Genomic DNA, 61,196 nt, shown 5'->3' on the forward strand with positions numbered 1-61,196 from the left:
ATGAGATGACAACCTGAGTCCTGTTCATAGCCACCTTAAATTTCAGGCTTGTGGTGGAATCAATTCTGTCTAACTGGCTGGTCTCCAAAGCCATTTAATGTAGTTACAAGCAGGTAAAATATAAATATGTATATCTTAATTACTTTTAAAATCATTTTATCAGGCAATATGAATTTGTAGAAATAAGGGAAGTCACTAGAAGTCACATCTGAGCCATGAACCTGCAAGGTGGCTTTGGGGAAAATCATCTCTCTCTTGGTGCCTGTTTCCTCATCTGTAAAAGCAGGTGATCAACTCCTGATAAAGTTCTTTTCACTGGAAACTGTTCTCAGTACAGCACAATTAGCTTGTAGAATTGATACCTGATTTTACTGCTTTGGCCCTTCAGCCCTAGACAGGCACTGACGGTGTTGCCTTCTCCCCTTCAGGCATCATGTTTCGTAAGAAGAAGAAGAAACGCCCGGAGATCTCGGCCCCGCAGAACTTTGAGCACCGTGTCCACACCTCATTTGACCCAAAGGAGGGCAAATTTGTGGGCCTGCCACCTCAATGGCAGAATATTCTGGACACACTGAGGCGCCCCAAGCCAGTGGTAGATCCTTCAAGGATCACAAGGATGCAGCTCCAGCCTATGAAGGTAAGGGAGGGAGACAGTTCTTTCCTGCTCCACAGGGAGTTTGTCTCCAAGTTGAGGCACTGTTTCTGGTGCCCCATAAATGGGACTAAGGGTAGTATCTGTATGGAATTCAGTGGGTAGCAGGCTTTGATAGCCCAAGGTGATAGCAACTTCATCAGGAATAAGGACAGTAGGATCCTGACCTGTTGCTGTCACTGTTGAAATAACCAGCTGGCTGCCTGTCACAGTGATGGGGACCTGTGAAAGCTCCTGTGGTTGCTGACAGGACCCAGGATGCGTTCAGCTGTCGTACAGGGAAGTCAAGAGAAGAGTTCATGGAGAGACCTGTTTTAGCAGGTTTGTCATTCTCCTGGGTGAGCAAATTTGGCTGGTAATTAAGTTGCCAGGGAAGCCTAAGTGGGAGAGAGAGCAGTGTACCTCTGCCTTGCTGTTCATGAATAAGTGAGGACAACAAGGGCTAAACTAGGGTCTGGGCTAAAATGGTTAATAAACCAGGATTTTAATAGAAAGTGGGACATAGTAATGGGACCATGTCCTTCAGTAAGGAAAAACAAGTGATTCCTGTAGATGGATGGGTTTAGATGGCTGCTAGTACTGGCATCTGGAGACTGTGTGACAGCAGGAACATGCTGTGGGAAAAGGCAACTTTGTGTTGACCTTTCAGGAGAAGAAATGAAAGATGGTGACGGAAATATTGTGCTTAAAGTCTTGTTTGCTTGGGAGAGGTTTTTGTTCCCAGTTAAAAAAAAACCCTGCAGAGGTCTAAAAACTGAAAAGTGTGTTGTAAAACAGAGATGTTGCTTACCTGCTTTTAGGAGGGATATAAAAAAGAGTTGGCTATCTGATGAATTATATTTAGTTTCTTGTGTACAGGTGCTTTAAAACATGGGAACTGAAGGGGACTATATTTGGTTTAATGTGAGCTTCAGTACCTAATCAAACCTGCAAATGAAATGGTCCATCAGGATCTTTGAGCAGCAGGCTGGTTTATAAAGGAAAAACTTGCTTAGGAAGAATAGGTGGGAAAAAAAAAAAAAAAGCAGGCGGTGTTTCCTGGTGTCCTGAATGTGCTTTGAGGTTCAAAATGTAGTAGAGGAAAGGAGCACAATCCAGAGAAGAGATAAAATGTGTAATAAGAGACCAACTTGGTTAGATCAGGAGCTCTGTAATGAGCTTAAACTGCAGGAGGATTGCTCAGAAGGGTGGAAACTAGGTCAAGTTATAAAGGGCAAAGAGAAAAGAAATTCATGTAGGAGCAAAACTGGAAGGCCAAGGCACAAAACGACATGTTATTCTCAAATAACATAAAGGGCACTAAGGACACATCATGAGTGCACTGAGGAGGAGAAGGAGGATGAAGGAAAGAATTTGTTCACTGCTGGTTTTGGAAGAAAGTTAACAGATGACACTGAGCATTCCTAAGTGTTTAATGATTTTTCTCTGGTCTTCATTAGATGTGATCAGTGGGCTGACAATTAGCATGAGCATGAAGGGTTGAGAATGCAGGCCAGAATAAGAAAAGAACAGGAACAGAAATGAGTTTTATCTAAGAAGTTGCATATTTTCAAGTCAGCTGGGCCTAATGAAATTCAAGGAATTGCAGATCAGTCAGAATAATTTCTATCCCCAGAAAGAGACTGGAACAAATAAGCAAGTAATCTATTTGCAGCCACTTCTAAGGAGATAGCAGCCATAATAGCTGGCAGACAGTATGGATTTATCAAGAAAAGAATCACGTCAAGCAACCCAATTTTCATTAATCACAGGGTAGGGGGCTTTGGGTCAGGGAGAAGTGATAGCACTCCCTTGTATCTTGACTTCAGTGAGGCTCTGGACACTGGACCAATGGCATTTCCAGAGCAAACCAAGTTTCCTCAAGCATTAGGCAATGGATACTCGAAAAATAGTGTGAGGCATCACTTTTGAAACAGAAATGTGTGTGAAGAGATTTCCTGGAGTTTGCCCTGAGCCTTATGCTGGTCAGGACTTTCATGTCTGACTTACTAAACCTGAGGGTGGTAAAAGCTTGAAAGGAGGTGCAAATCCTTAAGAGAACAGGGACAGAATACCCAACAGGCTTTAAAAGCTAAAGAGTCATCTTAAATGAGCACTGTTTCTCCCAGTAATTCCAAATGCAAATGCTCTCATAGACTGCATAACAAAGCTTACTGTTTCTGGTAAACTCCATTTGAATTAATTCCTGTTCAATGATATCAATAAATTGGATATTCTTTTTTTTCCAAGTGCTAGTTGGCCAAGCCCTCATATATAGTCCTGGATTCAATTATCAGAGTAGTTCCTGGGTTTGTGTGTAGCTTATAAAATGGTGCTTTTCTTATAATTTCTTAGTTTTGGTCAGTAAGGCATGAGCTGTGTAGAAGCACTCCATATAGATTTGGCTCAAATTTGGATGTTTCCTCATTAATCTGATGCAGCCTTTTAACACAGCAGTGTAGCAAGATTAACTCCCCTCTCCCCGTCTGCTTGGGCTAGGTCTGACTTCATGGGAGTGACCTGAGTCTAATTCTAGGGAGTTTTAGACAGAAGGGGAAAAGAGAACTGCAGTGGATTTTCTGGAGAGGCTGTAGCATATTGTTGGAGACTTCTTATTTTGAGAATATGCACATCTTTCTGGAATGACTTCTGTCCATTTTGGACAAGAAGTTCATGTCCCCAGCACATTGTTCTGTGACAGCAGCTGGGCTGTGGAGGAAGGGGGTGTGTGTGTGTGTGGTGAGGGAGGAGGAATGAAGACCAGAATTTCCAGCTGCAGCTGGTGTGTGTGCCATGGAGTGAGCTGAGTTGTCCTTTCTTCACCTTGTTGAACAAAAATCTTCTGTTCTGCCTTTCATTCCCAGACACTGAGCAAGCCAGGTGTTCGTTTGTGCACTGTGGTGGTGTTCTGTTGAAATTACTGGAGCTGCTATGTTGCACCAGCTAAGTATTAGTCTCAGTGTAATTAATTCAGCATGTTTAGAAGATCCCTGGAGCTCAGTTAGCAAACAGGAGATTGCTGTCACTCCAGGGAAGGACTTTCCTCAGGCAGAGGTTCATGAAAGTGTAGGAGTGAACCTGTGCTGCAAATTTTTGTGGAGAAATGAAACATTTTGGTTCCCAGCACTAGAAAAGCTTCTGTAAGCTTTTCAGCTCCAGAAAAAAACAACAAGGTAGAACACTACATAATATACCAACAGCTTCAAGTGTCCTACTTGTACAGAGCTGGTGCCTGTTTGGATGGAAGCCTTGTTCTTCAGTGTTTGCTTACAAGGCAGTTGTGAGCTGCTGTGACCCTTTGTTCATCATTTTTAATTATAATAGCTTGGCAGGGCAGAGCAGGGAGGCAGAGTTGGAACAGCACGGTCTGCACTGGTCAGGATTGGGATGTATTAGCGGAAATTGTAGAGAAGCAGACTGAGGGACTCTGATTACAATGCTATTGAGAGTGCTTCAGGGGAGAGATGAACCTTGTATTGGCACAGCAAAGGTGAGTTTTGCAAATGGAGCTTGCAGCATGCTGGAACTTCTGAGAACTAATATTTCAGGAGCTTGGTGAGTGCATTAGTGATGTAGTGTCACACAGTTTCAGCACAAGAAATCCAGGAGTGTTGAAATATCGCAGTTTTGCTCTAATGTTGTCTTTTAGAATATGAGCACAACAGCAGCACTGACTTCTCTGGCTGACAGCACTGCTGCTCTGACAGTGGGATGTAACCCAAGGACTCTTTTTTTTTTCCTTTAGTAAAGGACAGTGAAACAAAAGAGTGAAATTGGTAATTTTTCCTGAATTCCTTGAGTTGTCTTTGGCTGTATGTACAAAATCTAACCTTTGACAAGAGAAATGGAGCCTTGCTTCTTACAGCTCTGACTCGCTTCTCACCTTTTCTGTGTTTCCCAGACCGTGGTGAGGGGCAGCACCGTGGAAGTGGAAGGCTACATCTCTGGTTTGCTCAATGACATCCAGAAGCTTTCTGCCATCAGCTCAAACACTCTGAGGGGCAGGAGCCCCACCAGTAGGAGGAGAGCCCAGTCCCTTGGGCTCCTGGGAGACGAGAGACCCCCAGACATGTACCTTCAGAGTCCTGAAGGAGACTGGGCAGACAAGTATGGGAACTACCTCAACTGCAACGGCGGGTCCAAGGTGGCCCGGAGGCAGACCATGTGGCCGGATTACAAATCCCGCCTGGAAGGGCAGTCTCATCCCAACGGGATGGTGACAAAAGCCCAGTCCCTGGGGCCGTCAGAGTTCCAGGGTGCTGATGGCAGCTGTCTGCAGCGCACCTCTGGGCTGCAGCACGTGCCTGCTGTGCCAGGGGACAACGAGACGCCAGTGAAGAGCCCAGAGGAGGGCTGGCTTCAGCGACAGCCCAATGCCAGGCCCTCAGGCGAGGGCAGCCCCAACTCCAAATCACGGGAGAACAGCCTGAAGAGGAGGCTCCTGCGCAGCGTGTTCCCATCGTCCAACACCTCAAACAAGCCAGGCCCTCCCCTGCAGATCAAGGTAGGAGTTCTTCACTGGACTGCAATGTTGCCTTTACAATTCCAGAGGTTACATATGCAGCCAGTTTAATTGCAGACATCAGGCAACCATCTGTTCTTGTTATGATTAATGCTGGAATCAAAATAGTCCTGGGCAGGGGAAATGTGTGTGGCCTGAGCTTCATGAGATGCTGCAAGGCACAGCTCAGGATGGCAGCCAGATCTCCAGCAGAAGGTTTGGCAGAGCTGCAGGAGCGTGGGCTGGGAAGGACGAGGGGTCTTAGTCATTACCTTCTCTGAGGTAAAGGCATAACTGCAGTGCCATTCTGCTGGCACCAAAGAACCTTTGCCATTTGGTAAATTGCCATGATTTGCATTAGCAGTGTATTCTTCTGCCTGTGCAAACCAGAACTACCCAGGGAGAGTGTGGTGGTTATAGCTGTATCTGCCAGGCCACTACAGCAGCAGGGTTTACATCAGCGCCCACAGTGCTGTCACACAGGATGTCAGCCTGTTGGATTTTGGAAAGGGTGGGACAGCTCATAGCTTCAGTTCCCCCAGGAAAGCTGTCCTGAATGGATGACTCATTTCTTATTAAACTGGAGAAAATCTCTGGTTCCTGGTACTGGATTGGAAATGCAGCCATTATTTCTTTTCCATTCTGAGCTGACCCATCATCCATCTTCCTTGCATGGCTTGTCTGGTGGCTTCAAAGCTGGTGCTGGGTCAGGCTGATTCCCAGCAGCTGTGAAGTGCCTGAACTGGGAGGACAATGGCAGGAACCACTCTCCAAACCAACCTGACTGCTCTGAAGGGTATTGCAGGGAGGGGATGTCTCCAATCCAGCTTCTCGCAGTTTGTGTAAGGATCCAGGCTCAAGGCTTTGAGCACAGTGGGTTTACTTTCCAAGGGAGAGGATTTTGAAGGATTGCAGTCCTTGTGTAACACAAATTACACTTACTGCTGTCTCAGTGACTCTGGGCTGATCTACACTGCTTCAAGGCCTGTCCCCTGAGTGCCTATAACTCAGAACATTCCCCAGAGTGTCTTTGCTGTGCTCAGTACTTCCAGGAGCAGGACAGCCAAGTGGATGTGCTTGGGAGTGTTTGAAATCCACCTTTTTGTCAGAGGAGAGGAGTAGGGAAGACCTTGAAGACTAATCTATCTCCCTACTCCAGTGAGGGATCTGTGCCATTCCTGGTAGTTTTTATCTAAGATGTTCTTACCAGCCTCTGATGATGAAAACCTGTGTCTCCTGCTCTGATGGAGCCTATGATGTGTAAGAAATGTGTAATTGCAGATGAAAGGAACAGGGATATAACTGAATCATGGAATCCTAGACTGGTTTGGGTTGGTAGAGACCTCAGTGTCTGTTGGGTTCCACCCCCTGCCATGGGCAGGGACACCTTCCACTAGACCATGCTGCTCCAGCCTGGTCTTGAACACTTCCAAAGATGGAGCATCTACACCTGGCTGGGTAGCTGGCTGAAACGGGAATGTGGTGCCTTGAAAAGCACCATGGGAAGTTTGAGTGCAACTTCCTTATGAAGGGAAGGAAGGAGTGGGAGAACCAGTGGCACCTCAAAATGTCCCGACAGAAAACACGTACATGGGGACTGTCAGATTACACGAGCAGGAAATAAGACTTGACCTGGTTAAGCAAACCTGTGTGAGCTCGCACGCATGTTGTGTGCACTTCTGCATGCTCTGGATTATGTAAAACGTGGGTTTTTTTCTCTCTCCTGAGTCAAAACAAGATTTGGGAAATAAATTCTGTGTTGCTGTGAGCATGTCAGCACAGGACTGCAGGGGTGGAGCTGGTGTATGGGGAGGAAGGAACTCCTGACAGGCAGTTGTGTTTGTGCTGTGCCCTGATGCTGCTAAATCATGTTTTCCAGGGCCTGTCTGTGTGTGAGGCTTATGCAGATTCTGCTCTTGACAAAAATCCTTGATTAAAACCCAAAGTGCATAGAATTAAATCCTACACAATTATTCCCTGAGACAAGAAAAATAAGAGCTCTTGTAAAAAATTCTCGATTGGCAGTTTTCAGTTCCCATGCCCATATTATTAACTTTATTAATCTCTCTGAATTGTGAGAGAGAAAAAGCTTTTTGCTTTGAAGTTTCTGTTTTGCCCTATAATATAAATTATGGGTTTGCTCTTTCTGAAGTTGCTTCTTTGACAGATCTGCTATTATTTTACATATATTTATATACATATATATATTTTATATATATATTTGTACAAATGTAGTGTATTTTGTACCCCACCTGCTAAATGTTGTTGAATTTTAATTAATCAACATTTTCAGGGTGCATATTAGGATGACAATATTTATCCTTCCTGGCATGGGAATGCTTATCCCAAAGTCACAGTCCCACAGGCTGTGATCTTACTACATCTCCTACACTAAATAGAGTTGGGCCTGCTTGTCATTTGAGTGGGAGGTCTCCAAAAACCTTGAGCAGTGCTAATCCAAATTCACTGTAGGTTAGTTTTAAGCCAGTGAGGTGGCAGGTGGCTCTGTGTAGCTGGAGTCTCACGTTGGCTGCCTCCAGCTGTCCTGGTGCCTGGTGCTTTTCCCAAAGTGGAGAGCTAATTCCATGCCTGATCGACAGGAATGCTCTGCAGGTACCAGTGGAAAGTGAAGAGAGTGTTTTCAGTAGGCAGAGTGTAATTACCCAAAGGGAATTAGGCCAAGACATCAAAGTGATTTACAGCCTTGGCATGAATCCCCTTTCCTTTTATACAAAGGAAGATCAGAGGCACAGAGGGATAAAGGATTTTCAAATTCTGTGCAGCACAGGTTACTCCTGAGTTTTGGTGGCAAGGTTGGAATGCTTTTTAGTAGCTGGGGTTTTTTTCCATGGGTTTTGTGTCTTGGTGGTTTTTTTAAGCATGTTCCCTTTAAACTGCCTCAATTTGGAGACTGCTGAAGCGTAGCACCCATTCCCTAAGGGATTCTTGAAGATCTGCATCTAAGGAGATCTTCATTCAAGCCATGTGTTGGGCAGACCTGGAGACAAGAACCGGAAGCTCTTGACTCCAGTCTGCTCCAAGGTGTGCTTAGGACGGAGAGGGATGACACAGAACTCAGAACTCAGTCCTCACTGCTCTGCTTGTTAATCCAACCATTTCTTTTCTCTCACTTTCCTCTTTGTTCTTCTTGAAGCCTAATGCTTTCTTCAAGCCCCAGCAGTGGGGTTCCCCCCACAGCCCTGCAGCCAAAGCCCAGTCTCTCCCCCCAGACCAACCTGCCTCCGAGTTCCCCAGGATGATCTCTGAAGCTGGGACTCCCCAGAAGTCCCCAACTGCAGAGAAAGCTGTGGCAGTGCCACCAGGCCGGCCCTCCCCGGCGGGGTCCCCCAGGAACCGGCAGACCCAGACCAGTTCCAGCAACCTCCACCTGCCCCAGGACTCTGCTGGGAAGGGGCAGCCAGCCAGCGAGGACCCTGTGGTTGTGACTCACGAGCAGTTCAAAGCTGCCCTCAGGATGGTTGTGGACCAAGGAGATCCCAGGACATTGCTGGAGAATTACATCAAGATTGGGGAAGGCTCCACAGGAATCGTGTGCATTGCCCGGGAAAAGCACTCAGGGCGCCAGGTGGCCGTGAAAATGATGGATCTGAGGAAGCAGCAGCGCCGGGAGCTCCTCTTCAATGAGGTGAGTGTGCTGAAGACAGGGGGATGCTGCTGTCCTCGTTGGAACAATCAGTGTGGCAAAAGGAAGGAAAGAGCAGGATTATCCTCCTTTTAGTAGCTTTATGCTCGTACCAAGAACAGCTATTGCTGGGGGGATGGAGGCCCTGCGCTGTAGTCACAGGGCTGTGTGTGCTTCACTTTTGTTGGATAAGATGAAGTGTGGTGAGTGATTTTTTTGGTGGTCACTTGTCCACTGGTTTTACAGGTGGTGATAATGAGGGACTATCAACACATCAATGTCGTGGAGATGTACAAGAGCTACCTTGTGGGAGAGGAACTCTGGGTGCTGATGGAGTTCCTGCAGGGAGGAGCCCTCACAGACATCGTGTCTCAGATCAGGTAGAAAGCAAAATCCCAGACACAACATGGGAGAGCAGAGTGGAGATTTCTGGGACAAATAGGTTCCCTCAGAGACCTTGTGCTTGCAGTGCCCTGAACTACTAAAGTTTATAACTGTTACCCATTTTGAATATGTGATAATACTTCTGATGTAGAAGGGACTAATTTAAAGTACTGATCCCTTTAGATACCCACTAATCATCTCCTTGATGACCTTTCCTGTAAAGCACAACACTCATATAAAAAGTGTTGTTTACTATATCTGTTGAATCCTGGCCAGGAGCTTCATTGAAAAAGTATTAAAGAACATGCAGAAATAGTTTTCTGTGGTGTAACCTTAGCCACAAATTCAACCTCAGTAACGCTTCTGGAGAAGTGCAGCAGTGCCTTGAGATCTGGACTCCTTCCCAAATTTCATTGCCTAAAGATAGCAACTACTGGACACTCTCCTAAATTTGTTTCTTTATCTACACTGCTTCATATTCAATAGCGCTCAAATCATTTCTGTAGGGCAAAGAAGTTGTTCTCAGATGGCCTCTGGTACCTCTCAGGTGTTTTGATGATGCAGTTATGATGATCATGTCCTACTCTGACTCTGGAGCACCCTCCTCCTGCTTCAGAGCAGTCCTTTGAGGCTGGAAACTGGGGCAGGGAATGCCAGGGGAAAGACTGACCAAGAAGGTCTGTAGGATGAGAGTTTCTCTTTGGAAGATTCAGGATCTTAATTGGATAAGAGTTAGGCAGTATTGCTAGCAGAGATTGTATTGATTTTTTAAAAAATCATAGTATGCCTTTAGTTCACATACTGCTTGGCCTAGGTCCTGTGGTGGGTTTAAGGCACGTGTCTTGCTCTGTTGGGTTCTGTGTTTTGGAAACACAATTTTGAGAGGCATAAAGAGCCACATTGTCCTCTGTAGCCTCCACAGCCTCAACTGGATGGAGTGTCCTGGAGACACTTACCTTGGCAGGCCCTTCCAGATTTGAGTTCAGAGGCATCTCAGGGTCTGCAAGCCAACATTTAATCCTAAAGAGTGCTGAATTACAGCTTACAGGGCCAGTGAAACTCTTGAGGTTCTTGGCTGGTACTGAATTACAGATAAAAAGTGATGAAGAGGTTTATGAAGGGTCTGTGTATTTATATCCACCAGTGAGACGTCAGCCTAGATTTGTTTTAAGAAGCTTCCTTTGAACCTGTTAATGAATGCTTTTTTTTTCCCCTCATGATGGAAGCAGGATCTTTCATATTTATCAGAAAACTTATCAGAAGTAAGCTGCAAACCTTTATCAGTTTTTCCCAGGAAGGAAAATACCATCATTACAGTCATTAAACTTTTGCTGAGGGGGATAAGTGATTTACATCTCCAGGAGTGAGGTAATCCTCCCGTAATCTGTTTTACACTGTGCAGTCACTTGACTGAAACCAAATTCCATACGTGACAGGGTGAAAGTGCACCTCTTGTGATCTTCTGGAACCACAGGGCTTTCAGGTGCATTAGCTCAGGCACTATGAAATGAAAAGCTCCCAAAATATTTGGTTCTGTGCTGGGAAGTCCCACAGGTAGCCTTTGTCCCTCTCCCTTTTCAGGTTAAATCATAAAGGCAGAAGTCGCCCTCTGACACCCTTCAGATTTAGTTGCCATCAGTGTGGCACAGTGCAGCTACAACCTTGTAGCTGTCCTGGTTTGGAGCAGTAAGGTAAGGGATGCCAAACAACAGCACAAGTGTAGATTTCTCAGCTGATGGTGTTGAAATTGTTATGGCTTTAGAAGGTGCTGGTTCACTGCACAGTTCTGCCTTCTGAGTGCTCTCTTCTCCTTAGGTTCATTTGCAGACCCAAATTTGAGAATGAGAATGTTTCATTTCTTTGTCCTCAACAGGAGGGTGTTCAGAACAGCTGCTAGAGACAGGCTGAGAATTCACAGTACTCGAACTGGGTACTTCAGCTATTCTTTGAAGTAATTTACTTCTAGCATTACTTGGTGTAGACTTGCAGAGCTGTCACTGTCCCCAGGTACAGGAGAGAATTTTAATTTCTACCATTTTCACTTGATTGTGAAAGTTTTTGTATTGCTATTCTAAACAGCAACAGCTTCTAAAGAGGGGGCTTTGGGGCTCATATTCCATGTACTAACAGTGGTGGAAATCAGTAGTGTCTTCCCTGCTTGTAGCTTGTGCTACCTTTAGTTAGGTGTGAGTGTAGCCCAAGTGTCTGCAGGAAACACCTAAAGGATCCCTATATTTGCTGACAAATGATGTGTTTGCACGTTTTGTGAATACAGCTGCACAATAAGCCTTGTGAATAATATCTTTACTGTATTTGCTTTAAAAAAAGCTGTCTCACCAGTTACCACAGCACCTTGGCATCAAGCAGCACTGCTGCTTGTCAAGAGCTGCTTGAAACAGCATCTTGCAGAATCAACTTGGGTACAGAATTCAAAGTGCAATTCCTCTGTATTAAACCTATGAAAACTTTAAGTTTTCAACCATCAAGTAAAAAACGTTTTGCTCAGTAACAAACATGGAAGAATCGTAGGGAACCAAAGTGTCTGTGTTTTAACCCCCTGTGCAGTAGCACTGTGCCCTGCACAGTTTTAGTCCCCTGTCTCTAATTGCAGGCTGAACGAGGAGCAGATTGCCACAGTGTGTGAGTCGGTGCTGCAGGCTCTGTCCTATCTCCACTCTCAGGGGGTCATTCACCGAGACATCAAGAGCGACTCCATTCTTCTGACCTTGGATGGCAGGGTGTGTTTCCTCAGACAAATTGTTTCCTGTCTTCTGCTGCTGCAGCCTCTATCTGTTATTTCCTTTCTGTTTCCAGTCCCTTGTTTTCCCTTTGTCCTCTTACTCTGTCATCCTTGTCTGTGTTGTTTCCCGCTGTGTTGTTTAAGGCTTATTTTTAAGGTTGGTTGATTTTCTCTTTGTACAGGTCAAACTCTCTGATTTTGGCTTCTGTGCTCAGATCAGTAAAGATGTACCTAAAAGAAAATCCCTGGTAGGTACTCCTTATTGGATGGCTCCAGAAGTCATTGCAAGGATACCATACACCACCGAGGTAAGGGACCGCCTCCCTAATAGCAGGAGAGAACAAGTAATATTCTGAAATGCCACAGGAAAATAACTATTGGCTTGTCTAGGAAGTCTCTAGATTCTATTTAGTAAATAAACCCAACTATGACTACAGCTTTGATGGTGATGACATCAATATTTCCTGAATCAGTAGTAAACCAGATTGTTCTGCTTCTAGGAGCAAAGCATCAACTTGTTCTATTCTTACACTTGAAGCTTGGCCTAGACTTGTATCTGCTGTGGACAGATGTGAGCAAGGGGCAGCCTGTGACATGACAAATATAAGTGAATAAATTCTATAAAGGAAATGGGGGAGATGAGAGGCTCACCTCAGGGGAAGCAGACATGGGAGCTCTGGAGTTCTGGGCAGGTGGCAGCAGACTGACTAGTTTTGTTTATCAATCAACCAGGTGTGGTACAGGCAGTTACTTGCACACCTTTACATGTTGCAACACCAGCATGGCTCAGTCCTGCCTGAAAAATTGACTTTGTTAAACTCATGTAAGGAGCCCAAAAGCATTAGGGGCATCAGTGTTGGACTCTCTTGGTACCATTTGTCATGGGTGGGGTGTTGTGGTCATTGTGAAAGCAACAAAACAAGGACTTGCTCCTCTGGAGTGTGTGTATTGATGTGCCATTGTGTACCACAGGTGGATATCTGGTCCCTGGGGATCATGGTGATAGAGATGATAGATGGAGAACCCCCCTACTTCAGTGATTCTCCAGTCCAGGCAATGAAGAGACTCCGTGACAGCCCTCCTCCCAAACTGAAAAACTTCCACAGGGTGAGCATGCTGCCAAACACTTGTAAGCCTGATGGTTATCACAGGCAAACATCTGTATCAGCTGTTCCCAGTGGCTGTGGAAATGGTCTTGCTAGGACGTGTTTCTTGGGGAGCAGCTTTGGCCTCGGGGTCTTAGTGGCTGCAAGCTGCTGCTGACAGCTGGTGGCTGCTTTGGGAAACAGCCCTGGCAGTGTCAGGGCACCTGGGCATAAACTGAGAGTGCAGGTCAGAGCTGCTTCACTGGACCCAGCAGTTCCCAGCTTGCTGATGTGGATTGAGTAGCTTATATTCCAGGAAAGGGAACAGGAGGATCCCCGTTCTTGGGAGTTTCCAGCTTCATGACCTTCAGGACTACAAAGGCTGCATTATGGTCAGAGCAGGAGAGCTCAGGACAGATGTAAACTCATGGGGACACTGCAGCAGCTCAGAAGATGAACTTGGCTTCATGTCTTCCTAGGAAAAAGTAGCAGTGTCATAAGAAATAGTGATCACCTTTCAGTGCCCGCTTAAAGCAGTCTTCCTTTCATTCCATGCCCAGCCTCTGAGATCAAACAGCTTCTGCAGCATCCTGAGCTTCCCAGCCTTTCCAATTAATCAGAGCATCTGCAGCTGCTAAAACTGAATTATTTAAGAGAGTAGACTGCTGAACTAACAGCACACATTCCAACATCAACAGCTGTTCTTTCCTTTTTGCCTTTGCAACGCTAATTAAAATTTCACGGTCACATTCTGGACCTGGTGCTTGCCCTCCTTGGGCAGTGTAAAACCATCCTGGGCTGGGTCATACCTTGCTTGGTGACAAGGGCCTGCCACAGACTGTGACAGCCAGAGTTGGGAATGGTGTTGCTCTGTTCCACTTCGTACTGGGAAGCAAACTGGCTTCCAGCAGACCTCTGATTTACAGGCCAGTGGGCCTCCTCCCCAGTGTCCTGCTGGAGTGCAGCTCCAGCTGTGGATCCAGCCCTCCGTTCTGGTGCCAATTCATGGCTCACTCTGGTCAGTGACTGCAGTACTGGGGACACCTAGGATAATCCCTGCTGCATTGCTAAAGCATGGGCAGATTTGTTGACAGGGATGCAGGCTGAATCCTGGCACTCGTCCTGAGCTGTGCGGTGCCTTCTCCAGCAATCCCAAGTGAAGTCATCCAAAGCGCTCCTGAGATGAGCAGAATCTCAGTGGGAACAGTATTTCAGGATCTACTAAGGGAACCAGAGCTGGAAAAATGTTCCCAGTCTAACTGGATGTAATTATCAGCATTAAAATAAAGAAATACATGCCAAGATAATTTTTTGCAGAGGACTAAACCAGCCAGAGATGTGCAGGGTCTTGAGGTGGTGCTTGGGGCTGGCTACTCCCAGGCTTTTACACCTCCTCCAAAGGACAAACCTGTGAGGTCATTGAGCTTTTTGGTACTTGTTCTGCAGCTTCTCCATCTTCTTGTAGCACAAAGGTTTTTCAGGCTTTTAGAACCTATTGGAGAACTCTGTTTAACTACCTTTCCATTATCTGTGACCAGTGAAAGAATGGATTAATGCCCCCTTCCCACCCAGGTGATGTGCTCATGTAGCAGGAATCCTGCTGAGTTTTTGAGCTGAAATCCAAGAAAGTTTAGGTAACAAAATAGGAAGCAAAAGTAACCCAAATGGAAGGATGTTGCAGGCTGTATCTCATTCAAAAGAAAACAACCTAAGTGTTGTGTGTAGCAGTGACAGAAAGTTATGTCCATAGCATCAAATCATGTGACCTGTGTCACATTGCTGGAAAAAACAGGGATACAGATTGGGAATGTGCAGGATCCTTTTAACCACACTCACCTCAGCAGCCTGGTGTTGCATGAGCTGTGCCTGGTGTTGCATGAGCTGTGCCTGGTCCCTTTGTGTGGTTGACTTTTGGTTGGTTGCTTTTTCACAGACCTCCCCAGTTCTGAGAGATTTCTTGGAAAGGATGTTGACACGGGATCCACTGAAAAGAGCAACGGCACAAGAACTTCTGGATCACCCCTTTTTGCTCCAGACAGGACTTCCAGAGTGCTTGGTGCCCCTTATCCAGCAGTACAGGAAGCGCACCTCCACCTGCTGACTTTATATGAGGGAAACTGTAGGGAAAAAGAATGTTTATAAAAAAAAAATCATAGAGAAAAAATTAAGAGCCCAGGCAGTCTCGACCTGTGAATGGTGCTTGGAACTTGCCAGTGATTGTTTTTGGAGGACGAATGTGAATCCTTTCTGTGCATCCTCAGCCTTCTGTGGCTTCTTCATTGCTGAAGACAATCAAAACAGACTACATCTAAGTGAGACTAAGTCTGTCTCAAGGATAAAGCGGGTATTCCATGGCTTGTGGATCGCTGCTGCCGAAGGATGGCATTCAAAAGTGGAGTCTGAAGTTGTGTATCTGAATGTCTGTGGGTTTCTGCACACCCTGGCTGCTGACTACTGAGCTGCAACAATATTTCCCACTTAGAAATGTGATGTTTGTTTCCTTCATTGTACACTGGAGCCATGAGCTGACTCTCTTTGGGGCACAGACACCTTTAAACTGTAAATGCACAATGACTTTTTTTTTCCTCTGAGACATTTTCACAGATGATTTTAATTTCCTTTGGTTAAACATGGACCTGGAAACCTGCATACACTTCCTTAGGGAGCAGATGTGATATGTATATATTTGTTTCTAAGTGGCTCTCTTGCATCAACATGCTTCTCTTGCTGCAGAATATGTATGGTTTAGTGGTCAATCTTGAATCCATTTCATAATTTTAAACTTCTGGAAGGGGAAACCCTTGGATATGGTCCTCAAAGTGGACTCTTATGAAGACCAGGTGCTCTTACCACCAGGATCTAATAGTTGAAAATTCACCATTTGCAACACTCTGTGTGCTGGTTGGAATGTGAACGGTGTGTTCCTGTGGCTGGTCTCCAGGCACCTTGCTTTCCCAATCCTTTCTCCCAGGAGAGGCTGAGAAGTGCTTCCCTGGGGCAGTTATTGGGTAGCATTTTGGGGATGCCATAGGGGACTAAATGGAAATATTTGAGCTATCCTGCATATCCCAGGATTGATTTTTGTGTTTGTGTGCTGCTGTCTGGCTATTGGTCTGCCCTTCCCCATCAGCCCTTTACTTCTGGACGGTTTCTGGTTGTCTAAACGGCTCTTTCAGTTATTTTAACATAGTTTTAGATATTTTGTATGCTGCACTCTCTGATCAGTGAGATCCTCAAGGTAATTGGACTCTAGGTCGGGATTAACATTGTACAGTGATGGTGTGTGTTGTTGTGAGGTCTCAAGAATATATTCGTACATGTGGAACTGGGATCTTGTTTTGGAACTCCAGATACCAAGGTTTTGGACTTTTAGTTATTCTCAGGACAGTCCTGCTGTCTCAGAAACTGACCTCAGAACTGCGTTTTCTTCAGAAGATGTTCATAACCTCTGCCCTCTGCTATTTGCTCCAGCTACAGATTCTGCTTCAAAATTGAAGCCACGGTTGATTACTTGAAGTAATTTGGGATGGAATTCATCTGCACTGCTGCGAGCCGTCAGAGGGTGGGCACCCAGTCTGCGGAGCTGTACATTGGTTCTGTAGCCCACGGGGAGAGGAACACCCCTGGGGAACAGCTCAGGAGGTGGTCCATCCCCTTGGTTCAGACACCTGCTGAAGGACAAAATCACTCTCTGTCTTACCCATGGCAGGTAGAGGTTGTAGGGGGTTTCTGTAGACTGGATGTCTAAGTTTGGAGCTGATGGAGTTGGTTGAAATTAATTCATTAAGCTCCTCCTTAGCTGCACTGGAAAATTTTTGATGTAAAATGTTTCTGTATTCCAGATATATTGCTTTTTTTTTAATGCAAAAAAAGCAGGGCTTGGAAAAGATTTATAATTTGAAACAAACAGTCCTGCTCGTCTTTAGTTGTGAAGCCTTTGCACTTGTGTTTTAAATTAAAGTAGTTCTTGATTTATTCATAAGCCTGTTACAGTGTTGAGATGCTTAAAAATGTGTCTGTAGTTCAGAGACGTGAATGTGAACCTTGGAATCTGTTCTAACTTCCTTCTTCTGTCGCTATATGGCTTCTAAAACTAGAGGAGACTGGGGCAGGAGCCTGGATCCTGAGTCCTGAAACAAAGGTTTCTTGGAGACAGGGATGACAGGTTTAGCATTTGACACCATTTTATACTTTAGCCCAAATCTGACTGAACATAGTGAGGGAAGGCCCTGGAAAAATTGCATTCAAGTATCTTATAAAATTTTAAAATCTCATTAGCATATTTGTGAGGAATGCAGAAAGGATCCATCTTCCTGTGCAGTGTAGAATTTAATTCCTGCTTCTTACGTTTCTCTCTTTGCAGTTCATGCACGCCACAGCACCAATTAACTTCTCCATTACTTAGATGAGTGTGGAATCAAACATAAATCCTAAGATAAACCTAGATTAGCTGAAAGATTGAAGCTCTGTCTCCAGGGCCAACAGCTCCTTCCCTTGAAACCAGGCAGCCAGGCAGGACAATGAGGATACAGAGCAGGGTTGGAATTTGTATTGCAGTAGTGTTCAGGTCAGGATTTAATGTATGCTTGGTGACATCTGACTGTATAACAAGGTGTAGTCTCTTCTCTGACTAGCTCAGAGCCTATTCTGTGGGTAATTATGCTCAGAGATGATGTTTTCTCTGAGTATTTTTCCTTTCTTACAAGAGTGCACTCTTGTCTCGGGGTTTGCTGCTGTTCTATGTCATGTTTCCCCTGATTCCTTCCCTTTTATTTTCCTTCCTGTCAGTTTTGTTAGTATGGAGCCTTTTCCTTGCTGGCATAGCCCTGGCAATCAGCATCCAGGACGCCTTTGAAGATGGCACATGGTATATTTATATGAACAATTTGCTGAATCAAACGGGGAGTCTGTCAGTGCTGTCACATCCCAGTTGCACTGGTTTATCTGTGATGGTGCCTGTCTTCCTTCAACAGACCTCTGATGTTGGATGCAGCAGCTTATTATCCATATATCTGTTCCATTTATTTTGGAACAGAACAAATCTTTGTCTAGAGGCCCCTGTTTTAACCAGTGGCAACAGAAGGACTCTGGTTCAAATGAGGCTCCTGAATTTGACATTGAGTTTGGTTTGAAACATTGTTTGAGACAAAGGGCACCCTTCCCCTGCAGACTGGGGAGAGCTGCTGGCTGTGCCCTAGGTCTGGGGTATAAATGGGGATAACAAGTAATAATCTAGATAATCTTGGAGAATCTTGATATGTGGGATACACGTGGGGGCAGGGTGGGTGTCTCTAAAATGGAATAGTTACTGTGCAGCAACTCCTTCTTTGAGTGCCTTAGGCACATCAGCATTATCTCTGTTATGGAGGTAAAAAGGATTGGGGTCATTTATAGGTACAGTGTCTCCTGTTTCTGTCCCTTGCTGGAGCTGGAGTCCTCCTCTGCTTTAGACATCCTCATCATCTAATTTATAATTATATAGTGCAAAGGTTGGCCTCACTTAAATATTTTGGGCCAGAGAATGAGATCATGAGTGTGCCACCTAAAAGATGAAAATTTGGAAAGGATGAGAGATTATATCTAAATCTGCTGCTGTTCAGTGTCTGACCAGATGTTATTGTCTCCCACTGAACTGGAGTTGTGTGTGTAACAGCCTGATGAGAGGCCTGTCTGAGCCAAGTGCCACATCACCCTGTGCTCGGCAGGTAAACAAAAAACACGGGCAGGGCTGCACAGGAGGGAATCCTCGAGGATGTCTGAATCCCATGGGAAGAAACAGTGCTGGAAAATCAGGATGACCTCTCTCTTCTGGAGTCGGTGAGTAACCAAACCCTGGTGTGACTGAACTGTGCTGCTGGGGAGGGATGGCTGAGCTCAAGTTGTGCTCAGGAACCCTTGCAGTAATGTTTGGTTTAGTGCCTTTATTTTTTATTATTTATTTATTTGTCCATTTCCCATCTTGCAGAACTTTTCCCCATTTTGTGCAGACAGGGATGTGAGGGAGGCACCGTGGCACACATGGGCTCAGAGGCACAGAGGGGCTTCACCCTGGGGAGAAAGAGTGTGGTCTGTGCTTTGTGGGAGCCCTGGCTTTGCTTGTAATGATGCTTCCATGTGCCCTCTGAAAAGTACATTTAGAAGGTGTTTTTTAGCATTGAGCTGAAATCTGTGTAGAAGATTCCCTCCAGGGAGAGATTCCTTTAAAATAACCTCTAAAAAGCTCCTCTGGAGGGGTTTGAGTGGCTGGAGCTGGTGACAGTGGTGTGGGATGCAGGGTTCAGTGCCTCTGTGCTCCAGTTTGGAACTGCCAGTGCTGTCTCTCTGGATTTAAGGTAAAATCTCCAACTGCTCCCTGGCTGCTGTTGGATCTCACTGGGACGCTTGTCCTGTGGTGAGGAAGGGCCTCAAACAGCACAGGGATAGACAGGTAGACAGACAAACACCCAGGGACCTGGACACACAGACACACATAGAACAGAGATAGACACCCACATGGGCACGCAGGGACACAGACGTGGACACAGCCACAGAGGTGGACAGGGACAGACACACATGGACACAGCCACATGGACCCACAGACACTGGGACAGAGACATGAACAGAGACACAAGGACATGGACAGACACATGGACACACACTCCTGGATACAGAGACAGACATACAGACACACGTGCTCACAGACATGGACACATAGAGATGCATTGATACAGACAAACACACGCTCAAAGGCACAGAGAAATACAGACACAGCTGGAGAGATGGACACAGACACACAGTCCCACACTGAGACAGGGATGACACATATATGGACATACAGACACAAATGGACAGACAGCCTGGCACACAAACAAGGACATGTGTAGATGTACATGTACACACCTGGACACACATCAAGACACATGACCAGATACGGACACACACTAACTGCAGCTAAGTGACAAGTGACCCAGTTGTTTAAGAACAGCAATGTTTTAATTTTTTTTTAGAAAATAAATAGCTCAGAAATGTACAATCCATAATTCCAGTACTCTGGTGACACCACAGGGGAGATGTGGACTCTTGGGTGCTCAGACTAGGCTTGGAACATGCTGTCTCATACCTACTTGACCTGGGGTTTGGTTTGGTTATAGCAGCATTTTTAATCCTTAATTAATGCAGCTTCATGTGTAACTTTTCCTGTAGGATGCACAGCCTGGTGTGGTTTGCTGTGATTGAACCCACTTTCCACCCCCATCCCCACCTGTGGTGTCTCTTTGTATCAGTGTTTAGGGTTTTTGTTTGGCTTGTTTATTGCTGTTTCACTGAACCGTGTAGAAGATGTTAGGAGGAGTTGGACTGGTGTGAAGGGATACACGTGAGGAACGATGAGGAATGCAAAGTAAATATTCCTGTAGCTGCTGCTGTGATGCCAACAGGGAGCTGGTCTGCAGGCACTTTCCCACTGCTGAAATACCTCAGAGCTCAGGCTGGGAAAGACAGAGGAAAGTACTCTGAAGGGTGAGCTCTCCAGACTGCTTCCAGATATCTGGGAAAATGTAGTACATTCCTGAAGGATTTCAGAAGCTCCCCAGAATGGAAAGGGATGGCAGTAGTTTGTGAAGCTGGTTGTTACTTCACCATACACCTTCTTGCAATGAGCAGTAAGGAAGGGACCCAGCTCAGAATATGCTCTCTTCTATCTCCACATCCATCCCAGCTTCCACAGGCTCAGTCATTGCCAGTGTAAGCCTAGACATCTCTGCCACTGGGATATTTGTTTCCAGTTGATCTGTAGAGCCTTGTTCTCCCTCAGGAATGCTCTGATCTGCTTCCTTTCCAGTCTGTGGCTCTCCAGGAAAGCTGGCTTTGGTGTAGTTCTTCACCATCTCCTGAACCTCCATGTTCAGAGCTCTCAGCTTCTCCTCATATTCCACCTGTACCTGCTGTTGGAGCTGCAAATGGAGAATCAAGTTCTGGGATGAGCAGTTGATCCTTCTGGGGTCTATGTGGGCCCCCTCATCCACTTTCTCACCCCCTGGGACTGGGTGGGAATAAAGATTTTCTGGGGGTTTGGACTTCTTGTGTCAAGGAACAAGCCCTGACCCTAAATGTCATCCATACCTGGCTTTCTCTCTCCTTGATGGACTGGAGCCTTGCTGCCTGCTTCTCCTCCAGTTTCTGCTGGTACCTGTCAGTCTTCTCTGTCACCTTAAAAAAGAATAAATTGACCCCCCTCAGGCTCCAGTTTTATAGGGAAGGGGCTTGGACAGCCCAAGCTCAGCCCAGCAGGATGGGCCTGGAGCAGCAGCCTGGAGTTGGGGACACCACGACAGCCTGGCAGGTGAGTGGGACATAGGGACAGAGACACAGACATACATGGATACACAGACTTGTGTAAGGACAGACACCTGGACACGCACAGACACACATGTACTCTCACAATCAGGCACACGTATACATGGACAGACAGACATGGACACAGGAGCACAGACACATGGACAGACACACCCATAGACACAAGGACACTGATGGAGATGAATACAGACAGCTGGACACAGACACAAACACCCATGGACACCCACACAGAGGAACACGGACGGACACAAAGACAGGAAGCCACAGGGGCACGGACACAGGCAGACAGACTGACACACATGGACACAGACACATGGACATAGGCAGATGTGGACCACAGATGCACACATGGACACAGCCACAGGATATGGGCACACAAATGGGAGCACACGCACGGACTCACCAACACACACACACAAGGACACACTCATGGACACACACAGATCAACACAGGCATACACGGACACACACAGGGACACAGCTGGAGAGACTCATCCTAAGGCAGACACACCCACACACACACAATGGACACACACACAAACAGGTGGAGGAGATCCACAAAACACAGACTCAACTGGGGGGGGACACAGACACACACACCCATGGCCAGGCACAGATGGACACACGTACACAGACATACGTGGACACAGGGACACATGGAGAGACACACACACAGACATGCACAGACACAAAGACATACATGGACACAAATGGGCATGCAGACACAGGAGGACATACAGACACCTGGACCCACGGACGCACACACTCAGATACCCAAACAGACAGACAGACACAATCAAATGAACACAGATACACAAAGGGACAGACACACAGGGACAGACAGACTTGGACACAGACCCATGGACTCAACACACAGACAAACACACACTTGCAGGGGCAGGGACACACAGACACAGCTGGACACGTGGTCACACCTGGCCAGTCAGACACACACACGGACATGGACAGACACATGGACTCAAAAGCTGACACTCACAGACAGACAGACATGGACTCAGGCTTTTTCTGGCACTGAGTCTTCAGAGGGCAGAGCTGGGTCCTTGAGCTGTCTTTCCTCCTGCCAGGCCTTCCCACTGTTCTTGAGCCACGGGTTACAAATCCCCCAGCCACACCCCTGCAGAACCCAGAGCTGCTGGGGCAGTCTGATGCCCCAGAACTCACCCTTTTGACCGTCTGCACCACTTCCTGAATATGGGAGTTGTTAATTTCTTTCTTCAACCTTTAAAGAAAATTATAAAACCCTGTGAAATCCAGCTGTTCTTCCATAAAACCCATTTGTCAGTACTGATCAGTGTCATACTGATCAACAGGTGTATTGCATTCCCACACTCTCCTGCCACAGGGAGAAGCTGCTGTAATTTTAGGAAGGACAAATAAAACACCGCTCAAATTTGGCTGAGCCATAAGACAAATAACTGAATGCAAAATTCTACTTTTTCAGCTTCCAAGTCAGCAGGAGCTCCTGCATGGAAAAAGCCCAGGAACATCCACTCCCGTACCTCTCCTGTGCAGCCTTGTCACTGGTATTCCTCAGCATGGCCTGGACCCTCTCCACTCTCTTTGCCTCCATCCTCTTCTTAATGTCTTTAATGTTGCTGTGGAGAAAAGAGATGAGATACAGGCCTGGTTACCAGCCCCAGACAGCTGAGCAGTACTCTGGAGCTCTCTGGAGCGTTGCACTGTTCAGAAACACCAAATGTGGAAGACTGTACAGCACGAGGCCTGGAGTCTTCGGGATATTTTAAGTCCTGAGTCAGAACGTGTCCTGGCCCAGCTGTGGAGGCAGCACATGCTAAAGGCAAGTGTAAGAAAGAAAAATGGACAGGAAATTTTCCCTCCTCCACCTTCCCAGTTTCCAGTCTATCCTCCAGTATCTATGCATGTATCATGTTCCATGATGTCACTCATATTTTGGAGTTTACCTCTACTATTGGATTTCACAGCTCTTTGCCACGAGAGTTACAATATTTAATTTATACACAGAGGCACCTGGGACATTCACTGGCTGTCCCACCCTTCTTTCCAATGGAAAACAGTAAGCAATCACTTCCCTCTTCCAGGCCATTCATCATTTACACATTCCTGTCACATTCCCTCAAACATCTGTTCTCCTAGCTGTCCCATTTAATTCCTTTTTGTGCACAAATTCCTCCTCAGTGCTGGCTGTCCTTCTTGCTCTTTCAAAGACTTTTTGTTTGAGATGGCACACTGAGAAGGGGACAGCTCTGCACAGACACATCCAGTGGCACAAGGCTGACTCAATCATTTTTTTGTTTTCCTGTACACTTCCCAAAATCCTGTTTGCCACTCTGGCCCCTCCAGAGCCTGGGAATGAAGAGCAGCCACAGCACCTCAAGATCTCTTACATGAGTGCCAACACCAGTGCACAGCTGGGCTGTAGCCAGCATTTTCCATTCAGATTATTTTATATTTATTCCAATTAAACTGTCATTTCATTGCCTGTTGCTCCAGATCTTGAAATCTTTCTGAAGCTTCTCCCAGCCAAGAAGATGTGACTGTATTAATGACATCCTACTGTCAGCAAACCACTACCTGGCTACTCACCTGTTTGCTTAGACCTGAATGTTCTGAATAGCTGAGTAAAAAGAGTCTGGCTTGGGACAGGACACAAAAAGAGAGAGTTTTATCTGAATTTGCAACTAAAGACTGAGACAGAATTTAATGGACAGTAGGAATGAGTGAGGATTTTGGCTTCAGGACAAAAGTTCTTGCAACAAATGGATACATGTCTGACTAGAGACTGGTCAATAGATTCTGCCGGTTTATTTAAATATTGGAGCAAAGGTTCAATTCACTTAGAAGATGGAGCCAATCAGTCCCTGGAAGGGATTAATGTGAGGCCCTGACTGCAAGAGACAGAGGAGGCAGCCAGGGACCAGCAGTGCTATTTCCCATCCTTCCCCATCAGTGGCTCCAGGCTGCTCTTTGCAGATGGAACACTGTATCCTGCTCTGTGCCCTGTGGCAGGAACACTGTTCTGGGGATCACAAGAGGCATCTTCCCCCCATACCACTGTGTGAGATCCTATGTCACATCCCCCTGCCTCAGTTTCTCACCAAAGGAAAAAAAAAAAATCTTCTCTTCCCCCTCCTCACTCCCCAGCTACAGAGCAGAGCTTTGAGATGCAGCAGAAAGTGCTGCCCCAGAGCAGAACTGGGCATTATTTGTGATTCCACTGCTGTATTTACCTTTCTGACGTGTCCTTCAGCACCCGCAGCTCAGCTGCCTGCTTCTCCCTGGCCAGCTCCAGGATCCTGGCAACTTGCTGTTTAAGGGATGAACACAAGGCCAAAAGGGAACAAACCAGGATGAGACACTGCACCCCAACTGTATCCAATTGCACCCAAGCCAGCTGTACACCTCCCTGCATTGAATTCCAGGAGCAACAAATTCTGAATCCCTGAGGCTCAGTGCAAACACTGGCACAGGAGTGAGCTGTGCACACAGGCCCCACTGTGCCAGTGGACTCACACTTGTGAGACAGGAAAGTTTCATCCCTGGCTCCTCTCCCAGGTAAGAAACTTGATTCCCAAGTGAGCCAGTGCCCAAGTGTTATGTTCTTCTCAGGGTTGCACACAGCTTGCAAGAGACCCATTAAGCCTAAGGTGCACCAGGGAACTGAAGACTGAAGGTGTATCAGTGCAAATTCCTTCAGAAAACACTAATGGGAAAAGGCCTCCCAAGCATGGAATCACTCCCCTTTCACTGGAACAGATTGCATATGCTGGATTTACCACCACCATCCCACAGCCTGCACTCTGTCCCTAGGCACCACTGTGGCTCCTGGCCTTGGCTGAGCTCAGCCTGCAGGACTCTGACTTCCACCAAATCAAACAGCAGAACACGCTCTGATGGTGCCACTGGTCAGCCCTCAGCCCACCTCCACATCACCCCAGCTCCCAGAGAGGTGGCACCTGGCAAGGTGTGAAGCCACTAAACACCACAATTACTCCATTTGTACTTCATACAAAGGCATCAGAAGAGCTGGAGCAGATGGTGCCTGATGTGCCTCAGGACAATGCTACTATTTTTTTTTAAAAAAAAGCAGACATATAAAATGTTTCTGCAGGATTTTTAGGGCTTCTAAACAAACAAGCTTCATGTCTTCATTCTCAGTTACCTGGCATGGGCCTGACAATGCATGTGTCAGGTGTGTTCTGGGCCCACATTCCCAAGCTCAGTTTAGTGAATAACTTGGGATTTTTTGGGCTGTCCCAGGGTATGTTTTCAGGTGGCACTCGCAGCCCTCACCTCAGTAGCATGCTGCTCTTTCTTCCTTCGGATCCGATTATGGTGCTCCTCCCCAAGGTGGATGAGTTCCATCTCCAGCCTCTCCCTCAGCTCCACGAGCCAGCAGCAGTCGATGCTCTCTGCGGCTTTTACAGGATTTGCACTGGTACCAGCATCACTTGGGGTCACACTCCTGCAGAACAGAATCCGGGGCCGTGCTGCTTCTCACCACGCCAGTACAATCCCAACCTTCCCACCCACCCTCAGTGGGAACAACCCAGGACACGCAGATGCCTGCACTGCTCCATGTTCCTGCAGAGAAGGGGAGCCCATGTGTCCCTGGGGATCCTTGTTTTGGTTTGGGAAGATGACTCCCAGGCTGTGGTTACCTCTTCTTCTGGGTTTTCCTTGTGCGCACTGTCCTTTTCTTGCCCCCAGCGCAGGCCAGCTCTGAAAAGAGCGCCGAGTATTTCTGCAGCAGCTCCTCCCTCTGTTTGCTTCCCTTCCGCTCCAGCTCCCTCAGCTCCTTCTCTTGCCTCTTCAGCAGCTTCAGGAAGCGCTTCTTCTGCTGCAGCTCAGCAAGGGTGATTGTCTCGGGCTCTGAAACACAAAGTAAAAAGGCTGAATAGGACCAGCTCCTTCCCAAGGCTTGGAGTGAGGAAACTGGAGCATACAGCTCCAACACATGTCCCTCGATCACCACATCCAAACCAGAGCCCCCTCTGCTCCACACCTTGGGATGCCTCTCCCCAGGTACATATTCTGTCCTGGCAAACACTTCTCTTTAGGAATAACTTCTAAAAAAGCAATGTACATAACAGTTACTTGCCAACATATCCCGAGTGAAGCAGGTTTCCTTTTGTGCCTTTAGTTCAGTTTTGAGGCACCATTAGGCCCTGTGTTTGCAGGAATTGGCATCACACTGCATTCAGGCACCCAAAAGCAGGTGAACAACACCTTGGTGTGCTGAAGGAAATCTGTCCTTGAGCCCCAGGATTCCAGGGATTTGTCTTTAGTGCTGGCTAGACCAGGCAGGGTTGGGACATGTCTTTTTAATTTGGAAATGTAAGTAAGATGACAGGCAGGGCCTCAGCCCTGGTGACCAGCATGAGGAGTTACCTGCCATCTGCATTACTTCTAACACAGCTTCATCCTTGATGAGCACTGCTGCTCCTGAAATCCCAAAAGAAGTTCCTGTTAATGTCTCATCTTGGATGCCACGGTTGGAAATGGACAGAGGAGAGCTCACCAGAACACAGCCCACGTGAAGGATGTTGGTGTCAGTACAGAAGAATTAATTAAGCTGCCAAGACACTTAAATGATTGGAAACTCTTGGAAACTTACCTGTGGAGCCATTAGAGGGAGGAACGCTGGGTTTCCTAGTGGAGCCTGCCACCCCATTAGTCTCAGCAGATGAGAGGTTTGTCTGTGTGCCAGGCCTCTAAAACAAACATCAGAGGTAAATGAAAACTCAACATTATTTCAGGCTGAATCCATGCAAGGTGCTCTAGAGAACAGAACTTGGAAAAACTCACCTCCTCTGAGGTATCCTTGAGCTTCACCAAGCACTTGTCCTGCAGGTTGAAGAACTTGATGGGGTTGGAAAGAGCAATAGTGAGATCTGGAAACAGAGAACAGGGCTTGGCTTGGATAGCAAACAACTGATGGACACATTTTCCCTGCCCAGAACAGGGTACTGTGAAGAAGGAATAGTTTGTGTTCTCTGTTTGTAACCAATGTCTCCATGACAGCATAAGGGAGCCCAAGGCCATGGCTCACAAGTGTTCAGGGCAGCACTGTGAAGTGATTTTGGGAACTCTGCTCCCAAAAGCCAGGGCCAGGTTAAGACTTTTCCCACCTGGATAGCTCAGCCCAACATTGTATAAACCTCATTTTTAATAAAAATCTGATAAACCAAATTTCTCAGGATTTCCCCAGTGAATAATGTTCATTTGTATGAACATAGTGGGGGAGAAAGCAAACTTGAGAAGTATTTACAAGAGCTCCTGTGGCTGATACTGTTGCACTCTGGGCTTGGTCATGACTGTTGATCCCTCTGGTGAGGCTTCTGTCACATCCAGCTCTGTCCCTTCTCAAAGGAAGTCCCCATATCTTAGTACCACAAAGAACCTCCCTTCTCTTCCAACAGGAAAGAGCATCACTCCTAAAACCTCTCTAAAACCCCTGTTCTCTGCAGACCCTGAGAGATGTCACCTATTCCTCCAAGGAAACCTCTCCCTGCCTCTGAACAAGAGTAGGGCTGAGCCATTCCTGGAGCCTGGTAGTCCTGCACTGCACCTCAGCTGGGAACCAGGCACAGCTGCAGTGGGAGCCTCCATGCTTCTCCCAAGGCAGCGAGGCTGTGACAGGATGCTGGCATGCGCTCAGGTCCCACCCTGACAAGGAATTGAGGGTGCAGCAGGAAAGCACTTCCCAGGCTGGAAAAATGCTTCTGAATCAGAGTTTGGAGGAGGCCAGAAGCACCCCCTGCACATTCCAGCACTCCCTACCTGCCCAAGCATCCGGCACATAGTCCTTGATCTCCAGGAACACGAAGAGGGCGGGCAAGGTGAGCGGCATGTTGCTCTCACTGCGCAGGCACACGTGGTGGTAGCCTGGGACAGAGAGGGGAGGGAGCTGAGCTGGTGGAATCCTGTCCCTTCCCTGCCTCTGCTCCAGCAGCCCAAGCCCCTCTTTACAGAAGAGGTGATATCATGGGATAAAGCCAAGGCTATAACAAGATGGATTTGAAGGTTCCACTGCCTGTGGGCATGGAGATTAAGGAGTAAAGTATGCAGCTGTTTGTATTGTCTCTATGGCTCCCCCTGGACAGGTCTCAAGGGCACAAAAGCTGAAGGAATTTCCATGGATTTACCTGGGTGCATTGCGATGATGGGAATGATACGCTGGCCAATGAACTTCCCTCCTTCTTCCCAAGCCACAATTTTGAGAGATGCCAACTCGGGCATCATGATCTAAGGGAAAAGCAGAGTAAGACACCAGTGTCCTCACCTCTAACTCCTGATAGAAGCATCCTCCTCCTCCTTCCAACCAAACAATTCCATCTCTTCCAGGATGGCACTGCCTATTCCTGCATCTTGTAATTTAAGCACAGTTTACCATAGACATCATGGCTGACTGCCCATAAACTCCACCAAATGCAGGCTTCTCAGCCTGCCCAGGGTTCACAGGTTCCCTAAAGACAAAAATAGGGCAACAAACCCTCCAAACCACTGCTTCCAGGAAGAACTCACTCAAGAATGGAGTGAACTGGGATGGATAATTTAGCAAGCATGGTAACATTGTTAAATAAAGGCTTTTGATTCCCTCCTTCCCTGTATTCTTGTGCCATAAAATATTCTGCCAGGAGTGAAGCCTCAGAGTGTTTCTGAAAGGAGGATATTTCAGCCAAGCAGGCTGAAAATATCTGTAGCTTCCCACTGTGCCTGACAGATGAATTGTATAATGTGTACTTGAGTTAACTTCCCTGTGCCCTGCAGCTGGATTGGTGATCCCTGAATTCCTGGGGAGAGACAGGGCAGCTTTCTACGTTCTGGCACAACTGAAAACTGGTCCCATTACTGCTCCAGTTTGGTTGTTTCTCATTGACAATTTAACCACAGAAATTCAGTTCCTTTCTGGTGCCTGAAGTTTTCCAAACTGGTCAGTCCAAAGAGGACATCACAGAGGGGAGACTTGGCATGCCTGTTATTTCCAGAACCATTCCTAGCTACTCCTTGTCTGTTCTGGGAAATACTGATGCAGAGTTGTTTTGGATATTGTTGTTTGGATGTTACCTGAGAGTGTCCAAAGCCAGGCCTGAGGTCTCCAGGGGGGAGTCCCTTCTACTGGCACTGATCTCTCCCAAGGCAGTGTTCATGGCCATCAGGAGCTTTAAGGATTTTCTGTATAAATTACTAACAAATGTTCTCACCTTTTCAAAAACAAAAGCCTCCTCTTTCCACACAGGGTTAATGGAGTTGGCTGTGGAGGTCAGTTTGGTTCTGTGTTTGCGTTTGGCATCCCTTGGCAGCCCAAGGAGCTCCACTTCCACATAGGTCTTCACGCTGCGGTCTGAGAGGAACTGACCAGAGAGCACCTGTGAACACAGAGTTAGCAACTGCTGAGAAGAATAAAACAGAGAGACTCACACATTCCTTCACCCCAAAGTCACTTTCCCACCCCAAAACAACTTTTCTGCTCCAGCTCTTCTTTTACCTCCACCTCTATTTCTTGCTTCAGCACTTCCTCTCTCCCCACCAGCACAGCATTGGCTGCCTCTTCACGGCAGATGCTCATTTTCCATTTTCATGTGATTATGATTAATTTAAAATAGCAACAAGCCTGGGAGTTGCCACAGTAACATTTCCCCCAGGACTCCACAGGTTCATGTGGCACTGAGAGTCCCCCTGGGTGACACAGGATGGGGTCCCCAGGCTGTACTTGCCGTGACACAGACAGTGGTGGCCACCAGCCCGTCGATGTGGTCCACAGAGAAGGGGTCGAACTGCTTATCGGGGCGCCGCATGAACTCGTGCTTGAGCAGGTAGCCACAGTGCCCATTGAACTCAAACAGGGCCATGTTCTGCTGCATGGGGACATCTGAGAGCAGAGCAAGACAGTGAGACAGGGCTGGGGGGGACAGGCAGCCTGTGTGCTACGAGGGAGCTGAAAGCTGCCGGAAGCTTCCAGCCCCTGCCAGCCCACAGCTTACAAAGCCATCTTGAAAACTAATTAAGCCTCTCAGCACCCTACAGGGAAAAATATTACAGCAGCTGTTGTAAGGAAGGGAAGTGGTTTGCTTGCTCTTGCACCTTAAGTCATGGGCAGAACTAAATTAAAACCTGCTTTAAGGAGCACCTGCTATTTTTGGGTGGAAATAAGTAGCTGCCTAAGCCCCTCTGCTCCTTCCCCCTTTCATTTTGGGCCTCCTCTGAGTCCATCTCCTCTCTGATGCTTCTGAGGACACTGCCTGGTGGTTGCTGCACCTGCCTGCACTGTCATCCTCTTCAGAACTAACCTTACACTCGCTCCCTTTTGTCTCCTATGCTCTATACATAACACAGCCCTCTGAGGAAGGAAGAGGGGTAAGGTACAGCTTTCTCTAAAGGGTTTTCTTTCCATCTTATGCTGGTTGTACAGCAAGGAAAGGCCCTTCCTCTCTGGTCAGGTCAAAATCCTGGAAATAATGGCACAGACAGGCCAGTGCTGTGGCCAGATGGAGCTCTGCCTCTGCCTTGTAAAGGTAGCAACTTGGGGGATGGGAGCTGCAGGTGTCCTCATGGATATGATTCAGTGTGACATTGTGGAACAGGACAGCCAGGGACAGTGCCCAGACACAGGGTGACAGCAGTCCACGAGTGTGTGTGTGCCAGGTCTGTGCTGGGCATGGAAAAGTGCTGTTGGTCTGTGGGAGATCAAATCAGAGGAGAACAGCACTTTGGGAAAAGGCATATAGAATAATGACCAGGGAAATGGCAGAAAAGGAAGAGACACAGACCAGGAGCACCCAGGGACCAGCAACACCTGACCTCACCTGCTTGGAGTCTGGAGCACACCCCGACACTCACCCATGGTCTGGAAGTTGAGTGCCACCATCTGACAGCCGACATTCCAGAACATCTGGGGCTGGTAATTGGAGGAGTCCATGCGGGTGCCTTTGGGGTAAATGCGGCTCATCTGCCACTTGTTGTATCTACAGCCTCTATAGGAAACAAGTTGGGAGTGCTCCTGTTGTGCCCTGGGGCCAGCCCACATATTCCCATTATGAAAACTGTTGGAGCTCTGCTACCAAATGTTCAGAGCCTTCCATCCAGACAAGACCCCAGAGGGGCTCAGGGTCCTCGTCCATACGCTTTTCACCCAAGGACAAGCATTTGGCAGCCTTGACATTGGCTACTGCAGGATGCATCCTGTCAAGAATCTCCCTCACACTCCAAGCACCCGATGGCACTGGGAAAGGGCTGCCAAAAGGATACTCTACAAACTGCATGGGGAACTTGCTCAGCAGATCGTAAGCCTTCATCTCGGTGAAGGAAGAGATGACGTAACTCCGGTTCTTCTCTAGAAACAGGAGATTGCATTTAGGAGCAAGGCACGCCCAGTCCCTGTTCTGCATGGGGGACCAACGGAGCCAGGAAGCACTTGGCCTGGATTCTGAAGGGACTGAGCCTGACTTACTGGCAGAGAGCTCGAAGGAGTTGAATTTGATGGGCTGTATGTAGTTAACCAGGCTGGACATCTCCTCGTACGCCGTCACTTCCAGGCCAGCTGTGCCCTGAGCAGAAAACAATCCAAAAGGAAACAGATGAAGACACCTTCCCTGGAGATGGAACAAACTGCACCAGGGCCTCCCAATCAAAGAGCTCTGGTGGCTGCCCTGACCAGAGTGCTCCACTTTCTCTGGCTTCCCAGTCCCACGGCTCCATGGTGGGCAAGGGCACAGACTCTCCAGGCAGCCAGGCAAAAATGGAATCAAGGCAAATGGAGAGGTTGCAGGGAGAATGTACAAAGCCCAGGACCTCTTTGACCCCTCAGGAACATGGAGTCTGGGATGAACTGTGGATATTATTTTTCCTTCTCTCCAAAGAATACCAGGGAAATGGAAATGGGAAATAGACCTTTTATTCATGGAATGCTGATCTCCTCCCTCCCCCTTCAGCTGCAGCACTTTCAGTAACAACTTTGCAGACCAAGGCTAAGCCTGTCCAACACCCCCAAGGCAAACAGTTATCTCCAAATCATGCAGAGTCAGCAGTAACTCCTCTGCCACATTCTTTATGCTTGCAACAAAATTTCTCTTTTTCAGTTTCTCCTGCAAAAATCTTGTGTGGGGGATGGAAAGCCCGTTACAGGTTCATTCCCCTTTGCACTTTGAGTTCATCTCTATTCTGTAGGGTGAGGCCCCAGAAAAAAATGGAAGCCAGCAAAAATCCAAACAGAAAAGGAAAAAAAAACTAATAGTGTCAGTACCTCATCTGACTGCATCTTTTTGATTTCCTCTTCATCCAGGTTTCTGAGCTGTTCATCCTCTTCCTCTGGCTCCTCTTCAGCCACATCACCTGCCCAGACTAAGCACACAGACCCTCATCAGTGGTATGGATCAGGAAGACACAGACAGGACCCTGCAAGCTGCTGGCAGTGGAGAGCTCTGCCAAACCTCATCACCAAGTAATGCTGGAACACTGAGGGGAAGAATCCTACAATTTTATTGGCCAAATCCAAATATGAACTGGTACACTGAGGACCAGCACACCCAAGAGACCAAACCATTCCTGCTGGAGGCTCCCCTCATGTCACTCATACCCAGGAGTGACAATCACTGAGCTGTTTCCCCTCCAAAGTCACACACATTTATAGGAATAAAATGCCCATTTCCAGGTGTTCTGCAGTGGTGCTCACTTGTCCTCATATGACTTCATGTCACATGACATGTGCTCTTACCACAACAGGGACTGTTCTGCCACAGGGACCCTGAGCCCAAAAGGTGACAGGAAGGGAAGAGAGAGGGGCTGAAGGTTTTATGGATGTCCAAGACCCTCATGGTGAAGAACTAGGCTGCGGTGAATTTCTGGTTATCAGAGAGCTACAAGTAGTAACAAATTATTCACCTTCCCTCAACTCAAAAGCCAGAGTGCATTAGTGGATCACTGAGGGATGATGGGCAAGTTGTAAATTATTGTCTCTTTTGGTGGGACCAAGTGTTCAAAATATTCTGAAGGCTTAATTTCTATTCCAGTATTCTGTTGCTGCTTGGGATAACTGATTTAATGATTAGTGCTGGCTTGCCCCAAGCTCGTACTGGATGATTTAGAAAGGCTTTTCCCATCAATTTTAGTAGTCCCCCTTCCCTTCAGACATACCAGTATCTTCGGCATCCACAGAGGTTGGCTGCTCAGTGGTTTCTGGTTCCACATTCCTCCCTTTCTTCAAAGAGTTCTGCCTCTTCCCAGACATAGATTGGTTCTTTTTGTTTTTAATCAAGATTTTCCTTAAGAGATCCTTAGGACTTGGCAGAGGAACTCCTGGCTTCAGCTGCAACAGATAAACTTCGTCATAGAATTCAAACACTCACCTCCCCTGTCCCCCTGGCCAATTGCCAGTGCACAGACACATTTCACCTACTACACTCCTAATTTCCTCCATCTGCCAGCATATCCCACTAGATTAATGCAGATTTTCCCTAAAACTTCACCTATGGTTTCAGACCAGCATTTTGCACCTCTCAGGCTTTGCCATGCTGCCTAGCTACCCATCCTGCTAAAAAAACACCTACATGGCCTGAAGGCATCCAAATTCCTCTGGCTTCCCATTCCACCTACTTCTCTCATTATATGCCAGATCCTCGGTCCCTCAAGCCAGATTTAAACACTGCCTGCAGGAGATTTAAAAGAGATCCCAGAGGAGGTGGCTCAAGACAAGAACATGTGACAGACTGCAGAGACAGCAAAGGCCTGTTAATAGATTAGCTGATCTCTTGACTTGTTCCCTCCCTCAACCCTCTCTGTTCCTATTGCCTGGACGTAGGGCTGGACAATGGGCAGCTGCTGCTGGCTCACTGCTTCTTTCCAGCTCTTCTTTGGGTCTCAGTGCTTTCAAACACCTGTTTGTGCCAGGTGCCTCAGCTGACCCTCCTCTGTGAAACCCAAGGACCTGTCTCATGCCCTGCAGAACACAGGTCCTGCTCAGATGTTTAAAACCATGTCCCCTGGCGGGGCAGTTGTGGCACCAAAGGTGTCACAGGGCCCACAGAAATACCTGTTGTACAGATAAGATGAAGACAAGGGTCAAGCAGACGGGGAGCTTTCCTCAGTTATCCCAAGCACATGACATTGACTTGCCCACCTATGCCTGGAAGGGAGTATTTCCAGGCTAGAAGCAGGATTAGGCCTTTGCTTCTTTTCCCAAGAGCTGGCAGACAGAGCTGGACCAGTGCCATGTACAAAACACACCTGGTACCCTCAGTGCATCCTGGCCACTCAGAGCTCAGTGCCCAGAGCCCCTCAGGTGACAGAGTGCTAAACAAGAAAACCTCTGTGACAGAGTCTGCCACCCACCCCCATGAGCCAGGACCCATGTCCGTGGCATTGTGTCTGTTGTGGCACCTCCAAGCACCAGGAGTAAACCAAGTTTTCCAGAAAGGCCTCCCCCTCCCTCCAGTGGCCTCCTGGCCCAGCTCCCTCATACCGGGTATTTCTCCAGTGGCTCTGTCAGCAGCATGTCTCCAAAAATGGTTCGGCAGTACTCGGCCATCTTTGCCTGCTGCTTGGGCCTAAGAGAGATCAGGCAGGAGTGAAGAAGAAACCAAATTCTCAAATCCAGAGTTTGGCATGGGCAAGAGATTGAGATCCATGTCCTCTTCACAGAAAACCACCTCAGCTATGCAGATGTTAAGGTCCCATTCCAACCCAGCAGCCCTTGCCTGTGTATTTTCTGCTCTGGACACAGCAGACAATTCTCCCAGTCACCAAATACTCACGAGTCCACGTGGTTCTCGAAGGACAGGATCACAGGGTATGGAGATGTTTTGAAAGCACTTTCTGCAATGGCCTCGATGGCATCCTGAAGGAGAGGCCATGATCAGAGAGAAGCTCAGCACTCATTAATAACAGACACACAGCTGACCTCCCACTGAAGAGACTCCAAAATTTTCTCTCAGGAGCCCCTTCCAAAGTCACTAAACTTCTCCCAGTAAGAAGGTGAGAAGTGTCATCTTTTTCATGCCTACCCAGATTTCCAGCTCCAGAGGATCCACACTGAGCTAACTCAACAGCTTGCACCAAAATGAAGCTGAAGATGGAAGAAGGTGAGTTTTGGTTTTGCTGCACAGGTCAGTGTACACATCACTACATGTGAGAGCATCTGGCCAAGAGGGACAAACCCCTGCCCCAAGCACCTTGAACTGGCAAAGAAAGGTGTGTGCAGCACCAGATTAAAGCACTGCAAACTCTATCCATACTTACCTCTGAACCTGCCCAATTTTCTATCATTTCTGCTGCTTATAAAATCCTTTTGCCTGGCAACAGAGGGCTGGAGTGTTCAGTCACCAGCTGTGCTGACATTTCAAATGCAAATACCATAGAAACCTTCTCAGCATTAACGATGTAAGAAAAAATAATATTTTCCCCAAGCCCCTGTTAAAGTGCCACAAACTTTCCATTCTGTTCCTTTCTAGTCTTGCTAATTGGTAAAGAAGTGCCATTTGCTCCTTTGCAATTACAGTCCCTTGATCATCCCAAACCCTGGATCAGCCATGACCTCAGCATGGAGGGAGGCTGCCACAGCTGCCCCTCCATGGACCACTGGCAGTCTGTCATGGAAGCCTCAAGGCTCTGAGAAGAAGCCTCAGACAATGCTACTAAAAGGCCACAGTAATTGTAGTGGAAGGAAGGACTGTGTGTTATGTAAAACCAAAACCCAACACATGCTGTGTTAGCAGGTTATAATTTCCTTGAGGAATGGTCCCAGGCTTCAGCAGAACTCTGCAATTACAGCAGCTACAAATGCCATTATTTCTGTTCTATCTGCAGTGAACTGCTGTGCAAAAAGCAGCAGTGATACCACAGGGCTTTAGAAATTACTGAGTCTGAGGATGACAACACCTCTGACCTTAAGGACTGGTTTGGTTTGTTGTTTTTTTCCCCTCCCTCACACATAAATATTTTAGTAATAGTGGAGTGTGGGAACTGGGGGGAAGGTACAGAAGAAAAATAAAGAGCTGGAAAAAAACATCTAAAGCACCTCTACCTGTTGGCAGCAGCTGTGTAAAGGAGTGCAGAAAAAAACCTCAGTATGATGCCTTTATTTGTAACTTGCAAGCTGTGGATAAATGCCCTGTACTGCCTGGCTTTGTGCTGTGCTTCCGAAGCCTGGGAGCTGAATCCTCAGGGAAGCCAGCTGCTCCACAAAACACATTCCAACACAGGTCATTAGGAAGGAATTGAACCCTGTTCTTCCAAAAGCCTCCACTTGAGGCTGTCAGCCATAGAAACCTGCTGCAGACCAGAAGATAAACTCATTTTAACTGTGTGTTTTCTGAAAGCCATCCTGTTTGCTCCTCTGATGTGTCTCTATAAATCCACCAGCCTCATGGCACATTCTGTGCATCCATCCTGTGACACAGCCCTGTGTACACACACACCTCTGCTCAGCCACCCTTCCATGGCTTCTGCCTCATTTCCCACATTTCCCTTATTCATTCCTCTATCCATCTTCATCCAGCTATCAACCTCTCTGCTACTCCTCCCATTCAAAAAATGTGCTAACTCCAACCTAGTGCTTATCTGTTCACTTTTCCTTCTACCTACACATTCATTCACTTGTCACCTTGCCATCAATCTTTTCCTCTCGAACATCTTTGCCCTCAGCCATCTGGCTCCCTCAGCAATCAGTCTAAAAGCAGGCAGGGGAAAGCATCCGTGGAGAAAGCTCTTCCCTACCTTGAAGAGGATCTCAGTTGTCATGGTGAAGCCGTGGGTGATGATGGGCTCCTCGTCCGGGGGCCGGCCCTTCCAGCAGTCCAGCTCCACGCAGCGGCAGCCAGCCAGCAGCGTCTGGCGGTACATTTCCGGAGAGGATGTCCCTGAAAACTGCCCAGCTGCAGGAGGGAGGCTCAGCGTTAGCTACTCACACGGGACAGCTCCTGCACAAGCAGGGGCAACAGCAATCTCTGCCAGCCTTCAGCAGGTGAATGCAGCAGACTGACAAGATGTTTTCAGTTGCAGGGCGACACAGCATTTAGAGTCAGCCCAGGGCACACACATCTGCCTGGCTGTGTCCCTCCCCCGTCCCTGGACTGGCACACCTGTCAGATAGGTGTTGTGGGAGGAGTTGATGTAGTAGTGCGAGAGCGGCTGGGTCATGTCCTGGTACAGCATCAGCTTGTCCAGCACTATCAGGTTGTTCTCAGGGCCACAGAGGAACCAGACCATCCCCTCCGGAGACAGCTGCCCTGCACGGCAAACAGAGCTGTTAATGGTCGCCAAATGGAATGGTTCTGGCACCTCTTTGGAAGTGGTGAGTTGTGGGAACCAGGCTGACTGCTCCCCTGGGAAGCAGGACAGCAGAGGGCACGAGCTCTCCTGCTCTTTCATCCCACCTCTATAGCAAGAGCTTTGGGCTGAACGAGACTCACCTCTCTGGATGTTAAACCCACTGGGCTCATACTTCTCTATCAGGCTCTGCACCTGCTCAGGTTTGGCTGGTGGGAAGAGGATGTCATTGAGGCGGGTGTCTCGCTGCTTCTTGTTGATGAACTTTGCCAGGTGCTCTTTGGTCATGTAGGGCTTTGCTTTTAGATGGCTGCAGTGAGAGAATCACAGAGGGGCAGAGCTAGGGCCTGGGAGTTACCTCAGAAATCTCTGCACATAGGAGAGGTTGATCCTCCCTCTGGGCCCATATATTTCAGGGTCCTGTAGCACAGTGAGGTCTCATCCTTTTTATTCAGGCTGTGAGTGAAGGCATTAAGTGACCTGGGATCCTGCCCTTGTAAGGCTGAAGGCCAGACAAACCATACAACATTAAATCCCTTCCTTCCTGTCTAACTTTTGCCACAAGAGAGCAAGTTCTGAACTGTGGCTTGAGGGAAACTTACTGTGAGGTAAATATCTCATCAATCTCGGGCCGTGGACACAGATTCATGAGGAATGTCTTGTACACTGGCTCGGGGAAGTCCTCGGGGTTGATGGCATCATTCTGAGAACGCAATGAAGATGTGTCAGGACCACAAACCCATGACAGCTCTTACCTATCATGAACACCCACAGCTCAGCTCAGGCTGTGACTACCCCAGTAAGTGACAGAACATCTGGCCAGATGTCGCTGCTCCTTGTGCCACACAGTGCAAGTGCTGGAGTCACCAGTGTTACTGGAAGATGTAAGAACTGATGCCAGCAGGCCGGAGTTACCCTGGCACTGGCAGGGTAAGGTAAGCAACTAGGAACATCTCAGCTGATGGATTTTTACAGATAAGGGCATTCCAGCCAGGGCAGGGAAAAAGATCCTTCTCAAGCTCATGAGACTTCTGGATACCCAGAGAAACCCTTACCTTGCCATTTGGTAGGTGACAAGCACTTAATGCTTCTTCCACCCTCTTCTTGTCTGCAGGGAACATCTGAAAAATACTGACCAGACAGGAAAACAAACATCACCATGGAGCAGGAGGGATGTCAGGGGGCTGGAGCTGCAGGCAGTGCAGGACACTCCAAATACACAGCAAGGGAGACAGGCAAGAGAACTCTAAGCATGAACCAGCAAACTCTCCAGGGGAGTAACAGAGGGACAGAGATTGATAAACCTACACAGGATTTTTTGACTGCTGACTCAAAGCAGAAGTTCTGTGTTTCTGCTATGGACTCTGAAAGAGCCCTGTCACTCAAAATCCCTCTCCTGTCCTTTTCTGCCCCTCTTGGAGGTGCTTCCTATGGTACTGTGGAGAAGAAACAACTGAATTTTTCCTCCTTTTAGAACATCCCTGTCAACAGCACCATGTTCTCCTCCACAGATAAATCCAGCCTCAGTTCTGTCAAGCTCCTGGAATCACAGGTGCTCACAGCAAACAGGAACAAGGAGTGCCCTGTGCTGCCAGGTGGGAGTGCCTGGGGGGGGCTGCAGCAGCTCATGCAAACCCTGCCCTTTGCAAGGCAAAACTGCAGCAGCCTTGGTATGATTCCAAAGGGATTTACATATTTAAAGGAAAGGCAAATGTTCATAGAATTTTCAGGAGTTTTGAAAGCCTTATATTTACCTGCAGCTGGAGATACTGAGTATTTTTATAAACCTTGTTCTTAATCTGGACTATTTCATAGTCTGCATTTTTACGATTCTACAAGAAATGGGCACTGAGAAGAGGTACATCCTGTATCAGATATCTTTTTCTAGCTTGTTTCAGAGGAATAAGCTGGTTTCTCCCTGCCACAATGCTACCTTGCTTGCATTTTAAAGATCAATTCAAAGCACTCTTCCCTAGTGTGTTATTCATTACAAACCTACACATTTTTAACAGCCCTTTGATGAATATTCTGGGTTTTGACAATGAAGTTTTGCTGGTTGATGGTTTAGAAAACAAATAACAAAAAATGTTTTGTATTGAATAAAGCTCAGCCCTCCAGGAGCCCATTTAGTCAGCACAGTCTTAATCCAGCACAGCTCTGCCTTACAACACACCCTGGGGCCCGTGTTTATTTGGGGTGATTAGTGCTCACCTCTTGTGCTGCTGTAACGTAGCACAGACCTAGAGCAGAGTGGTTCAGAACTTCTCAAATGCACTGTCTGCAGCTCCTTATTCTTAAAACAAAAGGTAATTTATGGACCAAAAGGGAATTTAACATGGCAGTGCTGCCTTTTGTCATTCTACGAGCTAAATCAACACAGAGGAACCACAGGACCAGCCCTGGAGCGATTTTACTTGGGAAGACACTGCATGGCATCAAATCAGTTCCAGATTCATGCCACATAGTGCAGGGGAGAAGGGACAGGCTGAGCCCTGCTTCCCATTCTAATGGGAGCCCCACCTGATGCACAAGGCCAAGATGGGGACAGGGAAGGACAAATCTTTTCTGCTCCTAAACTAGCACTAACACTGGCCCAGAGGCTGCTTCACTTTCATGCACATCCAGAGTGAAGGCTGAGGGACAGAGGAAATGGGGAAGGACTGGAGTGTCACACGGGAGAGAGGAGACAAGAAAAGCAAGGGAACCCTGCTGCAGGTGAGTCCAGCAAAAGGCTCTCCAAATATAGAACTCCTTACAGGAAAGGAAGACTATCCTACATCTCACCCACCTTTCATCTCAGGCTTGCAAAATTATCTGTGATCTGAATTTTACCAAAGTGGCTTTGTTTTGTTACTTTTTTTTCTTGGCAACAACCAGGAAGTGATATCTGTGGCAATTTAAGCCATTTGTTGCTGTAGATGAAGGCCACAAAGTCTCCTTTTCAGACTCAAATTATGTGTCACCTAGGTGCAGCAGGAACACTTCCATGGCCTGGACACAGAGGCAAAGTTCTCCACCTCTTAGGTGCAGCAGGAGCAGACAGCTGAAGCCACTGATCAGCTATCCTCTCACCAGCTGCTCTGCCTGTAGTCTGACTGAACACACAATTAAACAAATATCCACACTCACTTCCGGACAGGAATCTTTCCCTCTTCATTCAGTTGCAACTTCAGCTTCACTAGACTGTGAAAAAAAACCCAAACAAGATTACAAAAATGCATTTGTACCATCTTAAGAGATCCTACTAAGCAGGAAGAAAGGAAAAACATGCATTTGGGAAAACAATCTAACTATGAACTGAAAATCAGGTTCCTATAGACTGTCAGCTTAACCTTGGCATGACCCAGGCCTTGGTCTGGAGGCTGCCAAGGGATCTGGATGCCTAGAAGTCTTTGGTTTTTTCCAGTACTGTAAGAAAGGGCAGGACGTGGATGTTTCAGAGAAAAAGGTTTCTTAGAAAGGACTTACATTTTCTCTAGGAAGGTGTAGCGGGGAGCGTTGTACGTGAGGGGATTCCGGGCAATGGCCATAATATCCTCAGCCCAGTCCTGGAACAAACAGGGCAGAGGTAATTAGGCACTACTGAACTGCTCCAAGAAGTACACAGCAAACATGGACAGGGCACAGAATCCTGGAATGGTTTGGGTTGGAAGGAACTTTAAAGTCCATCCAGTCCCACATCCTGCCATGGGCAGGGACACCTTCCACTATCCCAGGTTGTTCCAAGCCCCATCCAACCTGACTTTGACCTCCAGGGATGGGACAGCCACAGCTGCTCTGGGCAACCTTTGCCAGGGCCCCCCCACCCTCACAGGAAAGAAAATCATCTCACATCCAATCGAAATCTACCCTCCTCCAGTTTAAAACTGTTACTCCTTATCCTGTCTGATACTTCCAGGCTTGACTCTATCACTTTCCTCCTACCTAGGAGCTGAAGCTTTTCCACTTCTCAGCTGCCAATTCATCCATACAAAACACATCAAAGACAATGACCAGTCTTCTACCAGTCCTTCTCTGTGCAAGACAGAAGCTTCTAGAATTATGGAGACACCACACCTGACTGTAACATAAACCTGCTTTTTTTTAACCTTGTCAGTAATGCTGAAAGGGCTCAGGGTCCTGTCTCCCCCTCTCCTTTCCTGCTTCCCAATGAATGCCCCAATACTTAGTGGCTCCCAGAACTTCCATGACCTCAGACCCCAATACCTTGGAAATATTCTCCTTGTAGGACACAAAGTTATGGAAAGTGAGGTCAACCATGTCAGGGCCAGATACGATTGTCAGGGTCTTCAGCAGGAAGGTGCTGCAAGGGTGATCCAAGTTAAAAACCTCTCGGAGCTTCAGGGACTGCAAAAGAAATGGAACAGATGGGAGCAACTGAAGAATGAGGGAAAACTACCCCAAAAAAATCAGACCCCAATACACACACTGGCCCAAATTCAAAGAAAGCATCTCAAGGGTTGCAAAACTGCTTAGAGCAGTCTTTCTTTCCTTGACTTTCCTTATTTTTTATCTTTATTCTGGAGTTTGGATCTTCCATGGGGCAAACCACTCTAACACCCCTGAAAAAAGTCTGATAAAGTCAAAGCTGGAGACTGCTCTTAAAGAAATTTCTTCTGAATCTTCAGCCTGGACTTGCAAACAGGCAGGGAAGGGTTTGGCCTGCTTGTGCCAGAGGTGTGTAACCAGTTGATTTTATCAAAACATTAGAAAGTGTGATATCCTTATATGTAGCCTCCTTCCACAAGAAAGATGTTTTTGGGACCCCCTGTCACCTCAGAGTTGAGTTCTTCCCCTCCAAGCCCCATTTTCTGCTTCTGTCAGTTGCTAGTAGTGGTTTTTTCCATAGCAATTCCAGTACCCTACAGCAATGGCTCACCAGAGACTTGTTTTGTTAAGTGCAAGGCTCATCCGATTAGTGGTACTTGGATTGCAGCACCATATGAAAGTATTTATAGAATCCTTTAAATTATGCAGCATTTTCTGCATTCCTATGCATGGTGTCACTAAGCCAAGGTATCCAAGGTATCCCAGAGTTTTACTGATGGTGCTATTTATAATGGGAAGATAAAATTTCCATTCCTAGAATAAAGCATAGCAATCCATTATCTGAAGTGCAGGACAAATCCCTGTCCAAGCAAACAGGGAGCTGTCAGAGCACCTGCTCCTTTAGAAACAGGGCAAAATCAACAGTCTGGGATTGTTAGAGTAGGTCAGACTTGAAGTCTCCATTTACACTGGAGCTGGAATCTGAGCACACCTTCAGGTTTCAGTCTGTGCCACTTCATATACACAGCTGTACACACATTTTATAAGGAACTGCAGAATTTTTTTACTTCAATTTTCCTAATTTCTGGGGCATTTGCAATTTTGACACATCTGTAGCAAACAGGCATCCTTAAGAAAAACAGGATGGGCTGGATTATAACTCAGGATCATCTGACTGATGTCTCTTATTTTGGAAAGGCACCTCTCTGAGAGAGTAACTCTGAAACCTGCTTAATTCCAGAACATTTAGAGGGAGGAATATGATTTATGGGAATATGGGAAAGAATATGATTTGCCCGTTTTCTACAAGGGGAATTTCTAAAATGGCTCCTTCTTGCCTTGTGAGCCATTTTCCTGTGCAGAACTGAGCACCCCCAAATATCCACATCTCCTTCCCATGCTCGTGGCAATTCCTTGTTGGAGCTCAACTTTCCAGTGCCAGTATCAAAGTGCTGTGATTTTAACTCCAGACTTAACTTCATCTTAAAAATGCACCAGCATTTGTTCAGCTCCAGGGCTGTACAGGAGAGGAGGCCCAAACAATGGTGAGCTTGTGGTTGTGCTGAACTCATTTCCTGTATTTGTTATCTGGGGCTCCTCCCAGCCCTTCCTTCTCTGCACGCTGCTCTCCAGCAGACACTCATCACCTGGCTCTCTCCAGACCTCTCTGTCCCAGCTATGTCCCCAGCAAGCCAAACACTTTTGCCCTTATCCAGGCAGTGATCATCCAACACCCAATGAAGGTGTGGAGAGAGGACCAGAGACTGTGTGCAGGAGCTCTGACCCTGATGACTCTTTCAGAACCTGCACTCTTTCAGCACCTTGTGCCACAGCTTCACTCTGGGATTACTGTCACCTTGCAGCTAGCCATAAAGGAAAAATAGAAAATGCTGCATGAAAAGCAGGACACTCATATTAGCCATGCAAATCAGAAAGGAAAGACTCTTAGCAAATTCCCTTAAAATACTCAGACAAGCAGAAAACAACCTACTAGCAGAGTGGCTGAAATAAGGAGTCAGCTACTGTTTCACATCCCACCCTCCTGATTTCCCTAAAATCCTCAGCTGTACAGAGATCCATAGTCCAGAGAAAAACAAATTCTCATGCAAATAGACACAGACACAGGACAGAGAGGGATGGTCCTTCTTCAATGGGGGCAGAGCTGACTGCAGGACCTGTCATGTCACTGTGCCCTGGCAGAACCGTGTCTTGTGGCACTAGGACAAAAAAATCTTCTCTTTTTGAGAACAGAGGTCTTGTTTGGTTGCCAGAAGGTAAAAAGGAAGCCCCAAAATATTTCTAATGCCTTTGACTATTGAGGTAACACTCCTGTCCCTGTTAGCCTTGCTGTTCCATGCTGGAGATAATGGCTGCAGGATGGGGAGGGCCAGCCTGTCCCTTGCCAAGCATCTCAGGGACACAGACAAAAATCCACAGTGAAGCGCTCTCAGTGTCTTACCTAAAGGAACTGGAAAATGCAGCAGATTCCCAGGCACAGAATAGCCCATGTAATCCAGCAGGGACACACTGCCAGGGACAGAAGGGAATGTGTGGCACCAAGCTCACTGCACAGCGAAGGCAGAAGCAGGAGGGCCCAGCATGGCAAAGGCCATTACTCACATGTGCCCATTTCCTTGCTTAGCTCCTTCACCATTTATAAATCCTTTACCAGACACAGGCTTGTACCTGCCTCTCTCTTGCACTCTCACAGATTGGTGTCTCCACATGGCTCCATATGATCGCTCTCCAGTGGAGGGCTGGAATTAGACTTAGCTCAGCTCCATCCTGGGCTCACAAACTGCTGAATCCCAATGCCAGAGCTGCTCATCCCCTATCCTGGAGCAGAACCACTGACCAACTGCACTGTTCACAGCCTGTGGCTCAGCCACAGCTCAGCTCTGAGGGCACTGTGATTGTCCTGCATGGTTCCTGAACATTCCCACTGGCTTCAACTCTTTATTGTCTCAAAACATGATGAGTCAAATGCCTCAGTATCATTTTCTCCCTATACATGTGCAGTTCAGGTTGCATCTCCAGGCTCAACACCAACAGAATGTGGACAGAGGATGAAGCTGGTTTAAAATCATGACAATCAGAAAGTACAACTTCGGTTTTTATTAAAAAATATGTCTGTCTCAAAGCCAATGCCTCCTGAAACATCTAAACAAACCCCAAGACACAGCCAACAGCCCAGAAGTCTGGCCTAAAACAGTGTGTAGTTTAGCTTTAATTATTATTAGATTCTCTGTCAGCATTCTGGGGTCGTGGTGCCTTAAAAAAAGAAACCACAAAAAGCCCCACAAATGGAGCAGCCCTTATCGTTCCTCATTACTGAAATGAAAACACAGACCTAATTGTAAATAACAGCCTGATCTGTATTGGCACACTGCTGAACTACAGTCAATAGCTTTTTAATCTTGCCTCCTTTCTGTTTAAAGGCGCTGCTCACTCTTATCTTTATTTTTCTCTTGAACACACGCCGAAGTTCGTTCTGCCACATCTAAAAAAGAAAAAAAAAAAAAAAAATCCGCGAAGAAAAGTCACGGCAGAAAGGCGAAGCCGCTCTCAAAGAACCTCGCACGGGCGGGTGAGCAGGGGAGCCCGGCGTAGGAGGGGCCAGGGAGGATTCTGCTCTGCGGTGAGACGAGGGCTGGGGAAGGCAGGCGAGGGCCATTTCCATTTGGAGGTGGTGCCTATGGCTGGCAGCCCTTAGTGAGTCCCTTTTCACGCCGTGCTGGGCACTCCCTGCTCCCTAAGCATCCCTGAACCACGGATGGAGTCCCAGCTGTGACCTGTGCCGGCAGCGCTCACAGCAACACGTCCCTTCTCAAGTGGTTTTCCGTGCGGCTGCCTTGGTGTTACTCTTCTCGCCGTGTGTAGAGGTTACAAAGAAAAACCCCAAACCTCCTGCTGGGCAGTGGTGGGAAAGTGCTACTGAGAGCAGGGAACTCCCCACAATCACAGCGACCCACCCACCCCTCCCAGGGAGACTTGTCAATGCCATGGGAATGGAAAACTCAGGGCAGGTTACATCCTTGAGCCACAGCCCAAACCTGCACAGCCCCTTGCTGTGGAAACCAGTGCCACAGATACTCTCCACACAGCACTCTCCTTCCTCTAGAATTCCTTCAGTCACAATCCAGCAGGAAAACCAGGCCACAAGCTTTGCCTCGGAGCAGCTGCAGATTGATTGGGGCATCACTCACAGGGAGGGAGAAAGGATGCTCCTTTTATTGCTGGTGCCATCCACAGCTCTTCCCACAGCTGTGATCCTGCTCTCCTTGTCCTAATCCTTGTCCTAAATAAGGCCAAGGGCTCATTTCTTCTCCACCTTCAGTGACTCTTCGTATCAATTCCAACAGTTCCACAACCATCCCAAGCCTCTATTTTGTTAACAGGGCAGAACAGCACCCATGTTCATTCTTCCACCTCAAAACAGATTTTTATTTGCTTCACCACACCAGTTTTTATATTCATGCCTTTTGTAACAACGCCCCAGAACACAGCTGCCCCATGTGGAGGGTGTGGTGGCTCATGTGAAGATTTTTTCCCTGCTTTCTGCATTCTTTTGTGAGCTTCTGTTCTCAGGAGAGCCAAATGAACACAACCCTGAAGGCTTTAAGCCAGAGGCATCGAGGATAGAAGAGCTATGAGTAAGAATTTTCCAGACTCAGATGGCACATCTTTGTTCAACACCCCTTCAGTGCCCACACAAGACCTCCCAGGATCCACAAGGAAAAGGTGAATAAGAAGCCAGTCTAGTGTATTTTACTACATGTTACCACAGAATTCCAGAAAACTCCCTGATATAAAAAGGGGCCTTATTTCAAATAGTCTCTGTAAAATACAGAATCCAAAAAGCACTTGGGATTTTCACAGCAAAGGTTGTCGTCAAGTCCATCACTTCTGCCCACTGAGAATACTTAATAAATCAGTCTGTGCTTGACATTTGCTTCGTTGTTCTTCAAAAATGAGCTGCAGCCAATTCCCAGGACACAAAAATCCCATCCCTGGCCTATTACAACAGCTAGAACAGAGCAGCTCCATCCAGGTGCCATGGGAAAAAGTGCTGGAACAGGGCAAATGCACTGGCACTTCCCTGACACATCCCTGCAGCCCCCAGCAATCTAGGATTCAGCAGCTTCCTAACCCAGAGGCATTATCTCACATTTAATAGCCCTCTAAGGGCATTTTCTTCTTGTACTGACATTTTTTACTCACATTTCCATGACTGTGCAGGAAGCATCACCCATGGCCTGGTGATATGAGGTGGGACAGCAGCAGCACCTCCTACTTGTGCCACTCCTACCTCTGGAAAATTCCACCTTATATGGAGATCCTGCACTGGAAGAAACCCTGAGCAAATGCTTCATGCTTCCCTTCTCCATTCACCTCCTGATATTACAGCACTCCACATCCCATTCACCTTACACCCCCTGTCAGAACACATACCCTCCCTACTCAGATGCTCTGCCCCCAGCAGCCACTGCATTCCTTTGGTAATCCTGCTGCTCTTCCATACCTTTTCCAGTTCTCATCTAATTTGAGAGGACACTAGAATTGCACATAAGTATGGATCCATCTGAGGTGTACACAATAGCATGACTTCCTAATGAGTCCCTTATAACTCCCAATACACAATTTGCTTTTAGGGGACAAATACTGCTGAACAGTACATTGATATTTTACCATACACCCACGATGTTTTCTGAGTAGCAACAGTCAACTCAGGGCCTTCTGTTATTACAGAAGGATGAGGGATTTTTTTTCTGTGTGCATTGCCTGATTTTTATCTGTATAAAATGTATCACTCATTAGATCATGCAGTCAATCAGCAATTCAAGGTCTTCCTACAAAGCAGCCTGATTTTATTACCTCAAATAACTTTGCACCATTGACAAACTGTCTTCTCCTGGTACTCTCCAATTAGTCTTCCTTAACAAATTCCCAAAATCTAGGACATGTTTTTCCAGCCTCCTGTAACCACCAGGACACGCAGCCATGGTCTCAGTATTTCCCCCAGCAATTTATCATCTACATCAAAGATCAATTCATTTTGCTAACAGGTTATTCCTCAAAGTTTAACACCCTAGAAAAGAGTATCTCATACCTCTCCTTTATGTCAGCCTCTTCCTTAGTATGTCCCATCCGGAGGGCAGCACCAACTCAAATACTTGGGCAGCCCCAAATTTTATAAAACAGTATTTTTGAAGTATAATTCCCACAAAACAAGTTGCTGACCAAGTTTTAGGCTCACTGAAAACTGAAGTATGTTCCATTCTAGTGAATTTGTAAGGAGAAAGGCAGTTTCTCTGAAAGAAATACGATTTTTTTAAGAAGATGGGTAATGTTCTTGAGCTCTGCTGTGCCTTTAGCACCCACCTTATTATGGTATTTTGAGAAATATTGGTCTTGGGGAGCTCTGAATAAACATTTTCAGAGCAGATTGAGAAAATAGCTGCACAACTTATGCAAAAGGCTGCTTGAGGCTCAGGAGATATTGCAAAACCTTTCCCTTTTGCTTTAGAGTCACCTATGTCACCACATGACCCATCAGCTTTACTTCTTCAGTCCCTTTTCCACCTTTGAGCTTTGCTGCAGTTTTCTGTTTGCCTTTTCCATACATGGAAAAGTTAAAAACAAACAAAAAATAAAAAAGTCCCAGAAATAAAGTCCTAACAAAGGCTGCAAGAAGCTTCAATTATAACTGAAATAGAGAACAAAGCCCTGATCATGTGCAAATGTAAAAATATATGGGAGGAAAAAAACAACAAAAAAAAGCCCTAATTTTTCTGAAAATGCATTTCCATCTCTTTAAAGGGAAAAACTCCAGCACACACTGTTGGATTGGCATTGTAACTCCAGGTTTGTGGGTACACAAGAGCAGTGACTCAGTGCAGGACCATCAGAGTGTCCCCAGCAGGACTTACCAGTGCAGCAGGGCACTTGGAAGGGCAATTGGTTTTTCTGTCTTGGGAGGACATATTCCTTCCAATAAGCCCATCTACCATAGTGTGAGAGTGCTGCTTTTGGGTGCACAGAGGCCTGGCAGGTTAGGGACAAGACAGCTTTTCTGTATTTACATAGGAGATGAGATCCTCTCTACCTTGCTCCTACAGAAATGCAGGACAAACTGCCTGAGCCCACCAAAACCACAGGCAGCCTTGCCTTTCTGTTTAAACACTGGACAGAAAGAAATTGTGGACTCACCTTGGGCATTTTGGCAAATCTCCCTGCTCGGGTGTCTCGGATGCTGGTGATATCCAGAATTTCCCTTTCCTACAACAGAATAAGGACAAGGAAAATGAAGAAAGACAAAGGAGGAAGGAAAGCACTCCATGACAGAGCCCCCAGAAGCTGTAAATCAGGTTTGGCTTAGTGTCTTTCCCTGTGGAAGAGATCTCCCAGCAGGTGCAATGCAGGGAGGGAAGCCAATCCCACAGAGGACACTGCACAGCCTTCCCCAGGCAGCCCCTCCACGTCCTCACTACTGGCTTACTGTCTTGTTTGTTCTTTTAATATCCAACCTGAATTTCCTTCCTCTGTTACTAATTTTTCTTCTCACCATGGGTCTGGAGAACAAATTATACTTGTTGCAGCAGATAATATTATTTTCCAAGATTGCAGTACAGGACAATGTAGATGCTATGTCTTCTGGCTGTATCCCAGTTTTATTGTTAAGCAGGAAGTAATTTTACTCCTAATCCCACTCCTTTCTGAGTCTGTAGAGCAAAAGCAGTTCAGTTCACTTTAGCTGCTGATCAACAGCATTTTCCAGGAATGCCAGACCCTTTCCAGTCTGGGTTTCCTTGTGGTAGCTATGATTCCTTTCCCCAGCATCCCAAGGAAGTATCTCCCTTTCCATGGTGACACCAGCTTCCCTTGCATCACTTTGTGCTCCACTTCTTCCTGCTGGAACCCTAAGAACAGAAATTCTACTGCCTGAGTGGACCCTGAAAGCAGAACAGGAGTGACAGACATCAAGGGGTGTGACAGTCCCCAGTGCTGTGACACTGTTCTCAGGGGATGTGGCTGTGGCAGTGCCCAGTCCCAGCTGGCACTGGGCACAATCTCTGGAAAGGCAAAGCTCACCCAAACCCACCAGGTCCCTGGCCAGGGCCTGTGCAGGACTGTCTGAATCTGCCATGGCATGTAGGTCAGGCGGAGGAAGTAGAGCTGAACCACAGCCTGCTCTGGAAAGCGGAAGTAAACCCAGCCTTCCACCTCCCTCTCCATCCCTTGATGCTACTCATCAGTGAGGAACTGAATTCTCTTTCCTCCATGTGTTGTCTCTCCCTCTCCTCCAGCAGCTGGCATCTTGTGCTTTGCTCCAACAGCCTGCAAACATCACCCTGAGCACAACTTGCTCTCCAAACTCCATGCAGGCCCTACATCACTATGGTCACTACTTTCTAGTTAAAATATCTAAAACCCCAATGAGTCATTTAACGGCCCCACTGTACAGGTTAGGAGAACCCTGTCTCTTGCTGGTTGACATCAGCACAACTGTTCTCCATTAAGTCCTTTGAAGGACACATAGTGAGCTTTGCAGGAGTCAAAAATGGTCAAAGTATGAAAGGCACAGAAAGGTCACACTCAAACCTTCAGTTCTTGCACTTTCCTGGTGCTCTGAAGACCAACCTGCCACTGACCAGCTCCCATTCCTTGGTGGGGTGTCCCTGCTAAGAGGAATGAGTTTGGCAGTTTGCTCCCAAGTGCAGGACTTGAGCAGTTTCAGTGTGGTCATCTCACACAAAGCTGACCTGGCTGGTTGGAGCCTGAGCTGTGCAGTCTCAGCACTTACCGTGCTCTGATAGGTCCAGTACACGTAAAAGCCCTGGGGATCCACTCGGAGAATCACAGGAGAAGCATTTGATGTTTCCTGACAAAAAAATAAAAACAACAAAAGAAAGAACGTTGGCACCTTGGGTGACTTGGAGAAAACATCCTGGGACACAAGGTTCCCAGCTCAAACACAGACTCAGGCAGGTGAACACCCTCTGGGATTTATGAAAAGAAACCAAACTATTTTAGGACATCTCCACAGTGACACCTGTGAGGCCCTGGAAGCTGAATCCTGAGTCTCACCTAACCTATGCATTTAACAAGAATAGCTCTCCTAGAGCTTTCTACACAAAGAACTGAGAGAACAAAGAATCTGGAGATTCAATTATTTGTTTCATTTGAAAAGTCTTCTTTGACCTGCTTTATTCTACAAGCTCAGGAGTAGCCCAGGCCAAGCAGAGAAAGCATTCACACATGGCATCTCCCATCCAGGTGTTCATGCAGATTATCTGGGCTCCTAGTCAGGAAGGCTTCAAGAAGGGAATGCATCAATGCAGCATCATGATGCTGCTTTAGATGGGGATTCTGAAACATTTCCATACACAATATTTACAGTAAACTGCTCATTGCACAGCACATTGTCTGTAGTCCTTTTACTGCCTCCTGTCTTCCTCCCACTGCGCCAGGGTCTGCCCAGCACCACGTCCATGTTCCCATGTCTTGGCTGGCTCCCTGCACACGTGGCCACAGAGAGCAGAACAGGCCCCATAGTACCACCACAGAGCATTGTGCCATGTTCTAGATTACCCTTATCTCCCACAGAGCACCTTTCTGGAGGGCAAGCTGAGGCTGCAAGGAAGCTGCTGCCAACCGGCTCCTGGGCAGGGCCAGGCCTTACATGGGGGTGCAGGCAGCCTCTCCAATGGGGCAGCTCCTGGCAGCAAAGGAAACAGGCAATCCTACAGAAGATGGTCTGGCAGCCAAACTGGCTGCTTCTCACACTGTGGGGCAAAAAGCAAACACTGTCTGCTAAAATCCTGTGATTCATAATCTTTCAGGGACAGGAACAGTTCTGACTCTACTACAAGCACTCAGAGGCAGCACAGAACCAAACCCTGCCCTGCTCAAGAGGTCAGCTACTACCTTGTGCCCTACCTGGGGTTCTGACACGGTTCCCAGCTGTTCTTTAACTCAGCTACCACCCATGTAGTAGGACTTCACCTCTTCAGTCTGCTTAGGAGCCCCAGCTTGCTGGATGTTGAACAAAGCACTGCAGAGCTGCTCCTTACCCCAGGGTCCTGCAACTAACTCTGTGGGACAGGTCAGAACAGTCCTGCCTGTCAGGGATTTGTTGCTCTCTCCTCTAGACAGTGCCTTACTAAAGCTGGACAAGGTGAGGGCTCTGTAGAAAAAGCGTGGGTTTGCTTTTTTGCTGGAAGGCCCTAGTTCAGCCCCAAGCTGAACAGTAATGTAAGAGGCCAATCTGATCTTCCTTAACTCCTTTGCCTCCCTTATCCTGGAAGGAGTTCAAAACTGTTAACAGTACAGTCAGGTCAATTGAAAGAGATACAAAAAACACAACACTCACGAATTCTAAAGCACAGCAATCCTGCAGTCTGGAGCTCTCACCATCCTCCTCTGCAGCCTGTTCTAACCATGGACTGGGAAAGCCCAATGCAATGGAAATGTGACCAGAACAGCCCACTCATGGAGAAAGCCTTTTTTTATTGGTGGAGATCAAGCCTGTAAACTACTTAGTTGAGGCAACCTCTTAAAAATGTTTACAAATATATAAACCTTACGGAAAGATCCAGCAGGAATTGAGCTCACTAATCAACAGCTACAGCAGGAAATAAACACTTGGTGGGTCTTGGAAGCCCAACTTGAGCTACCTTGGGTTTCAGGGGAACCCATCCCAGGAATACCCAGTAAAGCACTTAACAGCTTCCAGTTCTTGAGAGAGTGGTCCCCAAGGACTGAGCACACAGTCATCAATAATTTTAGACAAGTTTTGCTACTGTTATTCTGAGAAAGCAGATTTCAAATTCCAAGAAGCTCCAAGAGCACTCTGCAGGCAGTGGGCCCACAGGGAAGAGGAAGGCTGTGCTTTTCACTGTACTCCGGTGTCATCCTCCTTCCTGCACTGCTAACAGAGCAGCTGGCAGCCATATTCCAACTCATTCCTCACATCCATCCTTCCTGCCAGCTGCACAGGACACTGCTCTCATTCTCAGTGCTGCTGGACCACCCTGCTGATGTTGCTCATAGGTGATCCACTCCCCCACTCACTCCTTTGGGACTTAACCCTCTATTCCAGGTTCATACCCACAGACGTGCTAATCCCTTCTGTGCTGCTGCTGCAGGCTCCTGACCATCTCATTTGCAACACCACATGAACCATCTCCCCAGATCCCTGTGAATAACCATAATCTGGGCTCTCCCCCTTTTATCAACATTCATGTTCAACAGCAGACAGTCCACTTCCAGACAGCACAGGTGGGCAGCTGCTCTCCCCCTGCTCAGGTTTGTGGGTGCAGGGGTAAGCACTCCTTTGCCTCCTTAGAAAGTGAGGAGGGCAGCCCCGCCACTCCAATGAACTGCTGCTGCTCTATACTTTCTTCCCCTCATACAGAAATGCAGTGACTGCAAAGCAGCTGTTTTGAAGGTAAAGAGGACAATGAGCTGGAGAGAGCAGCAGCTTGCTGCAGCACCCTGAGGCTTCAGCCCTGTTAAAGCACAGGCCCTTCGCTGCTCAGTCATTCCCAGACCCAGAGGCTGGGCAGGCGTGGGAGGCCATGGCTCACCCCTGATCCACTCAGGCAACAGGGCCATAAGAGGAAGCAACTTGGAGCCTGATTTCATCTCTATCTGCAAAGTGCAGTGAGTGCTCTCTGCTCTGGAGTAGATACTACCCCCCATGCTCCTCCAGGAAGTCCAAATGTGGCATTTGTATCTCATCCCACAGAGACTCCCAGCAGCAACCACCTTCCCAAGGGCTGGACCTTGTGTCCTACGCCAGGGGCTGCACACACAGATGCAGTGTACACTCACTCCATTTGTTTCCATCCTCCACTACACAAGGTGTAGAAATCACATCCCCAACCCCTTATACACACTCCCTTAATTTTAGTCCTCAGCTTTCCTGTTCTTCCCATTTCCCTCTCCCTGTCCAGAGATCTCTGCTGTCAGGTGGGATATCACACTGAACACAGGCTCCCAGCCTCCCCACAAACTGTGACCCAATCAGTGTCTCCCTGCCACCACAGGCACAGCCTAGGGAAGGAACATGCCAATACTCACATCGTCCCATTTGATGAAGCGATCGCCCTTGCACAGGTACTCCTTCACCTCCATGGGCTGCAGGACGGGGTTCAACAGAGACATGGTCCTGCAGATGTGCTCCTCAGCTACCAGAAGCAAGAGCAGCTGCACAGTTCACTCCTCCTTAGACCCCTCTCCTCTATCTCTGCCTCTCACGTGGCAGGGCGTTCTGCCATGGCCACTGTTGGCATCGGAGAGCAAACAACCTCTTATATCCCAGCCCAATTTAGGAGGGGCAGGGACAGGCAGGCGAGGAGCGATGAATCTGCATTGTAAATCAACTGCTCTCCAGGCAAGCAGAGCCTCACCCAAGGTCACCCAGAGGAAGGCTGGCGATGGCTGGGCTGCTTGTGGGCACGAACACCCACCGTCCCTCCGGGAGGGATACAGTCCTTGGAGCTGTGCTGGTGAGGCACCCGGCTCGGTGAACTTCCGCAACTCAACTTCCTTAAATGCTCTCTTGACGAAGTACAGGCATTGCCAGAAATGCTCCAACTGCTTCAGCAGCTGTGGTTACAGAGCAGCTCAGCTCTGGCTACACAAGCAGACTGCCCCCTTCATGCAACAGGCCAGATGTCCCAGGAAACAAACTCATTCCTCGCTCTGGACAGATTCCATTTCTGAGGCCACGCACTGCACCGTCCAGTCTTCAGTTTTCCTTTCTCTTATGGGCTCTTCTGAATGTCATCCTCAATGTGAGACAGACCAGCAGGGCAGCTGGAAATTCCCCAGCTGAAATAAAACATTCCCAGAGTCTCAAGGAACTGTGCTCTTCCGCAGAGTCACTTGGCTTTGCGGCAGATACGTGGGACACAGAACAGGAGAGGTGGGCAAGGTGGGGATTATAGTGACAAAGCAGTAGGCAGGTGACCAAAACCAGAACAGGTTAAAGGCAAACAGGGCCAAAACAAGTCTCTGCTCCTGATCTTGGAATGAAGGAATTCCATGTGGGCAGCAGAGGAGGAAAGGAGCTCCACTGGCTGACAGGCACTGGCTAACCTGGAGAGCAGCTTATGAAACAGCCTGACATGGGCAAGGATCAATTTTCGTCAGAGAAAGAGCCTCACAACTAATTACAAGTGGAAATAACTGTGCTATGATTGCTGCGGATTCCCAGGCACATGGTGGGATGTCATCCTCATTTCCTATCAAAGCCAAGGTTGCCATTGCTCAAGAGGAACAAGCTGCTGGCAAAAGTAGCACAGACTCTCTAAGAGGGGGGAACAAGCCCCCTCACTGTGCAAGGGGAGCCAACTGCATGTTTTGTTCCTTCCTTTCTGCCCAGCCCTGATAAGTCTGGCACTTTGAAGCAGCCTGGACAGCTGGGGTTTGGTCACTGAAGGAATCCTAAGGGCATTCTCAGGTGTTAGCAGCAAGAGGCAGGAGAGATTAAGTGGAACTCCAGCAAGTGCTCCAACTTAAAAATAAATAAAGGCAGGAATCAGAGCTCCCTGCTGCAGGGAAAGAGAACTCTGAGCAAACCCAACATCCTTTGTCTTTCAAGGGGTTTACCTGCCAAAAAAAAAACAACCTGGGAATAAGAGAGCTTCTACATTTCCAGCTACCATGGCATTTTCCGCACTTATCAATCTTGCACTTACAGGAACTGGCTATCCAACAGAAGGCTGTTAGCTCTCCTTCCTTAGGGTCACTGGGATATTCCAGGCCCAGCTAAGCCAGTTTCACCAGGATCCCACTCTCAGGGAAAGTGGTTACTCCCAAGCAGAGAAGCAGAAGATGACAAAGGGTGTAGTGAGGAGTGAAAGTTCTCTAAACTTGCCTGATCTCTTCTGCAAGGCCAGGGCAGCTTCAGGGCTGTTTCCCTTTAAATTAGGGAGCAGCAATGGAGAGAACAGAGAGCATCAATCTTGCTCAGAGATGCTGCAGTCCTCCCAGCCTCTGGAACACTCGCAGTACTGCAGGAAGGCTCCGGAGGTCACAGCTCCAAAGCAGTTAAAGGTGGGATGAGCTTTGCCACCTGGTAATGCCAAGGGCAGGTGAGATCAGTCATAGCTACTGGATCCAGCAGCTTGACTGGTATTATCAATTATCACAGCTTTGTGAACCAAGAGTGCTTCCTCCCAGAACCTTCCTGCTAGGGCCTCACCGAGAGGTTGCTTCTGTCCTTCTCTCACACCCAGATATTCATCAGCTTTCTCTGCCTCATCAAAAAAGCAAGCAAGAATCCTGCCACAGCTTAACTCACGTGTCACTCAAGGTCAGCTTCCCCTAAGGAATAAAGCCTAAATTCAATAACTAATGAAATCATAATTAACACCCAACCAAATACAAGCAGCATGAAGAGCAGTGCCCAAGCTGGTGGCTGCCCTGCAAGGCCATGTGATGCCCAACAGCAAGGGCCAAACCCCCACTTGCACAAAGGTTGTCACAAAAGCTGCAGCTCCCTCCCTCTTGCCCAACCCAGCTTTCCTTATCTTCCACTTCACACTCCTTGCTCTGTGGGAGCCTCTGTCCCTTGCACGCAGAGATGGCTGATGGAGCCACGATAGGATAGAGCAGCAGTCCTGCCCTCTGCAGAGAGCTTCAACATCAGAGCAGGCAGGAACAGCAGCACTCAAACAGTATTTGTTTATTCAAACCATCCTTTATTTTCTCTCTCCTGTAAGGCACATCACACAGTGCACACTCATCCCACATCCCTCTGTCTCCTTGCTTTCCTCCCATGCCTTCACCACCAGGCAACCAGCCACTTGCTGCAACAGTTTGGAGATGCAAACGTTTCCTTTTTCTGTTTAATATTCTTCCTTCTCTGTCTGTGCTATCTATCCAGCAGCCTGTATCCCCCCCAAGGTGCATGCAGCAGCAAGGCAGGCAGCATCACCCTTCAGACAAGGTTTGCAGACACTGATTTAAGCCACACTCTTAAATATCCCTGAGAGGATGGCTCCTGACTTCCAGCAAAATACTCTGTAACCTCCACCCCAGCTTACTCCTGGCACACAGAAAATCCGTAAAACGTCTCTCCCAGCATTGTTGCAGGATAATTACTTTGCCGTGTATAATGCTGTCCTCTAGTGAAGAGCTGTGACACTGCACATCAGCAATGAACTCCCAGCTCTGCAAATGCCAACCCATCCCACTGCTCCTGTGGCTGCTCTGCCCTCAAAGCGCTGGCAATCCAGAAAGGATTAATGATACCATTGAGACCACAAAGCCAATATTTTCTCACCACCCTGGAGAGCAGAACTGCTGAGTGTGGTACAGGGGCATATCTTGTGTCCCACTTCGAGCTGAAACCACAAGGACTCCTGACAGTTCTCAGCACGACTCTTCAGCCTGATCTGCACAAGTCAGAGGGCAGTGGACTATGGCCCAGAGAAGTGGCCACAGATGCCACAAAACCATAAAAGCAGAGAGGTCTTGTGCAAAAAAAAAAACCCCAAACCCCAAGAAACTATCTGTCCAACCACCAAGACATGGTTAGGCCTATAATTAACTGCTCACTGGGCAGAGTGTGTTGTGTTTACAGCACTGACAGCTTTCAGAGTACTTCCAGCCAGCGCAGTGAGTGCTGCAAGCAGGATCGCACCATATTTAAACATCCCATACATTCCTGCAGTGCCAGGTCACTGCTACCCAGGGCTGGCTGAACCATGCCATTCCTGACTGCTGGGAAAAGAGCAAGACTTTCCAAGACAGATCATTAACAGGAAAGTAAGAGCATGAGGAGCAGCAGCAGCACATAAACAACATGCCCATCTCATGATACACTTGAGTAGCAAAGTAACAAGAACAGGAAAGCAACCTGTACCACTCCTGGAGGTGGATGCAGTACCTCCAGTATAGAACACCGCTCAGGAAATCAGGATACTGGGGGAAAAAGCCCCTTTCTGCTCTTAAGTTCATCAACTTTCCTTCCAACTCCACCAGCCCATTTTACTCCGTTTGCCTACTCAGTTCATGGAACTGAACAGGTGTCAGCCATGGTTTCCCCCAGCCCTTCCACAAATTTCACTTCTTCACATGCTAGCCCAAAGCTCTCATTTCTGTAATATCCACCCTCAACATACAGCATTCTCCTCCTCCCTGAAAAGGCCTTTGGACAGCTCAGAGAGATATCCCAGGCAGCCCATCCAGTATTCTGCTACTCTCAGAAGCAGGGTCTGCATGGAGAGTGTCAATCTCAGGCCAGCAATGTTCCCTTAATTAAGTCATCCCTATCCTGCAGCACTGGGATGCTATTCACTGACTGTGATCATGGGAAATCAATAACAAGATTCATTTAGCTACATCCTTCAGGGACCTTTGGAGGGCAAACAAACATCCCACTGCAACAGGTAGCAGCAGGATTCAAGCTTTCTAGACCCTCAGATGTGAGAAGTCAAAATTAAAGGAGGTTATAGAGAACAGGAGCCTGCAGAGCAGTTTTTGGAGTGGTGGGAGGAAGACTGTTCAGGAGCTCTGCAGCTCTCCTTCCTTGGTAGGAGTCCCTGAGTGCATCACATACCCCTGACTCTGTCTCCAGCAAGTAATCGCTTTTGTGCTCCTTAGGAGAATCCTAGAGAGGGATAATTTTCAAGCTGTGTCTAGTGTCAGACATAGTCACTGACCTGACAAGACCCCAGAGCTCCAGTTTTGTACCACAGGAGTCCACTCAGAGCACAACTTGGTGTTTTTGATAAAACCCCAAGAACAAAGCAAACACCATCACTGCAGCTCCTTTAGGGAGTACTTGTTAGCATGGAGTTCCATTTAGGAAAGGCACAGACCTGCTCACAGCTGCCTGGAGAGAAGCTCATACCCAGTTATTTGTCCCCAAAATGGAAAGCTTTCACCTGACTTTTGCAAAATCCAAGATTTCACATTTAATGAACACAAACCTTGTCTTACTCAAAGCCCTGAGAGCGGAGGGTTGACAGGGAGAAGAGAGCCTTAAGAACACCTAATTTCTTGAACAATACCATGGAATTGTGTGGTTTAGGAAGGGAAAGTCTCCACTGCAGCATGAGTGAGTCACAAATGCAACAGGGAGATGAAGCTGTTGGGCTGAAGGCAGAACATCACAAGCCCATCACACTCAATATACTTGCTGGAAATGTCCCAACAATTCCCCTGCACGTCTGGCTTTATCCAGTTCCTAAATAGGGAAAGGTGAATACATGTTTTGACAATGAGCAGATATATCTATCATGCTAATGGTATTGGTTGATATGAGTGGCTACATATAACATTTGGTTGGAAGGTTCATGGAGAGGTCAGCTTTGGCTCAGGGCCTGTTGTTCAGGCCTCAGCACTTCAACCCGACAAGCACCAGGCAAAAACTGTCAAGACCTCACTAAGTCCCAGAGGCATTCCCTGTACATGTCAATCCTCTGCCTCTTAACTGGGATTAAGCAAGAACATAGGGAAGGGACTTGTGGGAGGTAGTAACTCATCATCATTTCACCTGCTGAACAGAACAGGGGAAGGAGCTGGAGCAAACCCATCGGTGAGGGAAAATACATTGATAAATTACTAGCAAATCCATTTTGTAGGAATTGCTGTAAATTCATGTGTACAATTAAATTTAAACATATACAGCTCAAGCAATTTTGTGTATATAACCTCTCCATAACCTAACACCACAGAAGAGGCAATTCTATAACCCATGAAAGTTTTGCCAGCTGGAAATCATCAGCTAATTCTGTTTAGGTGTGAGACATTTGACTTTAAGGAGAACACAGGTGTAACAATCCAATCAGGTGTAACCAATCAGCACAAGAGAGGCCCAGGACACACAGAGAAATCCCAAAACTGTCTAACAAACATTTCCCAGACATGCGGCCAGATTTAATGAACATTAAATACTCCAAGAGGCCAAAGCATGTAGTTCAAAATCATTCAGGTTGGAACAAACCTTGTTTTTGGTTTTGTCCCCAAAACTGCTTTGCCTGTGTAAGAACAATCAGCCACACACTCCATACCTGAGGGGCTTCACAGCTTCTCCTAGATGCTCCTTTTGCTGCTGGTCTCTGGGAGCTCCTGCCCTGCCTGCTCAGTGCACACAGACCACCATGGCACTGCCCCCCCTCCACATACAGACAGCACACCTGGAGCCAACACAACCCTCCCTTTCCAAGAATTACAATTATTTTGCAGCTACTCCATTTGTTTTATAATATATCTTCTTGGGGAAGCCTCTTTGGGTAATAGGTGGCTTTCCAGCTGCTGCAGCCTCTTCCAGAACTACAAGTCCTGGTTTACAAGAGGTTTCTGCTGCAACCCCTACACCTGACTGACCTCAGATTGAAGGGAGGGAGAAAACGATTACAGAAAGTGCCAATTACATCATTCCCAAAACTAATTTTCTTGCACCATAAAGAAAACAAGGGTAATTTATGCCCCAAAACAGCATTTTAGTTGTCTTTTGAACAAGAAAATAGAATAATTTTGTAGGGAACTAACATCTGTGGTGTAAGGTGAAGCCATACCTTAGGAGAAGGTTTAGATTACATCAATAACGGGTTTGGGAAGAGCCAAGTTTGGACAAAAGGCAGCCCTTCCCTCTAAAAATTGCCTCTTGGTTCAGGCACCCTTGCCGCCTCACAGAGGTGCAGGCAGCACGTACCTGTATCAGGGAGACACAAGAAGTAACTTCGTCGGGAAGCCAGAGCAGAGAGGAGACTCCTGACCTCCTCCAGCACTAGGCATGTTCCAGGAGGCCGTACCAGAAGCCTTCCTGCGGCTCGGCGGGTGCTGCCCATGTCCCCAAGGCTCCGCTCACCAGGCTCCCCTCACGCCGGGGCGGGAAACGGGGGGAGGAGCCGCACGTGCCGGGGGGCTCCTTTTAAAGGTGTCCCGGGCTCCTCCCCCTGCCCTCCCTCCTCCCCTCCCGTCCCCTCTCCTCCCCTGCCCTCCTGTGGTTCCCACCCCTCAGGGCGGGGTTGCCCCCTACGCTCCGCCCCTCGCCCCCGGCGGGGCAGCGCGGGCAGCGGCACCGGCGGCAGCGCGGGCGGTACCGGCATGTCCTGAGCGGCGGCGGCGGCCGATCCGGGCCGGAGCCAGCACGGAGGGCTCGGTGGAGCAGCGGGCCAAGGGCCGGGCCCCCATGAAGGAGAAGGAGGCGGGCGCGGAGCGGGGCAAGCCCGCCACTTACACCGGGGACAAGAAGGCGCGCATGGCGGCCAAGACCAACAAGAAGTGGGTGCGCCTGGCCACCGTGCTGGCCTACGTGCTCTCCGTCTCGCTGGCCGCCATCGTGCTCGCCGTTTACTACAGCCTCATCTGGCAGCCGGTGCGCG

At 47.6% G+C, this 61,196-nt stretch overlaps 2 protein-coding genes across 15 annotated transcripts in view; one reads left to right on the forward strand and one right to left on the reverse strand.

Moving 5' to 3' along the window:
- PAK6 (p21 (RAC1) activated kinase 6) overlaps window positions 1-16,966 on the forward strand; it is a 42,261-nt gene extending 25,295 nt beyond the window's left edge. For all 9 annotated transcript variants that reach the window (XM_015630755.3, XM_015630756.3, XM_015630759.3 and 6 more), the window contains 8 exons: window positions 429-637; window positions 4,533-5,135; window positions 8,287-8,778; window positions 9,022-9,155; window positions 11,771-11,897; window positions 12,082-12,207; window positions 12,872-13,006; window positions 14,918-16,966. In XM_015630755.3, the coding sequence (XP_015486241.1) occupies window positions 434-637; window positions 4,533-5,135; window positions 8,287-8,778; window positions 9,022-9,155; window positions 11,771-11,897; window positions 12,082-12,207; window positions 12,872-13,006; window positions 14,918-15,085 (1,989 nt within the window). In that variant the 5' untranslated portion in view covers window positions 429-433 and the 3' untranslated portion in view covers window positions 15,086-16,966. The remainder of the gene's footprint in view (window positions 1-428; window positions 638-4,532; window positions 5,136-8,286; window positions 8,779-9,021; window positions 9,156-11,770; window positions 11,898-12,081; window positions 12,208-12,871; window positions 13,007-14,917) is intronic.
- Window positions 16,967-19,934: 2,968 nt separating this feature from the next.
- PLCB2 (phospholipase C beta 2) lies at window positions 19,935-60,691 on the reverse strand. Of its 6 annotated transcripts, none has more exons than XM_015630753.3 (33): window positions 60,524-60,689; window positions 50,654-50,731; window positions 50,452-50,531; window positions 49,060-49,128; window positions 41,788-41,928; window positions 41,050-41,129; window positions 40,711-40,764; window positions 38,637-38,712; window positions 38,184-38,284; window positions 37,725-37,891; window positions 37,395-37,541; window positions 37,030-37,187; window positions 35,070-35,152; window positions 34,778-34,862; window positions 33,454-33,625; window positions 32,564-32,661; window positions 31,772-31,868; window positions 31,570-31,654; window positions 31,162-31,286; window positions 30,039-30,193; window positions 29,526-29,690; window positions 28,467-28,566; window positions 28,102-28,206; window positions 27,127-27,212; window positions 26,936-27,032; window positions 26,710-26,763; window positions 25,980-26,190; window positions 25,612-25,783; window positions 24,549-24,625; window positions 22,839-22,934; window positions 22,501-22,558; window positions 21,085-21,171; window positions 19,935-20,915 (listed from the first exon to the last, which is right to left on the reverse strand). In XM_015630753.3, the coding sequence occupies exons 1-33, from the start codon at window positions 60,657-60,659 to the stop codon at window positions 20,643-20,645; spliced, it is 3,768 nt and encodes a 1,255-aa protein (XP_015486239.1). In that variant the 5' UTR covers window positions 60,660-60,689; the 3' UTR covers window positions 19,935-20,642. The 6 variants fall into 6 exon arrangements, with proteins under 6 accessions (XP_015486239.1, XP_015486240.1, XP_033370820.1 ...); XM_015630754.3 differs by lacking the exon at window positions 50,452-50,531 and adding an exon at window positions 53,935-54,687 and having other exon boundaries at window positions 60,524-60,583; XM_033514929.1 differs by having other exon boundaries at window positions 37,395-37,891; window positions 50,452-50,528; window positions 60,524-60,691.
- Between the last annotated feature and the right edge of the window lie 505 nt (window positions 60,692-61,196).

This window comes from Parus major, chromosome 5 (genome assembly GCF_001522545.3).
Source record: "Parus major isolate Abel chromosome 5, Parus_major1.1, whole genome shotgun sequence".
Lineage (NCBI taxonomy): Eukaryota > Metazoa > Chordata > Aves > Passeriformes > Paridae > Parus > Parus major.

Excerpts from the sequence above, each read along its gene's own strand:
- PLCB2 (XM_015630749.3), bottom strand. The coding sequence starts at position 60,659 with ATGGGCAGCACCCGCCGAGCCGCAGGAAGGCTTCTGGTACGGCCTCCT. Across the intron at positions 31,655-31,771 it reads CTCCTTCGAGCTCTCTGCCA|AGAAGAACCGGAGTTACGTC; the intron begins GTAAGTCAGGCT and ends TCCTGTTTCTAG. Across the intron at positions 27,033-27,126 it reads TCAAGGATACCTCAGAGGAG|AGGCCTGGCACACAGACAAA; the intron begins GTGAGTTTTTCC and ends TGTTTGTTTTAG.